The sequence below is a fragment of the Lathyrus oleraceus genome, chromosome 4 (genome assembly GCF_024323335.1).
Source record: "Lathyrus oleraceus cultivar Zhongwan6 chromosome 4, CAAS_Psat_ZW6_1.0, whole genome shotgun sequence".
Lineage (NCBI taxonomy): Eukaryota > Viridiplantae > Streptophyta > Magnoliopsida > Fabales > Fabaceae > Lathyrus > Lathyrus oleraceus.
In genome coordinates this window covers 392,118,233-392,190,321 of record NC_066582.1, presented here as the reverse complement: position 1 = coordinate 392,190,321, position 72,089 = coordinate 392,118,233, and positions in this window count along the sequence as shown.

The window sequence follows — 72,089 nt, the reverse complement described above, 5'->3', positions numbered from 1 at the left end:
TTTTTCTTATTTTCTTTTAATTTTAGTTAATTCCTTTTATTTTCAAAAATTCATAAATATTTTATTTGAAGTCACAAAAATATGAGATCAATGCCAAAAAATTTCTTGAAAAATCTAGTTTCATATTTTGATTTTTAATTATTTTTTGTGACTTCATTTAATATTTTTTGTGAATTATTTGATTTTTAATAGTTTTAATTCATTTTTAATTACTTTCTGATATTTGAAAAATCCAAAAAATATTTTCCTAACACCTATGGATCATGATAAGTCAATGAAAAATAGTCTCATCAATTTCTTATTTGATTTGAGATTTATTTGAGATTTTAATTCATATTGTGTTATTTTTTTTTAATGTTTTTAATTGTTTTAAAATAGTTTCTGATTTCAAAAATTATTGAAATTTTTTGTCAAAGTTTGTTTTACCATGTTAGACCTATGAGAATTTAATTGGACTTGTTGAAGTTGATTTGAATTAAATTTGAGGTTTGACCATATTTTGTTTATTTTATTTTGCAATTATTTTTAATTCAAAAAATACCAAAAAATTATGGTTGACTTGTTGACTTGTAATCTTCATTTCTCTTCTGTTTGGCATTGATTGATGATGCCTTGGTTCACAATTGATCAATTGACTTTGATGCTTGAATTCTCTTTCCATTCATTTCATATTCATCCCTTTCTTTTTATTTTGGCCAATGAGTTAATGTCTTATGGTTGGTCTTGACAAATGGGAGGTTTAACCTTCTTTGATCCAAACCAAACTCAACTTGATCCAAGATCAAGTGAGTTGTTTTGTGTCCAAGATAGGTTGCTTCTTGGTCAAGCAAAAAACCTAAAGTACATACAAGGCCTCTCCCCTTTTGCAATTTACTTTTAATGCCATTTATTTCTTGCTCATTTATTCATATTGCTTTTTATTTTGCTCACTTGAGCATATATTTTATGTTTATGTCATTTTCCTTTTGCTCATTTAAGCTCATTATTGTATATAAATATATCGTTGCCTTGTGTTTGTTTTGTCTTTGTTTTGTGTGAACCTAATGCAAAAAGGAGAAAGAACTTAGAATTAGGACATACCTATGCTTAAAGGAGTTCAAGAGCAACTAGGCCTCATGCCTTTAGAATGCTAAATTTAAAAGTTGACTTTAAAGGATTTCCTTTCCAAAACTTATTCTTTGTCCATTCCTCTTATTGTGTTGTGAACTTTTTGATGTTCGCTCTTGTGTGATAGGGATTCCATCTTGAGATAGTAAAGAGGACCATTGTCATGAGTGGCCAAGTTAAGAGAGACAAGCCAAATGGAGATGCTAGGAGCTTGAATCTAAATTGTTTGATTGCTTGATTGTGTGCTAAGTCCAAAGGAAATGAGCATCTTGAATCATCTCTATGATTTCAAGAAAAGGAACTCCAAGGGTTTTATCTTTTCTCTCTTATCTTTGCATGCTTTAGGACTAGCCCTTCTCTTCTTCTCCCCACTCTAACCAAGCCAAAATCTTTTCTTTCAAACTTTGACATTATTTCAAATTAGAAACCTAGGCCTTATACCTTTGATTTTTCAAAACTCTTTTCATCAATACTCATTGTGAATAAATCTTAATCCAACTTTGACTTCATTTTGTAAATAAACCTAACTTGTAAATATAACTCATTTCAAGTTGTTTTTTGTGGTTCCAATGGCCACCTTATTAAAACCTTTTCATAAACATTAGTCATAGGTTAGAGTTATCATAGTGGTTGATGTAAATCTCACCTCATCCTTAGTGATTGGATTATAAGTCTTCCATACTTATTATAGGGTTAACCCCTCACTAGTATGTTGAAGCTCTCCTCACATGGTGGATTGTTGGTTTAGGTTGAGTTTTCTCCCTTTGATAACAAAAGACCTTAAGGCTTTTGGTCAAATCAATTCACCAACTTTTGTGATTTTTACCCCGAACTACGAGGTTTTGATCCTACCTTTGTGATGGTACTATAGCGGGGTATTCGTTACCATTAGAGATATTGACTAAATCCAAGGTAAATCATACAAGTCGAGTCGCCACCGCACTTCTATTTATCCAAAGGAATGGTTAGAAAGCGAACAAAAACCTAAAAGTTTTATCGAATAAAAAACTAGTAAAAATGTCAGAGATTTGGGTAAGGGGGTTGGTTATGCAATGGGAAGGTATTAGGCACCCAAAGCATCCTAGGTACTCCTAGGGAGCCCTTTTCACATTTGTTGCAAAGGTTGTTGTTTTTTTTTTGAAAATTTATTTGTGCAAACATGATTGAAGGGATGAGAAAAGTGTGTATGTTTATCTAATGTACTACTTACTAAAAGAAGGGTCAAAAGAAAATGACTCGCACGGACGTCGCATCCACTGCATACGTATCTCATCTGAATCTGAGAATCAGAGTCTTCGTAGCTCGGCTATCTATGGGTTAAAGAGGAGTGTGCTCGCTAAGACATCGCGTCTTATGCCTACGTATCTCATCTGGGATGAAAATCAGAGCAAAACGTAGTTCGACCACCTATGGGGTAAGGGTTGTGTTTTGGGGTGAACGACGTTACTACGCAATCTACCGGATGCTCGACCTTTGGAGACTTACTCGCCTGTAGTAGATGGAGATAACGTGTTCTTAGAAGAAGAAAAATCAATGAGTTTGGGGTGTTTAGGGATGCTCATGCAAAAAGGCATTCCTAGATGAAGGAACCGCGCTACCTTAAATGACATGCCACGAGAGGCTATACGAAACCTAAGAAATCGGTAACATACGAGAAAAGTAAAGGGATCGAGAGATCTACCGTACGGATAAAGATCCGAAGTAACATCAATTGGATAAATAAGAAACCCAAAGACTCTTCCAAGCTAAACACCATCAAAGAAAACGAGTCAGTGCAGGTAATCGGAATAGACCTCCAGGTGGTACCCCACAAATAAAGTGGAACACCAAGCAAGCTATCCCTGCAAGAGTATGTGAGCCCTCACAAAACAAAACTCAACAAACAGGTTAGAGAAACAAGATAGGGTAATCAAGAGTTGCCCCTAAATCATGCCATTAAAATTCACAAAAAGCAACCAAGGGTAGGAGGCCTAAACCTCTTGTCAAACACATGCATCAAAAGGGTATCAAATTCACCCATAATACCTCATACATTCATAGAATTCAAATTAAAAGCATAAAGTAATGGGAATAAGGCAAACCTGACTGGAGAGATCGAATGAAATTGAATTGCCCGGTTGGGTTTGCAAAGCAATCGGAGGGTTTATATGAGAGGGAATTGGTTCTTTGCCGATGAGTTCCCTTCAGTCTCTGGAGGTTGCTCTGAACTCTGTTAGCTCTTCTCTCACTATCTTTTTCCCTGCCAGGGTAATAGGAATAGAATTTTGTTTCACTGAAACTCTGAATTTATAACCTGGTTTTTGTGGACCTGTGGGCTCAAATGAGAGAGGCCCAAGTCCAAAAAAAACTGTTATATTTTATTTATTTACTTATTTATTTTATTTTATTCGTTTTTCGTTTTTTTTTTTCGTTTTTATTTTATTTTATTTTCGTTCTTTTTTTTATTTTATTTTAAACACGTGGGCTTCGCCTAGCGAGCATGACAGTTCAAGAAATTCCTCTGAGCGTAGGTGATTCTGGTGGCTTTTCTTGGGACTCGCTAGGCGACCCATTCTGCTCGCCTAGCGAGCATGACAACTCATGAACAAACTTTTGCTCCTTCAAGATTAACGTTTTGACTGACAAATAGACCCCATTTGAACCTGTTGGAAGTATCTCAAGCCATTCCCTTGTGTTGACTGATCATCTAAATAGAACCCACAAAGTGTCTTGGATGATACTCAAGCTTCAAACAAAAGATGTTAGTGACACATTTTTGTGCTTTTGGTTAGTAAACAGAAGTAAGAGAAACAATGATGTATAATTTAAGCATGCTTGGTGATCTCAAACCAATCACAAGGAGTCCCACCCAAAGGCAAAGGGAACCAAGATGCTAAAGATCCTTGAGGCAATGTAAATGCAATGTTATGATGCCATGAGGGATCTTAGGGTCAAAATTGGGGTCTTACAGATGCCCCTATTTAAGGTCATTCTAGCCGGAGAAGTGAAGGTTAAAATCTTCGTCTCAACGGGGTAGAATGGGCTTAAATAATAACAAAGAGACGAATTTTGGTCCCTAAGAGACCTCATGATGCAAATGTAGGTATGAAAAATGGTAGCACTCTGTGGAGATATGTGTCCACAAAAGCAAAGAAATCAGAAGCCACTGATAATCCATATGAGAAATTCACTCCATGGGACCAAGACCTTGGGGACTCTCCTGGGGATAGAAAAGGGATAAAAATGCGCGAGCAGGTCACAACTCAAAGCGTGAGGAACAGAATTCCAAAGGGAAAAGATCCAATGGAAAGACTCGAGCTGACTCGAAGATGCATGTATTGGGGAATATGCCAATACAGCAAAAAACTATCCACAACGGATACTTCGGATAAAATCCGGATGAAAACAATCCACTAAGGGACTTCGCTGGGGATGTCCACAAGGACACTCCTGGGGAAGCAGCGGGACGAGGTATTACCGGTTACTGGGTAATAAGCTCAAGGAGACATGTGATCTGAACGCCAGGTATGAGGGTGAGAGATACAACATGCTCAGGAAGAGATGAATATCCAAGATCGGTATAAGGGTGAGAGATATCAAAACTTCAAAACGTCTGAGGAAAACCTAAAAGGTATACTTCAACTCAGGGATTCTGACTCCACAGGGGACAAAAAGTCATAATAGGGAGCAGAGAGGAAGGAACACCAGGGATACCAGTTACTGGGCATATAATAGGTGACCAACCAAGGCGTGAATTGGGGAATATTTGCAAAACACTCATCATCCAAAAGAGGGCTAAAAGCAAACTCGATTACAGGAGGATATTCGACTCCACAAAGGGGATACGAATCTTAGTCAACTGGGGAAGAACAAAAGGCTTCAGACCCGAGAGTGCATGAGATATACTATCTATTACCGTCAAAACGTAGATAATATACTCGCATGGACGATTATCCACAACCGGTTACTGGGTTAATAAAGGATAAATCGACCGAAAAGAAAAGGCATCGGGATACCGAAACTAGGTATATAATGATGACCAATTCAGGGGAGAAACAATTGTTACCAACAACAACAAGGTAGACGAGAGATGACCCGCTGGGGATAAATTGCATAATCAGGGCAATTATCCAAGCAGATGAGGGGATATCATCACCGAATATTGGATGAAGATAACGGTCACCAATTAAAGATGAGCAAAAATAGTTACTCTGCAAAAAGGGAAGAAATAGGGTTTACAACTACCGGTATGAGGGTAGAGAAACACAGACTCCGCCGGGGATAATAATTACTAATTATTGAGCAATTATTCATTTACCACGGGGAAACAGGAAAAGAGTCTCAAGAGACCGATCTAGGATCAAACTAGATAGGCACACCAAATCAAGACTTGTCCCGGTGAGGATATAACTCAATGGGGAAAACCATCCCAGTATATGTGTTGGGAAGGAACACAAATAATCAACATCCACGAGGATATAACCCGGTGGGGAATATGGAAGAAAGGATAGACGCTTTCTGCCTATGGAGCTGACTCTATATGGAGAGATCAGACACACACGTCTGCTTGGGGAAGTATATCACCAAATAGCAGGAGACAGCAAACAACGATATATGGCAAAGAATGCAACATGAATATCTGAATGTTATAATTATGCATGTATGCGCGTGGTTTATATATGATGTATGTTGACAAACAGATATATTTTACACAACCAGGTCCAGGAATCAACCACCCGGTACTACATCTCAAGAGAGAAAGCCAAGTTCACCGGAGAGTATCCAATCTACTGGGGATCAGAGATACCAGGAAGCAAAGAACTCTGCAGGGGATGAATCATCAATTATTCCAGCTGGGGACGAGAGTTATCACAGACAAGGTCCACCACACCAACAACTCTACTATGGAATCTATCCGAGGAGATAATGGATTTATCAAGATCAACCACCAAATACCGCTCTTGCCCAAAGAGATCCAAGTTGCTGAGGAAGAAAGATTGTTGCTCTGCTGAAGGGAAGAAGGGTGACTCTCAACAAGCGCTCCACTTGGTAGGATAAGCCACAGGGGGTTCCGGAGGGAGGAGATACAGTCATGCCAGGAATATGGACAAAAATCTTACCCTGTTGGGGATCGTACCACCCTTGGGAGAGCACTGAGGATCTCCTAAGTATCCTTTCGTCATTGTGAATGTTCACTTTGTTTAAAAACAAATTATGAAAAATTTGATTGTTTAAAACAATGATATTTTCTTAATCAAAACATGCAAAACATTTGTTGAATAGAAACAGATAAGAGTGCCAATAATTGGATAAAAGGCTCAAATTTATTTGATAGAATGGTAATCTGCGAATGGCAAGACTCCATAGATCTTTACAAATTTGAAATTGGTGATATATATTGGAAAAGGGCTACATTGAACATAATGACCATTTCTCCACCAATTCTGAATCCGATGTATTTGAAGTTTTGGCTGATAATGAGCAAGGATCTCTGACGGACGACAGTTGTAGAACAAAGTCTTGTCAAGATGCAGTTACTTGCCAAATCCCTAATTTTTGCCTAGATTGCCCCAGGATGAGGTACTCAATCTAGCGGGATACCTATATTCATTTTTCATGTCTCTAACTTTTGCCTGGATCGCCCTTTCAGGTTTTCAACCCACCGAGACGCTCATTTTTGCCTAAGCCGCCCTTTCGGGTTTTCAACTTAGCGAGCTATTCAGTTTTTTATTTTTTTAGGCGAAGTATTTCTTGACTGCATCTGAATTCACAGGACGAGTGAAATCCTCCCCATCCATAGTTGTAAGTATCAAAGCACCGCCTGAAAAGGCTCTCTTAACAACATACGGACCCTCATAGTTCGGAGTCCACTTGCCCTTGGAATCGGGAGCGAAAGACAAAACTTTCTTGAGCACAAGGTCACCTTCTCGGAACACATGAGGCTTGACCTTCTTATCAAAAGCTTTCTTCATCCTCTACTGATATAACTGACCATGGCACATGGCAGTCAATCTCTTTTCTTCTATCAAGTTCAGCTGGTCATAACGACTCTGAACCCATTCAGCATCAGTCAACTTGGCATCCATCAAGACTCTCATTGATAGGATCTCCACCTCTACTGGTAGTACCGCCTCCATGCCATAAACAAGAGAGAAAGGGGTTGCCCCTGTTGAAGTGCGGACAGATGTACGATAGCCATGCAAAGCGAATGGCAACATCTCATGCCAATCTTTGTACGTAACAACCATCTTCTGGATAATTTTCTTAATGTTCTTATTAGCAGCTTCAACAGCCCCATTCATCTTGGGTCTGTAAGGAGAAGAATTATGGTGTGCAATCTTGAACTCACTACACAACTCTTTCATCATCTTGTTATTCAAGTTAGATCCATTATCAGTAATGATCTTATCTGGCACACCATAACGGCATATGAGTTGATTCTTGATAAACTTCACGACCACCTGCCTGGTCACATTTGCATATGACGCCGCTTCAACCCACTTGGTGAAGTAATCAATTGCTACGAGAATAAATCTGTGTCCATTGGACGCTTTCGACTTTATCATGCCAATCATGTCAATTCCCCACATGAAGAAAGGCCATGGTGATGAGATCACATTCAAAAGTGTCGGGGGAATATGAATCTTATCAGCATAAATCTGACACTTGTGGCATTTCTTCACAAATTTGCAGCAGTCAGACTCCATTGTCAGCCAATAGTAGCCTGCTCTCAACATCTTTCTAGCCATGGCATGTCCATTGAAATGAGTACCAAATGAACCCTCATGGACCTCAGTCACCAACAGGTCTACTTCGTGTCTATCCACGCATCTGAGCAGAACCATGTCAAAATTTCTTTTGTAAAGCACTTCACCATTGAGGTAGAAACTGTCTGACAATCTCCTCAAAGTCTTCCTATCTTTTACAGATGCCCCAGGCGGGTAAATCTGGCTTTGAAGGAAACATTTGTATCATAATACCACGGCTTATCATCTTTTACTTCTTCTACTGCAAATACATGAGTTGGTCTGTCCAAGCGCATCACGGTGATATTGGGGACTTTATTCCACAATTTAACCACAATCATTGAAGCAAGCGTAGCAAGAGCATCTGCCATCCAATTCTCATCTCGAGAAATATGATGGAAGTCAACCTCAGTAAAGAACGTTGAAATCCTCCTCGCATAATCTCTGTATGGAATGAGGCCAGGCTGATTCGTTTCCCATTCACCCTTAATCTGATTAACAACGAGGGTCGAATCACCATATACATCAAGATGCTTGATCCTTAGATCAATACATTCCTCCAATCCTATAATACAGGCCTCATACTCAGCCATATTATTCGTGCATTTGAAAGTTAGCCTTGCTGTAAAAGGAATATGCGCGCCCTGAGGAGTAATAATCACGACCCCAATACCATTTCCATACTGATTTACAGCACCATCAAACACCATACTCCATCTGGAACCAGGCTCTGGCCCTTCATCAAGTGTAGGCTCATCGCAATCTTTCACTTTCAAATATAGAATTTCCTCATCCGGGAAGTCATATTGAACTGACTGATAATCTTCAATAGGCTGATGTGCCAAATGGTCAGCCAAGATACTACCTTTAATAGCCTTCTGAGCTCGATACTCAATATCATACTCAGATAACAACATCTGCCAACGGGCAATTCTCCCTGTTAAAGCAGGCTTCTCGAAGATGTACTTGATTGGATCCATTCTGGATATCAACCATGTCGTATGATTTATCATATACTGGCGTAAGCGCTTAATAGCCCAAGCCAAAGCACAGCATGTCTTTTCAAGCATTGAGTATCGAGACTCACAATCAGTGAACTTCTTACTCAGGTAGTAAATATCATACTCCTTCTTCCCTGATTCGTCTTGCTGACCAAGGACACAACCCATCGAGTCTTCAAGAACATTCAGATACATGATCAAAGGTCTTCCCTCTACAGGTGGAGACAGAATCGGAGGCTCAGACAGATATTCTTTAATACTGTCGAAAGCTTTCTGGCAATCCTCGGTCCAATCATGGGACTGATCTTTCCGGAGGAGCTTGAATATAGGCGCACATGTGGCAGTCATGTGGGATATGAATCTGGAGATATAATTCAAGCGGCCAAGAAAACCTCGGACTTGCTTCTCAGTTTTGGGCGCAGGCATCTCTTGTATTGCTTTGACCTTTGCAGGATCAACCTCAATATCTCTTTCACTAACAATGAAGCCCAATAACTTGCCAGAACGGACTCCAAATGCACACTTGTTGGGATTCAGACGAAGCTTATATTTCCTCAAGCGCTGGAAAAGCTTCAACAAATGCTCTACATGTTCAACTTCCGTTCTTGACTTAGCAATCATATCATCAACATATACCTCAATCTCCTTGTGCATCATATCATGAAATAAGGTGGTCATAGCTCGTTGATACGTGGCTCCGGCGTTCTTCAAACCGAAGGGCATCACTCGATAATAGAATGTTCCCCAAGGTGTGATGAATGTTGTCTTCTCCATATCCTCGGGTGCCATCTTAATCTGATTATATCCGGAAAATCCGTCCATAAACGAGAAGACATTGAATTTAGCTGTATTGTCTACCAACATATCAATATGTGGTAGAGGGAAATCATCTTTCGGACTAGCTTTATTCAAGTCTCTATAGTCCACACACATCCGGACTTTTCCATCTTTCTTAGGCACGGGCACAATATTGGCCACCCATTGAGGATATATAGAAGTCACCAGGAACCCCGCATCAATTTGCTTCTGAACTTCCTCTTTGATCTTCACTGCCATATCAGGATGAGTTCTTCTGAGCTTCTGCTTTACAGGCATGCACTCAGGCTTTAAAGGTAGGAAATGTTGCACAATATCAGTATCTAGACCAGGCATGTCTTCATATGATCAGGCAAAGACGTCAACATATTCTCATAGCAACTTAATCAACCCCTTCTTAACAGATTCTTCCAGAAGTGTCCCAATCTTTACCTCTCGCACACAATCTTCAGACCCCAAGTTGACTGTTTCCAGATTCTCAAGATGCGGCTGAATGATTTTCTCTTCATGCTCAAGTAGCCGGGTGATCTCATCAGGAATCTCTTCAACATCATCTTCCTCTGCCTCAAATACAGGGAATTCAAAATTGGGAGATGGTGTTGGGTCATTATGTTCAATGGGTTTAGAAATCAACCTGCATAATGATTTTGGATATGAAAAGATTTAGAATTCAAACAAGGCAAATCATTATGCAGATGAAAAGATTGATTTTATTCCATTTTGAGGTTTTATGTGATCACCAATTTCATGCAAAAACAAAAAGGGAAAATAAATGGGAAAAACAAACATTTAACATGAATTTATTGAATGAAAATATCATTGTATTTATGTTGCCAACAATGTTATCACTCCTCCTTTTGGCATGGGAGAAGGGTTTTTAAACAAAGTGATCATTACTTTGACTTATGGACAACTGTTGGAATATCCACAGTGACCCAATTGTTGCAGACCCCTCCAGGGATGATGAAATTGCCAGAATCCTCTGCATCTTCTTCTAAAACGGCAGCAGCCTCCTCATCTAGATCAGTGTGGATGAAACCTCCACTCTTGAATAACCCTTGCTTGTTGAAAGTACCAGAAGAAAAACCTATGCCAGCCCGGGACTCGTTGTCTTCTAACTCAATCATTTTTCCTAAACCAGTGGTTGCACCACGCTCAATGGCCAGCTTTGCATCTTTGTAGGAAGCAAATGAAGGAGTTCTCTTCTCAATAGGCTCAGCAATAGATAAAGCTTGGAAAGGAGTTCCAACTTCAACCTCAGCATCTATATAAGAGAAGGAAGACAAATGGCTAACCAGGAGAGCCATTTCTCCCCCTACCACCACCAGCTTCTTGTTTTTCACGAATTTCAATTTCTGGTGTAGGGTGGACGTCACGGCGCCTGCCTCGTGAATCCATGGTCTGGAAATGTTGGCTCTAGTGTAGTACCGGGGAGTCAGCTTGTCTTCAAAATAAATGAAGGACACAGAGTTAGACCACATGGCAAGGGACCGGAAACAGAATCTGCTTATGCATATGATGCATGCAATGTTTGTGCATATGATTTGTTTTTTATTTCAAAGGAACTTTAGAGTTTTATTTGCAAATTCTGGAAATATTAAGCATTTTATCACATATGGAAATATCTCATCAAATAATATCAGGAAAAGAAGTACATCATCGTCAATCCTATACAAGAGAAAAGGAAAATAATCATCCTATGGATCCCTAGAAACAATCATCTAAAGCTCGGGACACAGGAAGATAAGATGCACGAAGCCTCTTCACCTCCCTCTCGTAGGCTGCCTCCATATCGGCCTTCTCTTTGGCGAGTCGATCATACCTCCTCTTCCAGAACTTAGAAGACTGAGGAAGTAGAGAAGTTCATACATCATCAGGGTCATCAATAACCTGATGCTCAAGAAACTCAATCAACGCATCCTTCTCCTTAATCTGCTGAAGCAACTCTTCACGTTCACGGATCCAGGCACGTGAACGGTCTTCGTCTCTTAACTCCTCTACTCCTTGATTAGGGAGGGTTGAAGGCCCAGCCATAATCATAGGTGTAGGTCTCGGATACTCGTAAGGCATGAGATACTCAGACGCCCTCTTCCTAACCCAAACAGTGTAAGGCTCCAAAGCGATGCAATTCTTAGGACCCAACTCTTTCCTTCCTTTCTTATGAATCTTGCGCCAAGCGCGGACCATTCTAGCTTTCAATTCTTGGGGATCTTTACCCTCCTGAAAGAACACACCTTCTAACGGAATGTTATTAGGTTTATCCTTTAGGGGGAACCCAAGCTGACGATGCGCCAAAACAGGGTTGTAGTTAATCCCACCACATATACCAAGAAGAGGCACATTGGAGAATTCACCACAAGAGTCAATAATCTGCACGCCATCATACACACGGTTGTACCAAGAGATATCATCATTAGTGAGAGACTTAAGTCTCGTGGACCACCGTAGACATTCTTTATTCTCCTTAAAAGCGACCGTCTGAGGTAAGTGAGAAATAAACCACTTATACAACAGAGGCAAACAACACACAATGGCGCCACCACCCTTTGCATTCCTCATATGCAAAGAGAAGTAGGTATCGCCCAACAGAGTCGGAACGGGATTAAGAGTAGAGAAGATCCTAATAGCGTTCACATCAACAAACTTGTCGATGTTGGGGAATAATACTAGCCCATAGATGAGAAGTACAAATATGGCCTCAAAGGCGTCCTCACTCATGGCCTTTCCATACATAGTAGCTTGAGCAATGAGGAACTCAGAAGGGAGACCTTGAATTCCATCTTTGGTAGTCATATGAGCACCAACCAGAGATTCATCTATATGCAACATGTCAGCTATCTCTTGAGAAGTAGGAATATTCTCCAAGCCACTGAATGGCAACTGGTCTAGAATAGGTATACCCACAAGGTAAGCATACTCCTCAAGGGTAGGCAAAAGCTGGAAATCCGGAAACGTGAAGCAACGGTACAAGGGATCGTAAAACTGCACCAATACACTCACCAATCCTTCATCCACCTGAGTAGTCAGAAGAGGAAGAAGCTTCCCAAAACGAGCCTTGAAACCCAAAGGATCTAATACATAGGATGTCAGATTCCTTAACTCTTTCAAACCTGGTTTCCTGAAGTTATGCTTCTTTGTATTCCTTCTTTGTCTTTCCATGTCTGAAAATTTTGCAAATAAACCCCTTAAGTTCCTTGAAAATTTTCTTATTTATTGATGATATGGATGCAAATGGGTGCATGAATGCATGAATGCAACAATCACACTCAAGGATCAAGCAAAGCACACCAAACAAAGGTCATGGGATGGATCATGTTATCCTTAATATCAATAATCCATTTTGGTGGATTATGGTTTACACCTTATCAACACCCAAGTTCCATTGATATTAAGGATTCATGAACGGATCAACCATGAATCAAGGGTTTGTTGTAAGTCACGAGCATGGAGTTAGGTTAAGAACCACCCAAAAGGGAGTGTACTAGGGTTTAAACCTGCCAAACATGTTCTACAAGAGGTTCCCATAGTCATCATCCCATCTTTCGGATATTATTGGAGAAACGACTACTCGTATTCCGAAAATATTCTCAAGAGAGACTCTTATGAGTGTAGTATCGCGTAACAATCGTATCAAATCTTACACTTGAACGACTTTCGCACTACATCCTAAGAATAGGCCAAGATGGGCTTGGTAAACTAAGGTCCTTGGCTTCTAAGGTCTATATTGGAAAGAGTAATGTCTAACCACAACTTACTTGTGTGACATTATTGATCCCAACATGACCTCCACCAAGTGAACGGACTTGCAAGTCAACTTGCTAAGGAATAACTCCACACAAGTCAACAAGACTATGCCATTCTCCTATCCTAAGTGCACTCGAGTTCGGGTATAGAACTCATCTCACAAAGATCACCAAGCATACAAGGAATTAATATTCAAACAATTCAATCATTACATACAATACAGTAATCCCAAGTTGCACAAAAATATGTCATAAAAAAAATATACAATACAATACAACAAATATGAAAAGTAGGCAAAACCCACTAGGATGTTTCGATTCCCCAACAGAGTCGCCATTTTTCTGTAGCGGGGTATTCGTTACCATTAGAGATATTGACTAAATACAAGGTAAATCATACAAGTCGAGTCGCCACCGCTCTTCTATTTATCCAAAGGAATGGTTAGAAAGCGAACAAAAACCTAAAAGTTTTATCGAATAAAAAACTAGTAAAAATGTCAGAGATCTGGGTAAGGGGGTTGGTTATGCAATGGGAAGGTATTAGGCACCCAAAGCATCCTAGGTACTCCTAGGGAGCCCTTTTCACATTTGTTGCAAAGGTTGTTGTTTTTTTTTGAAAATTTATTTGTGCAAACATGATTGAAGGGATGAGAAAAGCGTGTATGTTTATCTAATGTACTACTTACTAAAAGAAGGGTCAAAAGAAAATGACTCGCACGGACGTCGCATCCACTGCATACGTATCTCATCTGAATCTGAGAATCAGAGTCTTCGTAGCTCGGCTATCTATGGGTTAAAGAGGAGTGTGCTCTCTAAGACATCGCGTCTTATGCCTACGTATCTCATCTGGGATGAAAATCAGAGCAAAACGTAGTTCGACCACCTATGGGGTAAGGGTTGTGTTTTGGGGTGAACGACGTTACTACGCAATCTACCGGATGCTCGACCTTTGGAGACTTACTCGCCTGTAGTAGAAGGAGATAACGTGTTCTTAGAAGAAGAAAAATCAATGAGTTTGGGGTGTTTAAGGATGCTCATGCAAAAAGGCATTCCTAGATGAAGGAACCGCGCTACCTTAAATGACATGCCACGGGAGGCTATACGAAACCTAAGAAATCGGTAACATGCGAGAAAAGTAAAGGGATCGAGAGATCTACCGTACGGATAAAGATCTGAAGTAACAACAATTGGATAAATAAGAAACCCAAAGACTCTTCCAAGTTAAACACCATCAAAGAAAACGAGTCAGTACAGGTAATCGGAATAGACCTCCAGGTGGTACCCCACAAATAAAGTGGAACACCAAGCAAGCTATCCCTGCAAGAGTATGTGAGCCCTCACAAAACAAAACTCAACAAACAGGTTAGAGAAACAAGATAGGGTAATCAAGAGTTGCCCCTAAATCATGCCATTAAAATTCACAAAAAGCTCACAAAAAGCAACCAAGGGTAGGAGGCCTAAACCTCTTGTCAAACACATGCATCAAAAGGGTATCAAATTCACCCATAATACCTCATACATTCAGAGCATTCAAATTAAAAGCATAAAGTAATGGGAATAAGGCAAACCTGACTGGAGAGATCGAATGAAATTGAATTGCCCGGTTGGGTTTGCAAAGCAATCTGAGGGTTTATATGAGAGGGAATTGGTTCTTTGCCGATGTGTTCCCTTCAGTCTCTGGAGGTTGCTCTGAACTCTGTTAGCTCTTCTCTCACTATCTTTTTCCCTGCCAGGGTAATAGGAATAGAATTTTGTTTCACTGAAACTCTGAATTTATAACCTGGTTTTTATGGACCTGTGGGCTCAAATGAGAGAGGCCCAAGTCCAAAAAAAAATCTGTTATATTTTATTTATTTATTTATTTATTTATTTATTTATTTATTTTGTTTTTCGTTTTTTTTAAACACGTGGGCTTCGCCTAGCGAGCATGACAGTTCAAGAAATTCCTCTGAGCGTAGGTGATTCTGGTGGCTTTTCTTGGGACTCGCTAGGCGACCCATTCTGCTCGCCTAGCGAGCATGACAACTCATGAACAAACTTTTGCTCCTTCAAGATTAACGTTTTGACTGACGAATAGACCCCATTTGAACCTGTTGGAAGTATCTCAAGCCATTCCCTTGTGTTGACTGATCATCTAAATAGAACCCACAAAGTGTCTTGGATGATACTCAAGCTTCAAATAAAAGATGTTAGTGACACATTTTTGTGCTTTTGGTTAGTAAACAAAAGTAAGAGAAACAATGATGTATAATTTAAGCATGCTTGGTGATCTCAAACCAATCACAAGGAGTCCCACCCAAAGGCAAAGGGAACCAAGATGCTAAAGATCCTTGAGGCAATGTAAATGCAATGTTATGATGCCATGAGGGATCTTAGGGTCAAAATTGGGGTCTTACAGGTACGTAGGCAATGGGTTCATCCATTCAAACAACAAAAATTGTAAATATAATCTATTCTCTTCTCATCCCACCAATCTTTTGCACATATTTTCACAAATACCAACCTACAACACATATTTGCAAAGAGAGGTTCCCTTAGAGTACCAAGGATGTTTTGGGTGCGTAAAACCTTCCCATTTCATAACCAACCCCCTTACCTAGATCTCTGACATTTTATTAGTTTTTGATTTGATAAAACTTCTTACTTGGCTTTTGTTCACTTTTTAGCCTTTCCTTTGGAAAAATAAAAGTGCGGTGGCGACTTGAATTGTATGTTTACTTTTGATTTAGTCAATAAACCTAAAGGTAACGAAAACCCCGCTACATTCCCCACAGAGAGTTTATCTTACATTTACATCATATGCCTCATGAGGTCTCTTAGGAACCAAAATTGGTTTCTATATGTTTTTATTTAAGCCCATTCTACTGAGTCGGTACGAAGATTTTAACCTTCACCTCCTCAGTTAGAATGTCCTTAAATAGGGGCAGCTGTAAGACCCCAATTTTGACCCTAAGATCCCTCATGCAATCTCATCGTATGGATTGGGATCATACCTCGGAATTCTCCTTACCCCTCTTTCATTAGGTTTGTTTTGGGAGAGATCACCAAGCACAATGTGATTGTATCATACTTGTATATTATCATTTTACTAACCAAAACACCAAAAATATGCCTTTGCATTTGCCTAACTCTTTTGTAGGTAGGGCATGATCACCATTGATCTATCAAGTTCACATCTAGGGTTTAAGACCCTCATTGCTAAGAGCATAACCAAGGAATGATCCACAATGGCTCTAAGCATCATATATGAGTCCCAATGATCTCTACATGTTATTTTGGTCAAGCATTCTTCAAGATTTTGGAGTTGGTTTGCCTTGGAAACCCTAGTTAATCTGGGTATCTTGAGTAACTTCTTCAATAAGCTTCTTCACCAATTGATCAAATTTCTCAAGGGACACTTCAAAATTCATCATCTTATTCATATATTATCTACCATGAGCCTAAAAAGTCAAGATATTTGCAAGTTAGCAAGTTGGTTGATGGTGGTTGGCCAGATGGATTCATCTTATCAAAATTGGGTCTCCCTAGACCCTATCTCCTACAATTTTCATCATATGAAAATTATTCAAAGAGAAAAGTTACTCCAAATGACATTTCAAACAACTTTCATCTTGAGGTCTAGATCTAATTTTGCTTGGAAAGTCTTATTCTATGTTGAAACATTATAGGTCATTTTGTCTAAACCCTAATTTGAAAGTCAACTTCCCAAGGCCATAACTTGCTCAATTTTTATGAGATGAAAAATTTCCAAGTTGACAAATCAAATTCAAGATGTCTAATTCAACTTTTATGTTTCGAGTGAGAGCTAAATCAACTTTTATGAGCATGTGATATGAGGATACATTATAGGTCATTTTGGACCAATGCCATTGAACAAGTGATTTTCCTCAACTTCAAAAATGCATACCTCACTCATCCTAAATCCAAATGATGTCAAATTTATGACTGCTTTGAAGGTTTTTGAAATAGCTACAACTTTGATGAAGACACTTTTCTCATTTGGAGCTCACATAACTTTGCCTGTATCCGTTGGCAAGATTCATGCTTCAAATGTTCTAATAACTTTGCCTTGCCATCCAAGCTTCATGTAGACCTCATTTCAGTTGATTGTGGACCTAATTAGATTGCTTCATGGGCCTGAACACGCCCATGCAAGCATGTGCATTGCATTGCCAATTTTGGAGAATTTTTCAAGTGTGCAAATAACACTTCTCATTGCTATAAATAGAGGTTCAATGCCTCAATTCAAAGGACCTTGCGCACCAGCTTTGCCCCCAACCTTCCAAACCCTCTCAATTAAAAGGAAAACCTGAGAAATTTCAATTGAAATTTGAGTTTGAATCTCACTGTTTGGAGATTCAAAAACTCCAGGATACTGGTTCGCTTGAAAATCAAAGTTACTCCAGTCCACCCGGCCAAGGTGATTTCGCCTTCAAAAAGGACTTAATCCACTAATCTTGAAAGATTACACAACCAATCATCTAGAGAATAATATCTTAGCCCTCTCAAGTATTCAGACTGCGCAGAGTCACTTGAGGAAATAGTTTAAGCAAAAGTAAATTATAATGTAAAGTGCTTCTAACAACAAGCAAGTATTACATAACATATGAGAGCAAAAGCTTTTCACGTAAGAGCAGCAGCTCGTGAAAAAAAGAGAGAGTGAATGATATTTTTGTGTGTCTCAGGTGTGTTTCTCTAGAGGAGCAATTCGTCCTTGAAATAGTCGTTGTGAAGGACCGTTGGAGTGATGACAGAATCTTGGTCATTGAAGAATAGTTAATGTCATTACTTCTGTTGTTTCTTTCTAAAACCATTTTGTCTGCCTCATTATTCCTTTCTTTAAATACTTCCTTTCCATAATGAGATTCCTTTCCATTATGTGTTCTGGACTTGTGAGTCTGCATCAGAGTCTTGATATACCAGAGTTTATCTTCGGAAGCTGATTATGTCTGACTTCATCAGAGCTTCTTAGTTCTATAGACTTCTTAAGTATCAGAGACTGATTCCAGTAGTCTTTTGTCGGAGCTTCTGACTTCTTATTGTTGCGCTGGTATCTGTGTTGATCAGAATCAGAGCCTTCTGGACGTATTCCTTTCTGAGTGGCATCTAATATTTTGTATCTGATGTGATTTTGTATCTGATGTATGGTCAGAATCCTGCGTAAATGTTCAGAGTCCTGCACACTAAGAAAAATCTACTTAGAGTACCATTTTTGGTTTCATCCTTTGTTATCATCAAAATCTTAGAGATATATTATAGAACCAACTTTGTTCTTACAATCTCCCCCTTTTTGATGATGACGAAACAGTTCAGATTAAAGATGAAACGTTTTAAAGAAACTCTTAGATCAGATATTAAATGGGCTCCCCTTGAGATAGATCTTGGATAGTTTAGAAGTTCTTACCGGACCTTCCATGGTTTGGTGCTTTCAGCAACTTTCCTGCATATCTTAAGTCATTGATTTTTAGAGAAAATGTTTGCAGTGCTTTGAAAGGAATTAGATATGTTTTCATCAGAGATGTTTTAGTTCTCCCCCTTTTTGTCAAAATCAAAAAGACTTAGCAAAAGACTTAGCAAAAAGTTGATATTAATAGATAAGCATTTATATAAGCCAGAAAGTAGAAAGTAAGAAGGCAAGAAACCAACATCGAAACACAGAAAGCAACAAGCAAAGCAGGGAAAGCAACAAGCAAATCAGAAAGTAACAAGCAGAAATATCCTAGGTGCCTAAGGGTTTGGAGGTGGAGGCATCCTCTGGAGCAGCTGGGACAACATGTTCTTAATGTTTACATTGACAAAGTCCTGTTGATCCAGTCTAGCTCGAACTACCTGTTGTTCTTTCTGCAACTCTTCGAGAGTCTTCAGGACCAGAGGGACAAATCCAGCATTGGAGGACACCCCCTGAGTCAGTTCATTAGCTATGGCTTTGGCAGCAGACTCTTCAGCAAGGCGCGCTGCTTCTTCAGCGTCGACTTTGGCTTTTGCCTCAGCTTCAGCAGCAGCAGCATCAACAAGAGCCTTGGCTTCAGCTTCTCTGATTCTCTGAAGTTCTTCTTGGCGTGCTTTCTCTTCAGCTTCCTATCTTGCCCTTTCCGCAACTTCTCTGGCTAGACGCTCTTGGAGTCTGATCTCAGCGTCTCTGATGAAGTCGTTGCGGACTTGTTCAAAGAGGCCTTTCAGCCTGAAGGCTTCAGAGGTCATCCAACTTATCACTCTGTTCTAGTAAGTCCTTACAGTAGAGGGATCATCACTGAGACCAGAGTTGATGGTCAGAGACTTGACCTTTTCAACTGAAGACTCTTCAAAAACCGTAATTGCTTCTTCAAGGGTTAGAAGTATGATTTCTGGTTCATTGGAAGAGGCTTGGGAGGGTGAGGTGGGGGCACTTAGGTTCAGTGTGGGAGTTGTTGGGTCAGCGGAAGTAATGGGTTGTAGTATTTCAGAGTTTGGTGGTTCAGATGGTTGTGATTCAGAGTGGATTGGTTTTGAGGGTTGTGGTTCATGGTGAGTTGGTTCTGATGGTGGAGGTTCAGAAGTGGTTGTGTTTAGATTTTCCGGAGGAAGGGAAGTGACTTCAGGTTCAGGGTTAGAATGTGATGGCTTTTGAGAGGCGAGAGCACGGTCTTGGAGTTGAGCCAAAGTGGAAGAGTGAGGGTCAGAAGGTTCAGTTTCAGATGAGAGGTCATAGTAAGGTGGGGATTGTGGAGATGGTGATGAAGATGGTGAAGTGGTTTCATTTAGCATTTCTTCTTCTAAAACAGGTAGAGTTATGGTGGCAAGGTTGAATTTTTGGGATGGTAGCTTAGAGGATCTGGTGGTTGAGGGAGGAGTATTAGCTGTTGTGTATATAGGGTTTGTTTGAGGGATAGAAGAAGCAATTGGTTTTATCTTTATAGAGGGAGGGAGAGATACAGACTTACCTGGAGAGCCAACCAGAGGCACTGGGGGTCTTGATCCAGATGTTTCTCCCAGCTTCGCTTTCTTCGCTTGCTTGGTCTTCTAAGAGGGCTCTCGTGTCCTCTTCTAGAAGTCTGGTGGAAACTCAGGGCAACCAGTCCACTTGGAATTCTGTGATGCCCACTCCTTGCTTGTACAGATCCTCTAGATAGTAAGCAATTACCTTTGGAGGGTCGATCTTTGAGAATAGGTAGAGTCCATTTGGAATCTCCCTCTGATCTTTAAGTGCTTCCTAGGAGGTATCAAGTGTAGGCTTGGCTCTCACTTGATCAATAATTCCCATGCTCTTCAGATTGCGAGCATTCAGGGGTCTTCCAGTGTCAATCATGACGTCTTCCATGAGTCTGAGCTGAATCAGATGGTCCACGAGGCCACTCTCAATCAGCACATCAGATATAAGTCTCCCCAGAGGGATGTAATTTCTTGTCTTCATATTGTTTCTGGTATCTTTCACGGAGTCTCTGAGATACTTGAATAGAAGAGCAGGTAGGCAGAGCTTCAGACCCTTGTGAATGTAGTAGAGAATGCACTTCTGGTATGTGTTGATGTAGTCTTAGGAGTTAGAAGTCAGACGGTGATGGATGGTGCCTAAGATAATCTTCAGCCATACCCGGAGGTTCTGATGCAGTTCCTTGTTCTTGGAATGCTTGCCTTCAGCATTCTGTTGGAATATTGTAGGGTTTATCTCCTGGGACAGATACTTTGCCCTAGGGTTGATGTTGTATATGCGTCTTCCTCCAGTCTTCTCCATGTTCAGAAGAGAAGCAATCGATTTCTCTGTGATAACTATCTTGACTCCCAGAACGTAGAAGACAATGTAATGATCATCAGAGTCAGTGAATCGCCAGAACTCCTTCACCAGATTGGTGTACACTGGGCCATAGAGGCGTTGAAAATAATTTTCCCACCCTTTCTTCTTCAGTTCATTAGTGAGGTCGACGCCATTTCTCTTCATGTTGTCAAAGTCCACCAAGGTTTCACAAAGAACTTCCAGCTTGTCAAACGGAGTTGCAAGATGAATGTGAGGCTCACGATCAAGGATGTAAGGTTCTTTGTAGATAGGACTGGAAACGACGCTGGTGGTTGTAGGGTTTTGTTAACTTGAACTTGGCGCTTGCTCATTTGAGTTCATCTGTTGAGAGAAGTTGTATACTGACTTTTGTTGAGAATCCATGAAGAAGGTTGAAGATGATGATGAATGTTGAAGAACTGGGTAAGAACTGCAGAAAAGCCTTTGAGAGAGGAGAGAACTGAGAGAGGGGTTAAGTGAGTTTGTGAGTGTAAAAGTGTGCAATTGTAAAATGTGAAGAGTATAAATACACAATTAGGGCGCATGCAAAATGACACATAAATGAGAGTTTAACAGATAACACATTAACCAAGTACGCACGTTAGAGAGGAGAATGATTACAGCTCATAAATGATGTCTAATCCCAAAATCAGCACACTGCTCGAGGAGATATCAAGAGTCTGTTTCTTGATTACTGCTAGATAGCTGTCTAGAAGTTCCAAGGTCAGACGCATGATGTACCACGTGTTACTTTATCTGATCTTCAGGAATACCAAAAGATTGGTTCCTGGAGATTTCTAACTCAGATGACTTCTAACTGGTAGTAGCATCAGAGTCAGATACATAATCCAGCTGTTTACTTCAGAGTCTTATTTTGCTATCTCAGAGGCACTTTTCATTCAGGACAATTTTGAATGTTTAGATTTTTTAAGATAAAAGAGAATCTATCTTCAGCAAGGGGATTGGTAAAAATATCAGCCCATTGATGGTCTGTATCAATAAATTTTAAAGTTATTATCCCTTTCTGAACATAGTCTCTAATGAAATGATGTTTTATTTCTATGTGCTTAGCTCTGGAATGCAAAATAGGATTCTTACTTAAACATATGGCAGCAATATTATCACAGAAGATATGAATGTTACTCTCAAAGATTTGAAGATCTTCTAGTTGATTCTTCATCCAGAGCATCTGAGGCGTGCATAGTGATGCTGAAATATATTTTGCTTCTACAGTAGACAGAGCTATGGTTGATTGCCTTTTGCTGGCCCAAGATATCAGATTCTTTCCCAAGAGTTGATAGTTCCCAGATGTACTTTTACGTTCCATTCTATCCCCTGCGTAATCTGCATCACAGAAACCAGAAAGTCTATACTCTGATATTTTCTCATACATCAGGCCAATGTTAGGAGTTCCTTTCAGATACCTGAGTATTATTTTAACAGCTGTTAAATGAGATTCTCTAGGATCTGATTGGAATCTGGCACAAAGACATACACTAAATAGAATATCAGGACGTGTAGCAGTCAGATAGAGAAGAGAGCCTATCATACCACGATAGAGCTTCTGACAAACCTTATGGCTAACTTCTTTTTCCAAAATGCAAGTTGGATGCATAGGAGTCTTAGCAGGTTTGCATTCCGCCATTTCGAATTTCTTCAGAATATCTTTAATGTATTTACTTTGATGAACATATGTGGCTTCTGAAGCTTGATTGATTTGAATTCCTAGAAAGAACTTTAGTTCTTGCATTAAGCTCATTTCAAATTATGCCTGCATTAGCTCAGAAAATTCTTGACATACAAAAGGATTAGTTGAACCGAAAATAATGTCATCAACATATATCTGGCATATCATAAGGCCATTATTAATGTTTTTACAGAAGAGTGTAGAGTCAACTTTTCCTCTACTAAAGTCATCTTCCAGAAGAAAATTGCTTAGTCTTTCATACCAAGCTCTAGGAGCTTGTTTTAAGTCGTATAATGATTTCTTAAGTTTAAAAACATGTTTTGGACAATTTGAGTTTTCAAACCCTGGAGGTTGATTGATAAACACTTCTTCTGATATATAGCCATTAAGAAATGCACTCTTGACATCCATTTGATATAGTTTGATTGAATGATTTACAGCAAATGAAACAAGTAAGCGAATAGATTCTAACCTGACTTATTGATAACAGATTATGCATTAATCCTTCTACATAGAGAACATCATATATAGAGGGGAGAGTTCCATTACCAATAGTTCCAGAGCCTCTGATCCTTCCTTTCTGATTTCCTCTAAACCCTACGAAGCCAGCATCTTTAAGTTCCAGGCTTTGGAACATATACTTTCTTCCCGTCATATGTCGTGAGCATCCAGAGTCCAGGTACCATGACTGGTGTCTTAACTCTGCTGCATAAGATATCTGCAACATAAACAATCTTATCCTTTGGTACCTAGAATCTTTTGGATCCTTTGTGATTAGTTTTCCCAAAGTTTCTTAAAACTTTGGGTTTTCTAACATTATCAAAACGTTGTGCTTGTGTATGTGTGTAGTGATAAGAAAACGAAGATTTAGGTTTGTCATTAGTGGAAGATTTATCTTCACTAGGGTCATGCCCAATTCCTCTTCTATTGTTCTGACTAACCCCATAAATCATGGATGTCATTCTGCTTCTCTCTATCCCATTCTCCAGAAACTTTTGAAAATATTTTTCATATTCATAAATTATTGTATTTGAAGTTTGTGGAGATTGAGGTAACGCTTCTTCAAGTTTTAAACATTGTTTATTTGTAGAATCTCTTTCTAATGTCAAAATTCGATTTTCATCTTTTAGATCTGAAACTGTTATCTCAAGTTCACCACATTCTTCGATGGTTTCTTCAAGAACCTCTTTTACAGCTTTAAATTTTTGTTTTAGTTTTTGATATGAGTTTAGAGTTTCAGAAAGGCATGATTTGAGGTCAGAGCGAGAAAGATCAGAAAATACCTCTTCGGATTCAAATTCTCCATCTAATGTATTCCTGGAGGTGGTAGCCATGAGTGCAACATTTGCCTGTTCATCAGAGTTTGATTCTGAGGAATCAGATCCACTGTCATCCCAGGTGGCCATCAGTCCCTTTTTGGTTCTGAAGGAACTTTTCTTGATATTTTCTCTTCTAGAGCTTTCTTTCTTTAACTTGGGACATTCGTTTCTGTAATGACCTGTTTCCTTACATTCATAACATGTTATATCTATGTTAGATTTACCTCTGGAAGTTGATTCTGATCGATCTCCCTTGGGTCTTGGTTTTCTGAAGTTATTATTCCTTTTTCTCAAGAGTTGTTTTACTCTTCTGGTTAAAAGGGATAATTCTTCTTCATCGTTAGAGTCTTCCTTTTCAGAGTCATCAATGTCTTCTTCTTCAGCCTGGAAGGCTTTGTTTCTATCTGGTTTGCATCTTTCAGATCTGGACTTTAGTGCTACAAATTTGATCTTCTTTTGAGGTTCATCTTCCTCCAGTTCTATCTCGTGGCTTCTGAGTGAACTGACGAGTTCTTCAAGGCTGATATTGTTCAGATCTTTTGATAGTTTTAAGGCTGTGACCATCGGTCTCCATTTCTTTGGCAAGCTTCTAACGATCTTTTTGACATGATCCGCGGTTGTATATCCTTTATCTAGCACTTTGAGTCCTGCAATTAAAGTTTAAAATCTAGAAAACATTACCTTTACAACTTCATCGTCCTCCATTTTAAAGGCTTCATATTTCTGGATTAGAGCCAGAGCCTTTGTTTCTTTGACTTGAGAATTTCCTTCGTGAGTCATCCTCAGGGAGTCAAGTATTTCTTTAGTTGTTTCCTTGTTCGTGATCTTTTCATATTCATTGTAGGAAATGGCATTGGTAGTATCGTTATGGCTTTGTGATGGTTCTTGAATTCACACTTCTGATCATCTAACATTTTGCTTCTGGGAATAGCAACTCCAACGTCTATCACAGGTGGTGTGTAGCCAATTGTGACAATATCCCAGAGATCCGTGTCGTAGCCCAGAAAGAAACATTCAATTCTATCTTTCCAATAATCAAATTTCTCTCCATCAAAGATTTGAGGTTTAGCGTTATAACTATCTCTTTCATTGGTGTTGGCCATAGGTTTTCTCACGCTGGATCTCTCTAGACTGTTAAGTGTTTGATTAGAAAATCAATAACAGAGTCGAAGCTCTGATACCAACTGAAGGTTGAGAAAAAAAAGAAAGGGGGGTTTGAATTGTTTTGGAAATAAAATCTTTTTCAGAAATCAAAACACACCGAATTTTATACTGGTTCACTTGAAAATCAAAGCTACTCCAGTCCACCCGGCCAAGGTGATTTCGCCTTCAAAAAGGACTTAATCCACTAATCTTGAAAGACTGCACAACCAATCGTCTAAGAGAATAATCTCTTAGCCCTCTCAAGTATTCAGACTACGCAGAGTCACTTGAGGAAATAGTTTAAGCAAAAGTAAATTGTAATGTAAAGTGCTTCTAACAACAAGCAAGTATTACAGAAAATATGAGAGTAAAAGCTTTTCACGTAAGAGCAGCAACTCGTGAAAAAGAGAGAGAGTGAATGATATTTCTGTGTGTCTCAGGTGTGTTTCTCTAGAGGAGAAATTCGTCCTTTAAAGAGTCGTTGTGAAGGACCGTCGGAGTGATGACAAAATCTTGGTCATTGATGAATAGTTAATGTCATTACATCTGTTGTTTCTTTCTAAAACCATTTTGTCTGCCTCATTATTCCTTTCTTTAAATACTTCCTTTCCATAATGAGATTCCTTTCCGTTACGCGTTCTGGACTTGTGAGTCTGCATCAGAGTCTTGATATACCAGAGTTTGTCTTCGGAAGCTGATTATGTCTGACTTCATCAGAGCTTCTCAATGCTATAGACTTCTTAAGTATCAGAGACTGATTCCAGTAGTCTTTTGTCGGAGCTTCTGACTTCTTACTGTTGCGCTGGTATCTGCGTTGATCAGAATCAGAGCCTTCTGGACGTATTCCTTTTTGAGTGGCATCTAATATTTTGTATCTGATGTGATTTTGTATCTGTTGTATGGTCAGAATCTTGCGTAAATGTTCAGAGTCCTGCACACTAAGAAAAATCTCGTTATAGTACCATTTTTGGTTTCATCCTTTGTTATCATCAAAATATTAGAGATATATTGTAGAACCAACTTTTTTCTTACAACAAGTGCTATACGCCCTCACTTGTTGGTTCACACCAGTTTTACTCTTGGGTTCACGTTTTCACCCCTTTTTGGAGTTCAAATAACATTAATCTTTGGTTCAGACCATAATTCTATCACATTCTTTTCCACCTCTTGCCTCTAGTTCCTTGAACTACGATTGCTTTGACTTTCTCATTGCACTATGAGGATACGTAGGCATGAGGGCCCTAATCCTCACCGAGCACTCTATCTATTTCCCTTCCTTTTCCCATTCTTTTGTGAGTAAGCTCTAGATAACACATATGTAAGCGAGAACAATCAAAATGGTTCCCATGGAGTACCATGGATGTTTGGGGTGCTAATACCTTCCCCTTGCCTAACCGACTTCCTTACCCAGCATATCTCTTTTCCCCCGAATTTTATCGATGTTTTCCCTTCCCTCTGGGGATAAATAAAATTCGATGGCGACTTTGTTGTATGTTCGAGCGTGCGATACGTTCGGGGATATTTCCACTAGCTTCAGCTAGAATGTCCTTAAATAGGGGCAGTTATAAGACCCCAATTTTGACCCTAAGATCCCTCATGATATCTCATCATATGCATTGGCATTGGGATCACACCTTAGCATCCTCCTTACCCCTCATTCATTGGGTTTTCATTGGGAGAGATCACCAAGCACCATGTGATTGTATCATACTTTGTATTTTTATCACTTTTACTAACCAAAATACCAAAAATATGTCTTTGCATTTGTCTAACTCTTTTGTAGGTAGGGCACGTGATCACCTTTGATCTATCAAGTTCACATCTAGAGTTTAAGACCCTCATTGCTAAGAGCTCTACCAAGGAATGATCCACAAAGGCTATAGGCATCATATATAAGTCCCCATGATCTCTACATGTTATTTTGATCAAAAATTCTTCAAGAGTTTAGAATTGGTTTGCCTTGGAAACCCTAGTTCATCTGGGTATCTTATGTAATTTCTTTATCAAGCTTCTTCACCAATTAATCAAATATTTCAAGGGACACTTAAAATTTCATCATCTTATGCATATATGATCTCCCATGAGTCCAAAAAGTCAAGAGAATTGCAAGTTAGCTAGGTGGTTGATGGAGGTTGACCAGAGGAATTCATCTGATCAAAATTGGGGTCCCCTAGACCATATCTCCTACACTTTGTATCATATGAAAATGATTCCAAGAGAAACGTTACTCTAAATGACATTACAAACAACTTTCATGTTTAAGTCTAGAGCTAGTTTTTCTTAGAAAGTCATTTTTTATGTTGAAATATTATAGGTCATTTTGTCTAAACCCTAATTTGGAGGTCAACTTCCCAAGGCCATAACTTGCCCAATTTTTATGATATGAAATATTTCCAAGTTTAACAATCAAATTCAATGTGTCTACTTCAACTTTGATATTTAGAGGAAGAGCTAATTCAACTTTTATGAGTATGTGATATGAGGATACATTATAGGTCATTATGGACCAATACCATTGAACAAGTGATTTTCCTCAACTTCAAAAATGCATAACTAATTCATCCCAAATCCAAATGAGGTCAAATTTGTGACCATTTTGAAGGTTTTTTGAAATATCTGCAACTTTTATGAAGACACTTTTCTCATTTGAAGCTCACATAAAAAGTTAGCCAAGGCGAAATAATTGAATATTTGGCCTGACACTTAGGAAAATTTTTGACATGTTAAAATTTCCAAACTTCCACCTCAAAATTCATCCTGATACAAGCTTCAAAGTGAAAAGTGTTCAACATGAGAGTTGTTCCTATTGATCTAACCTTTCCAAAGAGTCCAATTTCATCCATTTTGGACAAAGTTTGAGGGGTATGCGCATGGTTTGAACATGGCTGCATCATTTGGCAAGGATCAATCTTCAAACAGCTACACACTTTTGCCTTGCACTCCAATTCACACTCACACTCAATTTCATGTAATTGTGGACTTAATTGAGTAGCTTCATGGGCCTGTACACGCTCATGCAAGCATGCATCATGCAATTGCCAAAATTGGAAACATTTTGAAAGGTGCAAATAACACTTGCTTAAGCTATAAATAAGAGGCCCTTGCATCAGATTTGAGGACCCTTACGCGCCAGCTTTGCCTCCCACACTTGAAACCCTCACATTTGAAAGGAAAACCTGATAATTTTCATTTGAAAATTGAGTTTGAATCTCACTGTTTGGAGATTCAAAAACTCCAGGATCCAAAGCTTTGTACCAATCCTAAGCCACTTCTGCAAGTTTCCTAAGTAAGATCAAACACGAATTGAAGCAAGAGAGATCAAGTTCTGCACAGCATTGAAGGTATTTTCCAGATTTTTCTTCTCTTCGATTCTCTCTCAATTCTCATCAATTCTCTGGATCCTTGGTTTTCTGAAGTCCTACCAATGTAGGCAAGAAAATTGAGTTGCTTTGAGGTCAAATCGAAACAACTCAGTTCATGTACCTCAAATTTCAACTCCATGTATCTCTCAATATACTTGGAGTTAGGTTGAATTGAGGTCAAATTCGTGATCAGTACCATTTTTTTCTTTAAGATCATGTCCTTCTTTTTCATTTTTGTGATGGTGATGAGAGAACCAGTACGGCCAAGGTCACCTGAGAAGATGATCGGTGGTTTGCTCCGACGGTGAGTTGCACACGTTCTGAGCCACATGATCAAGCCTTTGCGTTTTAATCTTGAGCGTTGCTTAATACCATTGGTGTGGCGCACTGACTCGTATGTTTGGTGGAACGCGCGTTTTAGACCATTTTATCTGTCACCTCAATTAATGAGGGAGATCAAGTGGTCAATGTTTTTTCTAATTAATTGATTTTCATTTTATTTGTTCTATTTTCATTAATTCATATTAAATTTAATATTGATCCAAAAAATATGAGAGTTTCACCCAAAAAATTTAAATAAATTCCTATTTCATTTTCTGAATTAAAAATATTTTTTGGATCATTATTAATATTTTTCATTATTTAATTGATTTTGTGAATATTTTTAATTGTTTAAAAATACTTTTAAGTTTCTAAAAATTCTGAATTTTTTTCTCCAAGGTCTTTTGACCTTGTTTGACCTATAATAAATCTCATGGCCATTCCTTTGGTGTTTTGATGAGGTTTTAGGAAATTGACCAACCATAATTTAATTTAATGCTTATTTTTATTATTTTTAATTGTTTAAATGTCAAATAAATTGTGTAGAGCCACTTTAATTGACTTTGTGAGTTTGACTTGTGTTGTTGGGTCTTGGTCAAGGATGATTTGACTTTGCTAGGTTAAGATAGTTGGATTTAGGGGATTGATGGAATGTACATTTCATCTCCCAAAATGAATGAATGATCTTAATTTGGAAAAAATCCTCCTTTGACCAATTTGTGTTGAATCAATTCCCTCTTCCTCTTCATCTCATTCCCCTTCTTTATGCATTCATGTCATGGACCTATGATATCTATATATCCTAAGGCTAGTTGATTGCAAAATCAACATAAGTATGGATGAGATTAGCTCCCCCATTTTGCATATTCTTTTTGTGTGTGACATGTTTCATGAGCATAGTTTAATATACTATGTCTCTAACATGTATTAGCACCAAAATTATATTGTCCGACCTCAAATAGTTGTGACTTCTACATAAGTCCAATTACGATAGTTTAACATAGCGCTAAATGTTAGCACAAAAGGCATAGCATTCTAGTTAGTGAGATTGTAAGTCTCCCCTCTTTCATGGTATTGTATGGAAACTTGGACTTTTTTCCTTCGTTTGGAAGATGTCTTGGTTCAAGGATCCATGCTTGTGATAAGTGGGTTGAGTGTTCTCCAAAGAATGACTTAAATAAAAGCAAAGAAAAAGCAATACTAACTTTTAATCAACTAACAACTAACATTTAATTTCAAGTCATTTACTTCTATGCACTTTAATTTTTAAGCTTTATCCATTTGCCATTATTCATACCATTCAAAATGTTTACTTTAATGTCATTTTCCCTTTGTCCACTTAGACCATATTTTATGATATATTATATTTGTATATATTTGTTTGCTTGTGTGGTCTTTTGACCTTAATATACATAATAAGAACAAAAACCCTATAAAAAAAATTGTGTGGACTGTTGGTTTGATTTGAGACTATTGGACTTAGAATTTAGGAAACACTCTTTATGCAAAGGACTTGGCCAACGCCAACTTTCTTGAAACCAAGTGCTTATGAAGTGAACTTTCATCTGATACAAAACTAAAGATCCATTTGAGTTCATCTGCAATATGATCATGGTGAAGCTGTTATTTTGAACCTATGCCTAATGCCACCTTTGGAGTCATCTGATACATGGGAAATTTTGAAGAATATCATGGAGTTACTAAGCTTGGATATGACTATCTTTATTTGATACCTTGCTCTTCAACTTGATATATGCGTATTTATATTGCTTGATTCTAAAGTCTAAGGGAAATTCGGATTTCTATATGACATTCTTGTCTATTGGATTGCAGCCCATTGGCCAGATCTTTTCAACTCTCAACTTTTAAATTTATGCTTAGGATTAGTCTCTTCATCTCCTCCCCATTTCTTTAATTTCAAATCTCTCCCTCCTTTCAAAATCTTCTTTGCTTGTGTTTGTTTTTTCTAAACTTTGACCATATTGCAAATTAGAAACTTTGGCCTTATGCCATTGCATTTTCAAACTCTTTTCTTAATCAAACTTGTAAGTAAACTTAATTATACTTGACTTAAATTTTCAAATGCCCAAAAAGAACTAACCCTCATTCAAACCATTTTTTAGGCCTTTTGTGCCTTTGTCAAACCTAAATTTTTGTTAAAAGTAATGCACTCACTTTGAAATTGTTACCACGAACTATGAGGTTTTGATCCCTCATTTTTATGTTGGTATGTAGGCACAAGTCCGAAGGTCTTGTCAAACACAAAAATATAATTAACGAATTCTTTTATCATCCCTCCGCTCTATATATTGCAAACATATTTTGTACAAAAACACATATGCACACAAAAAAGGGCTCCCTAGGAGTACCTAGGACACTTTGGGTGCTAACACCTTCCCTCTGTGTAACCAACCCCCTTACCTGTAATCTATGGCATTTTATTAGTTTTAATTTGAAAACTTCTTATTTTTGGGTTTTGTTCGTACTTTTCCCTTTTCCCTTAGAAACAATAAAAGCACGGTGGCGACTCTGGTTTAATTGATGTCTAGCTTGTCCATAGCTTGATGGTCATGAATTTACTGCTACAATATGTATATGATTGATGACTATATTGACAAAACTTATCACAAAGGATACAAATATCACAGATTCGAATCACCATTGCAACACTCGGCTGATCTCTACAAGATGGGATCACCAACTAGAGAAAAATGCTGGGGATGAACACCAATAATCTGGCTCTGAATAACACAACCCTAGCTGGGGAAAGGAGAAAAAGGTCTGCCGAGAATCCCAGTTGTCATCTCTGCGAGGAATTTTAGGTCAATACCATATCAAATGGGGGACAACCTCGCAGGGGACCAAATCAAACATTGCTCAAGATCAAACACTGCTAGAAATCAGAGATCTTCGTTATCTGAAGATGGACTCATCTGGGGAATACAGGAGATAAAACTTTGCACGGGGTCTGAGCTAAATTGCTGAGGATGTGAGCCTTCAACTCAGCTGGGAAAATTTGCAAAAGGGATTGATCACCAGTTCAACTCTACTGGGGATAAACGATGAATTGTTTGGGAATTATCGTTTAACCAACTGTTTGAGGGAGACCAACAAGGCTCCGCATTTCAAGACTTACCTATTCTTGGATTGATATTGATATTCCTTACCGAAATCAATTGCTTTGAAAGTGATTGCTTTCATATTTTTAAGAAAAATGATATTAATTTATTAATTCTTTTCAAAATTATCATCACAAAAATTCAATTTTATTTAGCTGAAATAAATAAGAGTAGAAACAATTGGATAAAAAGCTAAACTTTATTTAATAGAATGGTAGTCTATAAATGACAAGACTCCGTGGATCTTTACAAAGTTGAAAAAGGGCTACATTGAATACAATGATCACTACTCTTCCTACCAAACTTCAATATCTGTTGTGCTCTTGGCTTTGGTCGAGAATGATGAATCAGAAATGAATGACTTCCTCAAAAAATGTTCTAATGATCAGGACCAACCGAATGCAATTACTTGCCATAATCCCTAATTTTTTCCTAGATTGCCCCAAGGTGGGGTACTCAATCTATCGGGATAAATTTATGTTTTATGTCTCTAACTTTTGCCTGGATCACCCTTTCGGGTTTTCAATCCACTGAGACGCTCATTTTTGCCTAAGCTGCACTTTCGGGTTTTCAACTTAGCGAGTTATTCTTTTCTTTTTAGGCGAAGTATTTCTTGATTGCACCGACATTCACAGGACGAGTGAACTCTTCACCATCCATAGTTGTAAGAATCAAAGCACCTCTTGAAAAGGCTCTCTTAACAACATACAGTCCTTCATAATTAGGGGCTCATTTGTCCCTATCATCAGGTTTGAAAGATAGAATCTTTTTGAGCACAAGGTCACCTTCTCTGAACACACAAGGCCTGACCTTCTTATCAAATGCCTTCTTCATTCTTTGTTGATACAACTGACCATGACACATGGCAGTTAATCTCTTCTCTTCAATCAAATTCAGCTGATCATACCTTGCCTGACACCATTCAACTACAGTCAACTTGGCTTCCATCAAGATACGCAGTGATGGGATCTCAACCTCCACTGGGAGCACAATTTCCAATCCATAAACAAGTGAAAAAGGGGTTTCCCCTATTGAAGTGCGGACGGATGTACGGTACCCATGCAGAGCGAATAGGAGCATCTCATGCCAATCTTTATACGTCACCATCATCTTTTGAATAATCTTCTTGATGTTCTTATTCGCAGCTTCAACAGTCCCATTCATCTTAGATATGTAGGGAGAAGAATTATGGTGTGCAATCTTGAAGTCTTTACAAAGAGCTTCCACCATATTGTTATTCAAGTTCGATCCATTATCAATAATGATCTTACTTGACACACCATACCGGCATATAATCTGATTCTTGATAAACCTTACAACAACTTATTTGGTTACATTCCCGTATGATGTCTCTTCAACCCACTTTGTGAAGTAGTCAGTAGCCACCAGAATGAAACGATGTTCGTTCGAAGCTTTGGGCTCAATCATACCAATCATGTCAATTCCCCACATTGAGAAGGGGCATGGAGAGGAAATGGCATTCAACTGTGTCGGAGGAACATGAATTTTATCTGCATAAATTTGAAACTTGTGGCATTTTTTCACAAACTTGCAACAGCCAGATTCCATTGTCAGCCAATAGTAACATGCTCTCAACATCTTCTTAGCCATAGCATATCCATTGGAATGAGTACCAAAGGAACCTTCATGGACTTCAGTCATCAATAAGTCTACTTCGTGTCTATCCACACATCTAAGCAAAATCATATCAAAGTTTCTCTTGTAAAGCACATCATCATTCAGGTAGAAGTTGCCATCTAATCTTCTCAAAGTCTTTTTATCTTTCGAAGATGCCCCATGCGGGTAAATATGACTTTAGAGGAAACACTTGATATCAAAATACCATGGCTTTTCATCTTTGACCTTTTCAACAGCAAACACATGAGTGACCTATCAAGACGCATTACAGTCAAGTTGGGAACTTCATTCCAAAACTTTACCACAATCATTGAAGCCAGCATTGCAAGAGCATCTGCCATCCGGTTTTCATCTCGAGGGATATGATAAAACTCAACTTTTGTAAAGAAAGTTGAAATCCTCCTCGCATAGTCTATGTATGGTATTAAACCGGTTTGATTTGTCTCCCATTCACCTTTGATCTGATTCACAACCAAAGCTAAATCTCCATAGACGTCAAGATATTTGATTTTGAGATCAATGGCTTCTTCAAGCCCCATAATGCAAGCTTCATACTCAGCCATATTGTTTGTACACTTGAAAGCTAATCTAGTTGTAATAGGAAAATGAGTGCCTTAAGGAGTAATAATCATTGCCCTAATACCATTACCATATGAATTAACAACTCCATCAAATACCATGCCCCAACGAGAACCAGGTTCGGGCCTTTCTTCAAGCAATGGTTCATCACAATCTTTCATCTTCAAGTACAAAATCTCTTCTTCAGGAAAATCATACTGCACTGACTGGTAATCTTCAATAGGTTGGTGATCCAAATGGTCAGCCAAGATGCTACCTTTGATCGCTTTTTGAGATCGGTATTCAATATCGTACTCAGATAACAACATCTGCCAATGGGCAATTCTCCCAGTTAAAGCAGGTTTCTCATAAATGTACTTGATTGGATCCATTTTGGATATCAAGCAAGTAGTATGATTCAACATATATTGGCGCAGGCGCTTAGCAGCTCAAGCCAATATGCAACAAATCTTTTCAAGCATAGAATATTGAGTCTCACAGTCGGTGAACTTCTTACTGAGATAGTAAATTGCATACTCTTTCTTTCCAAATTCATCTTGTTGACCAAGAACACAACCCATACTCTCTTCAAGCACAGTCAAATACATGATCAATAGTCTTCCTTCAATAGGTGGAGACATAATTGGAGGATCAAGCAGACACTCTTTGATACTGTCAAAATCTTTTTGATCTTCGGTCCAATCACAAGATTGATCTTTTCCAAGAAGCTTGAATATAGGCGCACATATCGCAGTTATATGCGATATAAATCTTGAGATATAATTCAAGCGGCCGAGAAAACCTTTGACTTGCTTCTTAGTTTTTGGCGTAGGCATTTCTTGTATTGCTTTGACCTTGGCAGGATCAACTTCAATACCCTTCTCACTAACAATAAAGCCCAACAACTTAATATAACAAACACCAAAAGTACACTTTTTGGGATTCAAGAGGAGTTTATATTTCCTCAAACGCTGGAATAACTTTAACAAATGCTCAACATGTTCTTTTTCATCACTTGATTTGGCTGTCATATCATCAACATAAACTTCAATCTCTTTATGCATCATATCATGAAAAAGAGTGGTCATAGCTCTCTGGTATGTTGCACTAGCATTCTTTAAACCGAAAGGCATCACTCTATAATAGAATGTTCCCCAGGGTGTAATGAATGTGGTCTTCTCCATATCTTCAGGTTCCATTTTGATCTGATTGTAGTCGGACAATCCTCCATAAATGAAAAGACTTTGAATTTAGTTGTATTGTCTACCAACATATCAATGTGAGGCAGAGGAAAATCATCTTTTGGACTAGCTTTGTTAAAATCTCTGTAATCAACACACATGCAGACCTTTCCATCTTTCTTAGGAACAGGAACAATGTTGGCCACCCACTACGGATATTTGGAGGTTACAAGAAAACCAACATCAATTTGCTTCTACACTTCCTCTTTAATCTTTACTGCCATATCAGGATGGGTCCTCCTCAATTTTTGCCTGACCGGCGGGATTTCTGGCTTCAACGGTAACCTGTTCTCCACAATCTCATAATCCAAACCAGGCATGTCTTGATAGGACCAAGCAAACACATTTGAATACTCTCGAAGAAGATCAATCAACCCCTTCTTAGCTTCTGGACACAATTGAGACCCAATCTTAACTTCCTTTACATCATCCTCGGAACCCAAGTTGACTAGCTCAATCTACTCTTTAAATGGTTGAATGGCTTTTTCCTCATGCTCAAGTAAACGAGATAATTCATCAGATACTTCTTCACCAGTTTCTTCCTCAGCCTCAAACACATGGAAATCAAAGTTTGGAGAGGGAGTATGATCATTGTATTCAATGGGTTTGAGAACCAACCTGCATAATGACTTGATATTTTGATTTTAGAGAAGTGAATTGTGACCAAATATCATGTAGATGGAATATTATTATTTATTTATGTTTTTTATGATTACCATTTTCAGAAAAAGCAAAAAGCAAAAATAAAACATCATAGATGTTGATGAATAAAATTGCATTTTATTGATGATATAGAAATGCCCAACAATGTTCACTTCTTCCTTAGGCATAGGAGAAGGATTTTTTTTCTAAAAAATGGAAAACAAATTACTTAGAGCGATGAATAACGGTATGAACATCAAAACAACCCAATTGTTGCAAGTCTGGCCATGTGTCACAAAGTTGGCGCAAGCTTCGTCATCATCATCACCATCCTCAATTACAGTAGTTGAGTGTTGATCATTCCCATGAATGAACCTTCCATTGCGGAAACTCGGTTGTACATCTTCAGTTTTGCAGCTGAACCACCCAGGTTGAAATCCCAAACCAGCCATATTCTTGTTCTTAGCAATCTCCACCATACGACCCCACTGATCAATGCTGCCAGCCTTAATAGCCTTTTGTGCATCCTTTAATAAAATACATGGATGCCCTAGTTTTCTTTACTTCATCAGCAATAGACAATGCTTGAAACGATGTTCCAACCTCCTCCTCAACTTCAACATATGAAAAAGATGACAAATGGCTTACCAAAAGTGCTTTCTCTGACAAGCTTGTCGTTCTTCACAAATTTCAGTTTCTGGTGTAGAGTAGACGTCACTGCTATAGATTCATGAATCCATGGCCTTCCCAACAAGCAGCTATAGGCCGGGTGGATATCCATCACTTGAAAATAAATTTGGAAATCACTCGGACCTATCTTAACTGGAAGGTCCACTTCACCAATGACGGTCTTACAGGAACCATCAAACGCTTTGACAATCATGCCAATGTATCTCATTGGGTAACCTTGATAAGAAAGTCTAGACATAGTTACTTTGGAAGTGTAAGACCCCAATTTTTACCCTAAGATCCCTCATGCAATTTCATCATATGTATTAGCATTGGGATCACACCTTGGCATCCTCCTTACCCCTTTTTCATTGGGTTTGTTTTGGGAGAGATCACCAAGCACCATGTGATTATATCATACTTGTATATTATAATTTTACTAACCAAAATACCAAAAATATGTCTTTGTATATTCCTAACTTTTTGTAGGTAGGACATGATCCTCATTGATCTATCATGTTCATATCTAGGGTTTGAGACCCTCATGGATAAAAGCATAACCAAGGATTGATTTACAATGTATAAAAGCATCATATATGAGTCCCATTGATCTCTACATGTTATATTGATCAAGTATTCTTCAAGAGTTTGGAAGTGATTTGCCTTGGAAACCCTAGTCTGACTGGGTATCCTAAGTAACTTCTCCAACAAGCCATCTCACCAATTGATCAAATTTATCAAGGGACACTTAAAAATTCATCATCTTATGCATATATGATCTACCATGAGCCAATAAAGTCAAGAGAATTGAAGGTTAGCAAGTTGGTTGATGGTGGTTGGCCAGATGAATTCATCTGATCAAAACTGGGTCTCCCTAGTGTAATACCCCAAAATTTACCCTTCATTTTTCCTGGAAGCATACGCTTTACACCTCATGCATGCATTCATTTTTTAGGTCATTTAGCATTTGCATTTCATCATGGCAATCGGAATCGGATCCAAGAAGCTTGAACATCATCCAAGACACTTTGTGGGTCCTATCTGGGTGATCAGTCAACACAAGGGAAAAACTTGAGTTACTTCCAACAGGGGTCTATTCGTCAGTCAAAATGTTAATCTTGAAGGAGCAAAGGTTTGTTCATGAGCTGTCATGCTCGCTAGGCGAAACGTGTGTTTAAAAAAAACGAAAATAAATAAATAAATAATAAATAAATAAATAAAAGAAAAAATCTTGGACTTGGACCTCTCTCATTTGAGCCCACGGGTCCACAAAAATCAGGTTATAAATTCAGAGTTTCAGTGAAACAAAATTTAATTCTATTCCTATTACCCTGTCTGGGAAAAAGATAGTGAGAGAAGAACTCTGGGAAAAAGATAGTGAGAGAAGAGCTAACAGAGTTCAGAGCAACCTCCAAACCCTGAAGGGAACTCAACTGCACAGAATCACCTCTGCCTCACATAAACCCTAAAGATTGTTTTGTAAACCTCACGGGTGCAACTCAATTTCAATCAAGCTCTCCAATTAGGTTTGCCCTATATCCATCATCTTTATGCCTTTAATTTGAATGCTCTAAATGTATGAGGTATTATGGGTGAATTTGATACCCTTTTGATGCATGTGTTTGACAAGAGGTTTAGGCCTTCTACCCTTGGTTGCTTTTTGTGAGCTTTTTGTGAATTGAAAGAGCATGATTCATGTGGTTACATTTTGATTTGGGGGCAACTCTTGATTACCCTATTTTGTTTCTCTAACCTGTTTGTTGAGTTTTTGTGAGGGCTCACATGACTTTTGCAGGGATAACTTGCGTGGTTTTCCACTTTATTTGTGGGATATCCCTGGAGGTTCATTCCGATTACCTGTACTGACCCACTTTCTTTGATGATGTTAGCTTGGAAGGATCTCAGGGTTTATCGTTCCTTTAATTGATGTTACCTCGGATCTTCATCTGTGTGGTACTTTTGCATTTTTCCTGTATTTTACTGCTTTCCTAGCTGGAAGACCTCGATAGGAGGCAATGTTTTTGTGTATGTTTTTTTTTTGCAGGTTCCTTCGTCAAGGACTGCCTTTTTGCATGAGCATCCCAAACCCTAACCCTTCATTGATTTTTCTTCTCCTAAACACACGTTTACTCCTTCTACTACAGGCGAGTAAGTCTCCAAAGGTCGAGCATCCGGTAGATTGCGTAGTAACGTCGTTCGTCCAAAACCCAATCCATAACCCCGTAGTTAGCCGAACTACGGCTTGCTATGATTCTCATTCCAGATGAGATACGTAGGCATAAGACGCGATGAGCTTAGCGAACACACATCCCCCCAACCCATAGGTCAGCCGAGCTACGAAGACTCTGATTCTCATATTTAGATGAGATACGTATGCAGTGGATGCGACATCCGCGCGAGTCATTTTCATTTAACCCCTTTTTAGTAAACAGCACAAGATAAACTCACACCCTTTAGACAAGAACTACAAAAGTGGATCCCGTAGAGTACTACGGATGCGTAGGGGTGCTAATACCTTCCCTTCGCATAATCGACTCCCGAACCCAAGATTTGGTTGCGAGACCTTGTCTTTTCCTTTCCCCTTTTCAGGTTTACTTCGAGCGTTTCCTTTCCCTCCTTTGGGATAAATAACGGACGGTGGCGACTCTTCTGTCATTTTCTTTCGCCGGTTGTTTTTTCGCAACCAAATGGGTGGTTGATATTAAGGATAACATGATCCATCCCATGACCTTTGTTTTGTGTGCTCTTAATTTCTCTCCAGACAGTACAACCTGACAGATGTTCAAGCAGATACAGCGATCCTGATTCCCATGCCATTGCACTGCATTCACATCATTTTGCATCACATCATTTTGCATTCATAATCATTTACACATGTTTATCCATTTCTGTGGGGTTTATATCTTCTACTTGATTCTAGTCGGAATTTTCTTGGTTCTCATCAACGGCTTAGTCTTTTTTTTACATCGTTTATCTATTGAGAGACTGGAATCAAGGGGGTAGAATACCTTTGGAATTGATAAACATGTCATTGCATTTACATATTCATTAGCATGTCTTGCATAACAGGTACAACCACAACGTCAACCAGCTCAGTACCAACCACAACAACCGGGTAACAAACCCGCCTATCAACCGAGGCCAAGGACGATGGACCGGCGTTTCGACACTCTTCCAATGTCGTATGCTCAGTTTCTTTCTAGTCTTCAACAACTACAACTTGTGCAGTTGCGCACTCTGGCTCCTCCCGTTGGTAGGCTTCCGGTGGGTTATGACGCCAACGCTAGGTGTAGCTTCCAATCTGGGGCACCTGGCCACAATATTGAGAACTGCAAAGCTTTTAAGCACGTAGTTCAGGACCTCATTGATTCAAAGGCCATTAACTTTGCACCAGCTCCTAATGTCGTCAACAATCCCATGCCCCGGCATGGTGGAGCCAATGTTAACATGGCTGAAGGAGAAGTCAAATTAGTCTCTGCGGTCAACAATGAAGATGGGGATAGTGATTGCGACATCGATAACTGGGTGCGTCCGAGGATCCCGGGTGAAGTTCTCAACAATTGGTCTTCTGAGGAGATTGTCCAAGCCACTTGTCTGGACGAGTAATTTTCTTTGTTTATTCATGCATATCCAAGTCTTACGTTCCGCCAGAGCGTAATGACTCATTGTAGGGCTCATCTATGTGACACTTGCATTTTTTATCATAAATAAAGGACGTCTTTTTGCATTCAAATGTTTCGTTCCCTGTCTTTCTATTTTTGCAGTTTTTCAAAAAAAAATGGCAATGTTTTGTTTAGTTTCCACTTTTTTTCTTTTTTTTTCACACTCATAAGCACATACCATCACTCATGCAGATGCACATCACCGGATCCTATTGATAACGGTTCTGCTATGGCTCGCTTCGACTTTGAAAATCCAATCTTTCAAGTTGAAGAAGAGGGTGATGAAGACTGTGAACTCCCTGAAGAACTTACCAGGTTATTAAAACAAGAGGAAAGGGTCATTCAACCGCATCAAGAGTCTGTTGAAGTGATTAATCTCAGCACCGAGGACGCCAAGAGAGAAATCAAGATAGGGGCTGCTTTGGAAGACAATGTGAAGAAGGGGTTGATTGAATTGCTGTAAGAGTATGTTGACATCTTCGCTTGGTCTTATCAGGACATGCCAGGGCTTGACACAGACATCATGGTACACTGTTTGTCTCTCAAAGAGGATTGTCCTCCGGTCAAGCAGAAGCTCAGAAGAACAAGACCAGAGATGGCTGTCAAGATAAAGGAAGAAGTGCAAAAATAGTTGGATGCAGGGTTTCTAGCAGTCACAAATTATCCGCCATGGGTTGCAAATATCGTTCCGGTACCTAAGAAGGATGGAAAGGTACGGATGTGTGTTGACTACCGGGATCTAAACAGGGCTAGTCCTAAAGATGATTTCCCCTTACCTCACATTGACGTTTTGGTGGATAACACGGCTCAGTTCTCGGTATTCTCCTTCATGGATGGCTTTTCTGGCTATAATCAGATTAAGATGGCACCAGAAGACATGGAGAAGACAACATTCATAACCCCATGGGGCACCTTCTGCTACAAGGTGATGCCGTTTGGTCTGAAAAATGTCGGAGCAACATATCAACGAGCGATGATGACTCTTTTCCATGATATGATTCATTATGAAATCGAGGTTTATGTTGATGATATGATTGCCAAATCTCAGACAGAAGAAGAACATTTGGTGAATTTGCAGAAACTGTTTGAGCATTTGAGGAAATTCAAGCTGAGGCTTAATCCGAACAAGTGCACTTTTGGGGTGAGATCTGGAAAACTACTGGGTTTTGTTGTTAGCGGAAAAGGGATTGAGGTGGATCCGGCCAAAGTGAAAGCGATACAGGAAATGCCTGAGCCAAGAACAGAGAAACAAGTTTGTGGTTTCTTAGGGAGGTTGAACTACATTGCAAGGTTCATCTCTCACCTAACAGCCACGTGTGAGCCAATATTCAAATTGTCGAGAAAAGATCAGGCTATCAGGTGGAATGATGATTGTCAAAGGGCGTTCGAGAGGATAAAAGAGTATTTGCATAATCCTCCTATCCTTGTGCCTCCGGTCCCAGGGAGACCGCTGATTATGTATTTGACAGTACTAGACAATTCCATGGGTTGTGTTCTCGGTCAACACGACGAGACAGGTAGGAAAGAGCATGCCATCTACTACCTGAGTAAGAAATTCACAGATTGCGAGTCGAGATACTCAATGCTTGAAAAAACATGTTGTGCACTTGCATGGGATGCTAAGCGATTGAGACAATACATGTTGTCTCACACAACCTTACTGATCTCCAAGATGGATCCGGTCAAGTATATATTTGAGAAGCCAGCTCTCATCGGAAGAGTTGCTCGTTGGCAAATGGTACTGACAGAGTACGACATCCAGTATACTTCCCAGAAAGCCATCAAGGGGAGTATTTTGTCAGACTATCTTTCTCAACAGCCGATTGATGATTATGAGCCAATGAAGTTTGATTTTCCAGATGAAGACATCATGTTCCTCAAGATGAAAGACTGTGAAGAGCCAGTTGTTGAAGAGGGACCTGATCCAGATGAAAAGTGGACTTTAATGTTTGATGGGGCCGTCAACGCCAGAGGAAGTGGAATTGGTGTTGTCGTTACAACTCCGAAAGGTGCCCACATGCCTTTCACCGCTCGTCTGACTTTCGAGTGCACCAATAATGAAGCTGAGTATGAAGCATGTATCTTGGGTATTGAGCAAGCCATTGATTTGAGAATCAAGACTTTGGACATCTTCGGAGATTCAGCTCTGGTAATCAATCAAGTGAATGGTGATTGGAACACTCTCCAGCCTACTCTGGTCCCCTATAGAGATTACACGAGAAGACTGTTGACTTTCTTCACAACAGTAAAGTTGTATCATATACCTCGGGATGAGAATCAGATGGCAGATGCTCTTGCCACTCTATCCTCCATGATCACGGTGATCCGTTGGAACCATGCTCCCAAGATCGACGTGATGCGCCTTGATAGGGTCGCGTATGTGTTTGCTGCTGAACTGGTAGTTGACGACAAGCCCTGGTATCACGACATCAAGCGCTTTCTGAAGAATCAAGAGTACCCTGTAGGGGCATCCAACAATGATAGAAAGACTTTGAGAAGATTGGCAGGCAGTTTCTTCTTGAACAAAGACAATGTTCTGTATAAGAGGAACTTCGACATGGTTTTGCTCAGATGCATGGACAGACACGAAGCAGACATGTTAATGCAGGAAGTTCATGAAGGCTCCTTCGGTACTCATGCCGGCGGACATGCAATGGCTAAGAAATTGTTGAGAGCAGGTTATTACTGGATGACCATGGAATCTGATTGTTTCAAATATGCTCGGAAGTGCCATAAATGCCAGATTTATGTTGATAAGGTGCATGTGCCGCCGAATCCTTTGAATGTGATGTCTTCGTCGTGGCCTTTTGCTATGTGGGGCATCGATATGATTGGAAAGATTGAGTCGACCGCTTCCAATGGGCATCGCTTCATCCTTGTTGCCATCGACTATTTCACCAAGTGGGTCGAAGCAGCGTCATTTGCGAAGGTCACCAGACATGTGGTTGCCCGATTCATTAAGAAAGAAATCATTTATCGTTATGGGATTCCCGAAAGAATCATTACTGATAATGGTTCTAATCTCAACAACAAAATGATGAAGGAGTTGTGCCAGAACATCAACATTCAGCATCACAATTCTTCCCCTTACCGCCCTAAGAAGAACGGTGTTGTTGAAGCGGCAAATAAGAACATAAATAAGATTGTGCAGAAGATGGTCGTTACGTACAGAGATTGGCATGAGATGCTACCCTTCCCCTTGCATGGGTACCGTACTTCAGTACGTACATCGACCGGGGCAACCCCTTACTCCCTTGTGTATGGTATGGAAGCAGTCCTACCTGTTGAAGTGGAGATTCCTTCTCTAAGAGTCTTGTTGGATGTCAAGTTAGACGAAGCTGAATGGATTCAGACAAGGTTCAATGAGTTGAGTCTTATCGAAAAGAAGCGAATGGCAGCCATTTGTCATGGTCAGTTGTATCAAAGTCGGATGAAGAGAGCCTTTGATCAGAAAGTGCATCCTCGATGCTTCCAGGTCGGAGATTTGGTGTTGAAAAGGATCCTTCCTCCTCAGACAGATCACAGGGGCAAGTGGACTCCTAACTATGATGGACCGTATATTGTCACCAAGGTTTTTGATGGTGGGGCCTTAATGCTTGCAACGATGGATGGTGAAAACTTCACTTCCCTAGTGAACTCAGACGTAGTTAAAAAATACTTCGCATGAAATAGACCCGCTGGACAATAAAAAGAGTAGTCCAGGCAAAAATGGGCATCCCGGCGAACCAAGAAAATGAAAAAGGTTTGGGAAAAAATTAGGGATTAAAAGTGAAAAGATTGTACACCCGGTAAGTTGAAAACCTGAAAAGGCAACTTAGGCAAAAATGGGTATCCCGGTGGATTGAAAACCCGAAAAGGGCGACCCAGGCAAAAGTTAGGGGTTAAGCGAATGACTGTGTTCTGAGTAGTTCTGAATCTCATCTCGTGTCAATGACTGGAAACTTTTGAAGGATAGGAAACAGTCCAATCACTCTTTCAGAAAGCTGATCATCTGGAGGATCTTGAAGACGAGCAAGTCATAGCAGAATTGGAACCCAATAGAAATCCATTTCACATTGCCATTAGATTAATGTCTGTTTTTATCTGTTGTGCGATTACCTCTTTCCAGGGATTGCTTCCTGATGTAAATGCCTATTCAGAGGCCGTTCAATCAATAAAATCATGTTATTCAGTATATCTCTGTTATTATTTTACTGTTTTGTTTGCAAAAATAACATCCGAATTTTTGATAAACATTGCATCGTGACACATAAGAGCTTTACAGGTACATGCTTAATAAACATTTAAAATTGCTGTAAATTTTAAGTGTTTTGGATCGTCTATTCAGAACAGGTACCCTCGGGGCATTTCCTCAAAATCCCCTGCAGATGATTGTGAATGTTTTCCCTAGTGAAGTCGCCAACAGACGAATTCGGTATCTTATCCCCGCAGAGCTGATCAGAGCGTTGGATTCTTCAATCCCCAGCAGGTTCTCACCACTGTACCTCCCCCTCAAGCGGTGGTTTCAGATTATACACTCCCCAGTAGAGTTGACAGTGTCAGACTATATACCCCCAGCGGAGTTGACAGTGTCAGACTGTATCTTCCTAGCAGAAGTGGCTGCTCCTTAGAGTTCAAGGCCAAATCGATAATCCCAATTCCAGATCCATGGTTTCTTTCCTTGAAGCAGAACCTCGGTACCGTATCGGTGTTTGCTTCCCCTGCTGAGTCATCTCTCGCAGATCGTGGTTGCCATAACCACTATCGCTTTCCCCAACAGCAGGTTTTCAGTGTCGTTCTCTTCCCAGTCAGAATCTCGGTATTTCCAGGGTCCAGAAGATGGTGATCATTTCCCCAGAAGATGGTGATCATTTCCCCAGCAGATCCCCTTGCCTCGGCTTGGCATTCTACCCAGCATTTCGCATCTCTGCATGTAAAATCATATTGCATTGCATCCTCCCAAATCGCGTAGCATTTCCATTTTCATGGAGCATTACGCCATTGAAAAATTCAAACATACGCATGTAAGCATAAAATATTCTCGGTATCCCAAGTGATAAGCCAGAAGTTGTTTCCAGTACTCAGACTGAAGATTGTTCATGACTTACCTTTGTTATCCCCAACAAGTGTCATTGGCCCATGCGCCGCCTCTATTATCTTTCCCTATTTTCTGCCGATGCTGACAGGCATGAAGTGTTTCCGGTATTCAGACCGAAGTGGCGTTCAGGCCGGTTTTCCGATGTTCAGATCGAAGAAGTTTCCGACGTTCAGGTCGACGCAACTTGTGGCATTCAGGCTAGTTTCCGGTATTCAGACCGAAGTGGCGTTCAGGCCAGTTTTCCGATGTTCAGATCGAAGAAGTTTCAGACGTTCAGGTCGACGCAACTTGTGGCATACAGGCCAGTTTCCGGTATTCAGACCGAAGTGGCATTCAGGCCAGTTTTTCGATGTTCAGATCGAAGAAGTTTCCGACGTTCAGGTCGATGCAACTTGTGGCGTTCAGGCCAGTTTTCCGATGTTCAGATCGAAGAAATTTCCGACGTTCAGGTCGATGCAACTTGTGGCATTCAGGCCAATTTTCCGATGTTCAGATCGAAGAAGTTTCCGACGTTCAGGTCGGCGCAACTTGTGGCATTCAGGCCAGCCCCTCGGTGTTTAGATCGATATTAATAATCTCATATCTTCCGATGTTCAGATTGAACTCATTTCCAGTATTCAGACTGATGAGCGGCATTCAGGCCATGGTTATTTCTGTGTTACCATTTATTTTGGTATCCAGGTTAACATTCTTTTTTGGTATTCAGACTGACTCTCACCGTACCAGACAGATTCTTCTTTCAAGACCACCTCTTTGCCGATTCTGACAGGCATTGTTACTTCACTTCACTTCAGTGCAAATTTTCGGGCTTTTATTATATTCAATCCCTTGATACCTCGAAAGCACGAAAGCCGCTGCTATCTTCTTTCCAGGTCTCCAATTGATTGAATAGGGGCAGCTGTAATACCCCAAAATTTACCCTTCATTTTTCCTAGAAGCATACGTTTTACACCTCATGCATGCATTCATTTTTTAGGTCATTTAGCATTTCCATTTCATCATGGCAATCGGAATCGGATCCAAGAAGCTTGAACATCATCCAAGACACTTTGTAGGTCCTATCTAGATGATCAGTCAACACAAGGGAAAAACTTGAGTTACTTCCAACAGGGGTCTATTCGTCAGTCAAAACGTTAATCTTGAAGGAGCAAAGGTTTGTTCATGAGTTGTCATGCTCGCTAGGCGAAACGTGTGTTTAAAAAAAACGAATAAATAAATAAATAAATAAATAAATTAATTAATAAATAAATTAATAAATAAATAAAAGAAAAAATCTTGGACTTGGACCTCTCTCATTTGAGCCCACAGGTCCACAAAAATCAGGTTATAAATTTAGAGTTTCAGTGAAACAAAATTTAATTCTATTCCTATTACCCTGTCTGGGAAAAAGATAGTGAGAGAAGAACTCTGGGAAAAAGATAGTGAGAGAAGAGCTAACAGAGTTCAGAGCAGCCTCCAAACCCTGAAGGGAACTCAACTGCACAGAATCACCTCTGCCTCACATAAACCCTAAAGATTGTTTTGTAAACCTCACGGGTGCAGCTCAATTTCAATCAAGCTCTCCAATCAGGTTTGCCCTATATCCATCATCTTTATGCCTTTAATTTGAATGCTCTAAATGTATGAGGTATTATGGGTGAATTTGATACCCTTTTGATGCATGTGTTTGACAAGAGGTTTAGGCCTCCTACCCTTGGTTGCTTTTTGTGAGCTTTTTGTGAATTGAAAGAGCATGATTCATGTGGTTACGTTTTGATTTGGGGGCAACTCTTGATTACCCTATTTTGTTTCTCTAACCTGTTTGTTGAGTTTTTGTGAGGGCTCACATGACTTTTGCAGGGATAACTTGCATGGTTTTCCACTTTATTTGTGGGATACCCCCTAGAGGTTCATTCCGATTACCTGTACTGACCCACTTTCTTTAATGATGTTAGCTTGGAAGGATCTCAGGGTTTATCGTTCCTTTAATTATTGTTACCTCGGATCTTCATCCGCGTGGTACTTTTACATTTTTCCCGCATTTTACTGCTTTCCTAGCTGGAAGACCTCGATAGGAGGCAATGTTTTTGTGTGTTTATTTTTTTTTACAGGTTCCTTCGTCAAGGACTACCTTTTTGCATGAGCATCCCAAACCCTAACCCTTCATTGATTTTTCTTCTCCTAAATGTAACACCCTTCTAAAATACCCCAAATATTTAATTAAAATAGCAATATATCAATCAGAGTAATTATGCAATTAAGGGTGTCACACAATCATTTCACACCATTCACCAAATAACTGTCATGCTCTTTTATTAATTCAAAACATAAAGCATTTGCACAATACGCAGCGGATAGAAATCAAATCAATCATGCAAAACATGTAACACATTACATGTAAAATTATTCAACAAGGTAAAACATCCTGTCCCGATGTTACATCTATCAGAGCATGACCCACTAAGGAGACTACACTAGACTCCAAGCACTAGCTTCTACTCAATCACTGCTCGTTACCTGAAAACATAGTTGTAAGGGTGAGTTCTTCAATCGATATAATAAGCATTATAAAATATCATGTAATGCTAAGTAAATAACACATTAATCACCCTAATCATATCACACATTCGGTAACGGCAACCTCCACTCAAACATCATAATCATGCTCAACATAAACATCAAAACACACGTATAATATTGGAACACATCCATTCATATTATACACCAGACATACATTATGCAATGAGACTCCATGCATGCGGTACCGACTATTCGTGAACATATAGTTCACCTCACCGATCAAATCCAGATACGGCTACCAAGCCCACTAGTCCCACTCATTTGAGACCTAGTGACTCACTCACTAATTCCTCACCACGGAAATTAGCTACCACCAACTCACTAATTCCTCACTATGGGAATTAGCTACCACCATACAGACTACAATATGCATGCTAAATCACCTAGCAATGCAAAATTATCAACAATAATCCACAATGATTTACTCACTAATTCCTCACCATGGGAATTAGCTACCACCATAAAGGCCACAATATGCATGCTAATTCACCTAGCAATGCAACATCATTAACAACAATCCACAATGGACATATGCTCACACTCTAAGCCATAAAACAGTCCATTCACCAACACATGCATAATATATACATTCACAACATTATGCATATTTTCACACATCATCAGCACATGTATCAAAACATCATCTCATGTCAAATAATTAATCACAGTATTAGCACACTCCACTAATACCTATACTGCTCAAAACAGCGGGAATTAATCCCTATTACATCATACGCCAATATAGGCCAAACACCAATTATGCACACATTATTCAAATATTAATTTTTCCAATTTCCAACAATGTTAACCGGTTAACGCCCTGGGTTAACCGGTTAACGCAACACAGAACACGCTTTCTGGCAAAACTCAACAGTGTTAACCGGTTAACGCCCTGGGTTAACCAGTTAACGCAGACAGAACAACAATTTCTCAGAAATCACAACAGGGTTAACCGGTTAACGCCCTGGGTTAACCGGTTAACGCAAGCAAAACAGCAATACTTCACAATTCCTAACAGTGTTAACCGGTTAACACCCTGGGTTAACCGGTTAACGCAAGACAGAAAACTGTTCCTGCGCTAACACAAAGCAGAATGCAGAATTCTCTGCATTTTCCGCCGTTGGAGGACTTCCGGACCTCCGATTCCGATTCCGTAAAAAGCTATACGTTCGGGAAATCACAACTCACACAAATACAGATTCAATTACAGTTTTCACATCATCTATTCATCACAATTTTTCAACATTCATAATCCAATTAGGGTCAAATCAACGGCTTATCACTACCCATTACATGTTAATCCATAATACCCATTAAACGACGATAAACCCCCCTTACCTGAGTTAATCCGGCAAATCTTTAAGTTTCAAGCTTTTCTCTTCTCCAACCTTCTTCCTCTTGCTCTGCCTCTTTGCCCTTTTCCTCTTTTTGAGCCGCTTCTCTGTTTTCACGTGAAAACTCTTTTTACCAAAATGGAACTCTTTTTCCTTATTTCCAACTTATATATTTTCCAATAATTATTATTCCAATAATAATAATAATAATAATAATAATCCAAAAATTCCAATTATTTAATTAAATTAATAAATATAATATTAACTTAAATTAAATAATTATCTTATTTTTATCGGGGTGTTACAACTCTCCCCCACTAAAAGAGTTTTCGTCCTCGAAAACATACCTCAAGCGAATAACTCCGGATAAGACTCCTTCATCTGACTCTCAAGTTCCCAAGTCACATTACCACCTGCTGGTCCTCCCCAAGCTACCTTCACCAAAGCAATCTCTTTACCCCGCAACTGCTTCAACTCTCGATCCTCAATCCTCATAGGTGATGTTTCAACAGTCAGGTTATCTCTCACCTGGACATCATCTACTTGGACTACATGCGACGGATCAGGAATGTACCTCCTCAACTGAGACACATGAAAAACCTCATGCAAATTCGCAAGTGACGGCGGTAAAGCGATACGATAGGCTACCTCCCATATCCTCTCCAAAATCTGATAAGGACCAATAAATCGAGGTGTCAACTTCTTCGACTTCAAAGCTCGACCAACCCCAGTTATCGGAGTAACACGAAGAAACACATGATCTCCCTCTTGAAACTCAAGTGACTTCCTCCTCTTGTCGTGATAACTCTTCTGACGACTCTGAGCAATTCTCATCTTCTCCTGAATCATCTTAATCTTTTCCGTAGTCTGTTGAACAATCTCCGGTCCAACCACAGCACTCTCACCGGACTCATACCAACATAAAGGCGTCCAACATCTCCTACCATACAAAGCTTCAAACGGTGCCATACCAATGCTCGAATGAAAACTATTGTTGTAGGTAAACTCAATCAAAGGTAAGTAACAATCCCAAGCACCTCCCTTTTCCAAAACACAAGCCCTCAAAAGATCTTCCAATGACTGAATCGTCCTCTCAGTCTGACCATCAGTCTGCGGATGATATGCAGAACTCAATCTCAGCTTAGTTCCCAAAGCCTTCTGCAAACCTTCCCAAAACATCGATGTAAATCTAGGATCTCTGTCCGAAACAATACTCGACGGAATACCATGCAAACTTACAATCTTCTCAATATACAACTTAGCTAATCTCTCTAACGGATAATCCATTCTGATCGGAATGAAATGAGCCGATTTCGTCAATCTGTCGACAATCACCCAAATAGCTTCAAAATTCTTACTTGTCCTCGGTAAACCAGAAACAAAATCCATACTGATACTATCCCACTTCCACTCTGGAATAGCCAACGGTTGCATTAGCCCCGACGGCTTCTGATGCTCAATCTTTGACTTCTGACAAGTCAAACAAGAAAAAACAAAACTCGCAATTTCTCTTTTCATTCCCGGCCACCAAAACAACTTTTTCAAATCATGATACATCTTCGTAGCCCCAGGATGAATACTCAGGCCACTACGATGTCCTTCCTCAAGAATACTCTTCTTAAGTTCGGTAACATCCGGAATACACACCCGATTACCAAATTTCAAAACACCATTTTCATCAACTCTGAATTCACCACCTTGACCTTGATTCACCAGAGTCAACTTATCAACCAAAAGTACATCGGATTTCTGACCCTCTCTAATCTCATCCAGAATACCACTCGTTAACTTTAACATTCCCAATTTAACACTATTGTGAGTACTCTCACACACCAAACTCAAGTCTCTAAACTGTTCAATTAAATCCAATTCTTTAACCATTAACATAGACATATGCAATGGTTTCCGACTCAATGCATCAGCCACTACGTTTGCTTTACCCGGATGGTAATTCAAACCAAAGTCATAATCCTTCAGAAACTCTAACCATCTCCTCTGTCTCATATTCAGCTCTTTCTGATCAAACAAATACTTTAAACTTTTATGGTCACTGAAAACCTCAAATCTTGACCCATACAAGTAATGCCTCCATAACTTCAGAACAAATACCACGGCTGCCAACTCTAAATCGTGTGTCGGATAGTTCCTCTCATGAACCCTCAGCTGTCTCGAAGCATAAGCTATAACCTGCTTGTTCTGCATCAACACACCACCCAAACTCAACAATGAAGCATCACAGTAAACCTCAAATGATTCCGACGAACTCGGTAATATCAGAATAGGAGCAGTAGTTAACCTTCTCTTTAACTCTTGGAAACCTTCTTCACATTTTGAGTCCCAAACAAACGCTTGCCCCTTTCTAGTCAACATCGTCAACGGTAACGCCAACTTAGAAAATCCCTCGATGAATTTCCTATAATAACCAGCCAAACCAAGAAAACTCCTTATCTCAGAAACTGACTTCGGAGCTTCCCACTTAGATACCGCTTCTATCTTAGAAGGATCAACAGCAACACCACCTCTTGAAATCACATGACCAAGAAAACTAACCTCTTCTAACCAAAATTCACACTTAGACGGTTTAGCAAATAACTTCTTTTCTCGTAGAACTCCTAAAACCACTCTCAAATGTTCAGCATGCTCTTCTTCAGATTTCGAATACACCAAAATATCGTCAATAAACACCACAACAAACTTGTCTAGGTACGGATGGAAAATCCTATTCATATACTCCATAAATACTCCAGGCGCATTAGTCACACCAAAAGGCATTACAGAATACTCATAATGTCCATACCTTGTTCTGAAAGCAGTCTTCTGAATATCCTCAGTTTTCACACGTATCTGATGATACCCTGATCTCAGATCTATTTTGCTGAACACACTCGCACCAACCAACTGATCCATCAAATCATCAATCCTCGGCAAAGGATACCGATTCTTGATCGTCACTTTATTCAGTTGCCTGTAGTCCACACACAACCTCATAGTACCTTCTTTCTTCTTAACCAACAACACTGGTGCACCCCACGGCGACACACTCGGACGAATAAATTTCTTATCCAACAGATCTTCCAACTGACTCTTCAATTCAGTTAACTCAACAGCAGACATACGGTACGGAGCCATTGACACCGGCCTAGTACCAGGTACCAAATCAATCGAGAACTCAACTTCACGCTCTGGCGGTAATTCATTCACTTCTTCCGGAAACACATCAGGAAAATCACACACTACAGCTAGATCGCAATTCACCAGTTTATCTTTAGCCTCCAAAGTCGCTAACAGCATAAACAACTCTGCCCCATCTGCTACTGCCTCATTCACCTGCCTCGCTGATAGAAACAAACTCTTTCCTTCCTCAATCTCAGGAAAAATCACAGTCTTATCAAAACAATTGATATAGACTCGGTTAAACACCAACCAGTTCATACCCAAAATAACATCAATCTGCACAAGTGGAAGACACACTAGGTCCATCCCAAAGTCTCTACCAAAAATACTCAAAGGACAATTTAAACAAACTGAAGTAGTAGTCACTGAACCCTTCGCAGGAGTATCAATCACCATACTTCCATGCATCTCAGATATCTCTAACTCAAGTTTCACAGCACAATCCAAAGATATAAAGGAATGAGTCGCACCTGTGTCAATAATAGCTACAAGAGGAAAGCCATTAATATAACACGTACCTCGGATCAAACGATCATCTGCAGAAGTCTCAGAACCCGATAAAGCAAAGACCTTGCCTCCCGACTGGTTCTCTCTCTTCGGCTTAGGACATTGTGGGCTGATATGACCCAACTCTCCACAGTTGAAACAAGTCACAGTCTTCGACCGGCACTCTGCAGCCAAATGACCACCTTTTCCACACTTGAAACACTTCCTCTCAGCACTGGTACACTCATGGACACGATGTCCAGCCTGACCACATCTGTAACACTTAGCAGGGGCACTAGAATCTCCCCCACTAGGCCTCTTCATCCCACTCTGTCTCTGGAAACCTTTGCCAGCTGCATACGGTTTCCCACGATCATTCTGATTCTTGCCTTTCCTATCAACCCTTTGTTGATAGCTCTCTGCTCTAGCCTTGGTATCCTGTTCAAAAATCCTGCAACAGTCCACCAAATCGGAAAATACTCTAATCCGCTGATATCCAATAGCCTGCTTGATCTCGGGACGCAACCCGTTCTCAAACTTCACACATTTTGAAAATTCTCCAGCAGCCTCATCATAGGGAGTGTAATACTTCGACAGCTCTGTGAACTTAGCAGCATACTCAGTAACAGACCTGTTACCCTGCTTCAATTCTAAGAACTCTATCTCTTTCTTTCCTCTGACATCCTCTGGAAAATACTTCCTCAGGAATCTCTCTCTGAACACAGCCCAAGTGATCTCAGTACTTCCAGCAGCTTCCAACTCAGTGCGGGTAGCAACCCACCAATCATCTGCTTCCTCTGACAGCATATGCGTACCGAACCTGACCTTCTGGTTATCGGCACACTCAGTCACTCGGAAGATCCTCTCAATCTCCTTCAACCACTTCTGAGCACCATCTGGATCGTATGCTCCCTTGAACATTGGAGGATTGTTCTTCTGGAACTCACTCAGTTGACGAGCAGCTCCCATTCCCGCAACATTCAGATTCCCTCCAAGTACTCCAGCTAGCATACCCAGAGCCTCAGCAATCGCAGCATCATCTCTACCTCTTCCAGCCATCTCTATTCTGAAAACCCAACAAGCTAAACAATAAGTACTGATAGGGTTACACAACACCTATCCCGTACAGGGGAACAGAATAATTACGACTCGACTCGACCGACTATGCTCTGATACCACTAATGTAACACCCTTCTAAAATACCCCAAATATTTAATTAAAATAGCAATATATCAATCAGAGTAATTATGCAATTAAGGGTGTCACACAATCATTTCACACCATTCACCAAATAACTGTCATGCTCTTTTATTAATTCAAACATAAAGCATTTGCACAATACGCAGCGGATAGAAATCAAATCAATCATGCAAAACATGTAACACATTACATGTAAAATTATTCAACAAGGTAAAACATCCCGTCCCGATGTTACATCTATCAGAGCATGACCCACTAAGGAGACTACACTAGACTCCAAGCACTAGCTTCTACTCAATCACTGCTCGTTACCTGAAAACATAGTTGTAAGGGTGAGTTCTTCAATCGATATAATAAGCATTATAAAATATCATGTAATGCTAAGTAAATAACACATTAATCACCCTAATCATATCACACATTCGGTAACGGCAACCTCCACTCAAACATCATAATCATGCTCAACATAAACATCAAAACACACGTATAATATTGGAACACATCCATTCATATTATACACCAGACATACATTATGCAATGAGACTCCATGCATGCGGTACCGACTATTCGTGAACATATAGTTCACCTCACCGATCAAATCCAGATACGGCTACCAAGCCCACTAGTCCCACTCATTTGAGACCTAGTGACTCACTCACTAATTCCTCACCACGGAAATTAGCCACCACCAACTCACTAATTCCTCACTATGGGAATTAGCTACCACCATACAGACTACAATATGCATGCTAAATCACCTAGCAATGCAAAATATCAACAATAATCCACAATGATTTACTCACTAATTCCTCACCATGGGAATTAGCTACCACCATAAAGGCCACAATATGCATGCTAATTCACCTAGCAATGCAACATCATTAACAACAATCCACAATGGACATATGCTCACACTCTAAGCCATAAAACAGTCCATTCACCAACACATGCATAATATATACATTCACAACATTATGCATATTTTCACACATCATCAGCACATGTATCAAAACATCATCTCATGTCAAATAATTAATCACAGTATTAGCACACTCCACTAATACCTATACTGCTCAAAACAGCGGGAATTAATCCCTATTACATCATACGCCAATATAGGCCAAACACCAATTATGCACACATTATTCAAATATTAATTTTTCCAATTTCCAACAGTGTTAACCGGTTAACGCCCTGGGTTAACCGGTTAACGCAACACAGAACACGCTTTCTGGCAAAACTCAACAGTGTTAACCGGTTAACGCCCTGGGTTAACCGGTTAACGCAGACAGAACAGCAATTTCTCAGAAATCACAACAGGGTTAACTGGTTAACGCCCTGGGTTAACCGGTTAACGCAAGCAAAACAGCAATACTTCACAATTCCTAACAGTGTTAACCGGTTAACACCCTGGGTTAACCGGTTAACGCAAGACAGAAAACTGTTCCTGCGCTAACACAAAGCAGAATGCAGAATTCTCCGTATTTTCCGCCGTTGGAGGACTTCCGGACCTCCGATTCCGATTCCGTAAAAAGCTATACGTTCGGGAAATCACAACTCACACAAATACAGATTCAATTATAGTTTTCACATCATCTATTCATCACAATTTTTCAACATTCATAATCCAATTAGGGTCAAATCAACGGCTTATCACTACCCATTACATGTTAATCCATAATACCCATTAAACGACGATAAACCCCCCTTACCTGAGTTAATCCGGCGAATCTTTAAGTTTCAAGCTTTTCTCTTCTCCAACCTTCTTCCTCTTGCTCTGCCTCTTTGCCCTTTTCCTCTTTTTGAGCCGCTTCTCTGTTTTCACGTGAAAACTCTTTTTACCAAAATGGAACTCTTTTTCCTTATTTCCAACTTATATATTTTCCAATAATTATTATTCCAATAATAATAATAATAATAATAATCCAAAAATTCCAATTATTTAATTAAATTAATAAATATAATATTAACTTAAATTAAATAATTATCTTATTTTTATCGGGGTGTTACACTAAACACACGTTTACTCCTTCTACTACAGACGAGTAAGTCTCCAAAGGTCGAACATCCGGTAGATTGCGTAGTAACGCCGTTCGTCCAAAACCCAATCCATAACCCCGTAGTTAGCCGAACTACGACTTGCTCTGATTCTCATTCCAGATGAGATACGTAGGCATAAGACGCGATGTCTTAGCGAGCACACATCCCCCTAACCCATAGGTCAGCCGAGCTACGAAGACTCTGATTCTCATATTTAGATGAGATACGTATGCAGTGGATGCGACATCCGCGCGAGTCATTTTCATTTAACCCCTTTTTAGTAAACATCACAAGATAAACTCACACCCTTTAGACAAGAACTACAAAAGTGGATCCCGTAGAGTACTACGGATGCGTAGGGGTGCTAATACCTTCCCTTCGCATAATCGACTCCCGAACCCAAGATTTGGTTGCGAGACCTTGTCTTTTCCTTTCCCCTTTTCAGGTTTACTTCGAGCGTTTCCTTTCCCTCCTTTGGGATAAATAACGCACGGTGGCGACTCTTCTGTCATTTTCTTTCGCGGTTGTTTTTTCGCACACTGTATTTTTCAGGTTGCGACACCTAGGCCCTATCTCCTACAATTTTCAGCATATGAAAATGATTCCAAGATCAAAGTTACTCTAAATGATATTCCAAACAACTTTCATGTTAAGACCTAGATCTATTTTTTCTTGGAAAATCATTTTCTATGTTGAAACATTATAGGTCATTTTGTATAAACCCTAATTTGAAAGTCAACTTCCCAAGGCCATAACTTGCTAAATTTTTATGAGATGAAATATTTCCAAGTTGCACAATCAAATTCAAGATGTCTACTTCAATTTTTATGTTTGGAGTGAGAGCTAATTCAACTTTTATGAGCATGTGATATGAGGATACATTATAGGTCATTTTTTTTTACCTATACCATTGAACAAGTGATTTTACCAAACTTCAAAAATGAATAACTCTATCATTATAAATACAAATGACATGAAATTTGTTATCATTTTAAAGGTCTTTGAAAGAGCTACAACCTTGATGAAGACACTTTTCTCATTTGAAGCTCACATAAAAAGTTAAGCAAGATGGAATATTGAGATATATAGCTTGACACTTAGAAAACTTTTCAACATGTTGAAATTTCCAAACTTCTACCTTAAAATTCACCATGATCCAAGCTCCAAATGGAAAAGTGTTCAACATCAAACTTGTTCCCCTTGATCCAAGCTTTCCAAAGAACCCAAACTCATGCATTTTGGATGAAGTTTACTAGGGCTGCACATGGCTTTAACAAAGCTGCACCATTGGAGGAAATCAAATGTCCAAAACTCCATTTCACATTGCCTTGCCAATCAAGCATCATTTGAACTTCAGTACAGTTGCAATTGGATCAAAATGGATTGCTTCATGGGCCTGTACATGCCCATGCAAGCTTGTGCATCACATTGCCAAATTTAGCAAATTTTCAAATGTGCAATTATCAATCCCAAATGCTATAAGTACAGGCCCTTGGAGCTCAATTCAAACACACCTTGCACGCCAGCTTTGCCCTTAAATTCTACACAGCATTGAAGGTAATTTTTCAGAAAAATCCATCTCTTCGATTCTCACTCAGTTCTCATCAATTCTCTTGGATCTTTGGTTGTCTGAAGTCCTACCAATGTAGGCAAGAAGATTGAGTTGCTTAGAGGTCAAATCGAAGCAATTCAGTTGACACACCACAAAATTCAACTTCTTATATCTTGCTATATATGTAGAGTTAGTTAAAATTGAGGTCAGATTCGTGCTCTACGCCATTTTTTCTTTCAAATCATGTCCTCCTTTCTTATTTTGGTGATGGTTGAGGGTGGACCAGTCCGGTGAGGTCCACCGGAGAAGAAGACCAAAGCTCTGGCTCCGGTGGTGCGTTGGCACGTCTCCCAGCCACAGGATCCACTCGATTTGTTTTAATCTTAGGCGTTGGTTTTGATTACCATGTGTGTGGCGCATTGACTAGGCTCCATCATGGAACGCGCGTTTGTGTCCACTTGATCTGCCACCTCAATTAATGAGGGAGATCAAGTGGTCCACGTTTTTTTGATTTTTTGATTTTAATTTTTATTCCTTTGATTTTCATTAATTAATATTAATTTTAATATTGATCCAAAAAATATGAGAGTTTCACCAAAAAATTTCAAAAAATTTCCTCTTTCATATTTTGAATTAAAATTATTTTTTGGATCATTATTAATATTTTTCATGATTTAATTGATTTTGTGATTATTTTTAATTGTTTAAAAATACTTTTAAGTCTTTAAAAATTCTGAAATATTTTCTCCAAGGTCCTTTGACCTTGTTTGACCTATGATAAATCTCATGGCCATTTCTTTGGTGTTTTGATGAGGTTTTAGGAATTTGATAAACCATATTTAATTTAAATGCCTTGTTTTAATATTTTTAATTTGAATAAATGTCAAATAATTGTGTTGACCTATTGTGATGATTTGTATAAGTTTGACTCATGTTGTTGGGCCTTGGTCAAGGTTGATTTGACTTTGTTAAGTTAATATCATTGGATTTAGGGGATTGATGGAATGTACATTCCATCTCCCAAAATGAATGAATGATATTAATTCGGTAAAAGTCATCCTTTGACCAATTTGAGTTTTGATCCATTCCCTTCCCTCTTCATCTCATTCCCCTTATTTATGCATTCATCTCATTTGGCCTATGATATCTCTAAGTCATAAGGCTAGTTGATTGCAAAATCAACATAAGTATGGATGAGATTAGGCCACCTCTTTTGCATATTCTTTTTGTGTGTGGTACGTTTCATGAGCATAGTCCATTATACTATGTCTCTAACATGCATTAACACCAAAATTCTATTGCTCGGCCTTAAATAGTTGTGACTTCTGCATAAGTCCAATTACGATTGCTTAACATAGCGCTAAATTTTTGACACAAAAGGCATAGCATTCTAGTTAGTGAGATTGTAAGTCTCCCCTCTTTCATGGTATTGTATGGAAACTTGTCCTTTTTTTCTTCCTTTGGAAGATGTCTTGGCTCAAGGATCCATGCTTGTGATAAGTGGGTTGAGTGTTCTCCAAAGAATGACTTAAAATGAAAAGCAAAAGCAAAACAATACTAACTTTTAACTCATTAACAACTAACATTTAATTTCAAGTCCTTTATTTTAATGTACTTTAATTTTTAAGTTCTATTCATTTGCCATTATTCATACCATTCTAATTGTTTATGTTAATGTCATTTTCCCTTTGTCCATTTGGACCATATTGTGTGATATATCTTGCTTGTGTATATTTTGTTTGTTTGTGTGGTCTTGGACCATTAATGTACATAATAAGAACAAAAACCCTAAAAAAAATTGTGTGGACTATTGGCTTGATCTTGGACAATTGGACTTAGAATCTAGGCAACCTCCCTATGTTAAAGGACTTGGCTAATGCCAACTTTTGTGAAACCAAGTGATTGCAATTTGAAACTTCATCTGATACATCATTCAAGATCCCTTTGAGTTCATCTGCAGCATGATCATTATGAAGCTGTTATTTTGAACCTGTGACTTATGGAATTCATCTATTACATGGGCTAATTTAAAGAAGATCATGGAGTGACTAAGCTTGGATGTGGCTATCTTTATTTGATGCCTTGCTCTTCAAGATATATTTGTGCATTTGTATGTTGCTTGATTCAAAATGTCCAAGGGAATTTGGGTTTCTATAAGACACTCTTGCCTATTGGATTGCTACCCATTGGTCAGATCTTTTCAACTCTTAACTTTTAATTTTGTGCATAGGATTAGTCTCTTAATATATTACCCATTTCTTTAATTTCAAAATCTCTCCCTCCTTTTAAAAACTTCTTTGTTTGAACTTTTAATTTTTCGAAATTTTGACCACTTTGCAAACTAGAAACTTTGGCCTTACGCCATTGCATTTTCAAACTTCTTTTCTTAATCAAACTTGTAAATAGACTTAACTATACTTGACCTAAACTTTCAAAAGCCAAAAAGAACTAACTAATTCAAACCATTTTTAGGCCCTTGTGCCTTTCAAACTTAATTTTTGATTAAAAGCAATGCATCCTCTTTGAAATTTGTATCACGAACTATGAGGTTTTGATCCCTCATTTTTATGTTGGTACGTAGGCACAAGTCCGAAGGTCTTGTCAAACACAAAAATATAATTAATGAATTAGTTTCTCATCCCCTCACTCCATTTGTTTGTAAACATCATTTTTGTATAAAATACATATGCACACAAAAAAGGGCTCCCTAGGAGTACCTAGGACACTTTGGGTGCTAACACCTTCCCTCTGTGTAACCAACCCCCTTACCTGTAATCTCTGACATTTTATTAGTTTTGATTTGAAAACTTCTTACTTTTGGGTTTTGTTCGTACTTTTCCCTTTTCCCTTGGAAACAATAAAAGCGCAGTGACGACTCTTGTTATTTGATGTCTAGCTTATCCATAGCTTGATGATCATGAATTTACCGCTACATAAAGCACATTGAAAGATGACCTAGTGTCAACCAACACATTGGATAAAGCGTCCTCCTTACAATTCATAGAAATATGTAGCGCCAAATTGTGATTTCGGCCTTCCTCAGGAAGCTCTTCATCACAAAAACTCAGATTATTGTAAGAAGTAATGTTGGCAACAATATGGTCAAACTAATCCACAGTCACATCATGCTCAACATAAGCCTGCTCGAGCACCTTCTGCAATGCCTCCCTACGTGCCTCAGAGTTTATCAATAAGGACAACACAGAGATCTTTGACGGAGTCTGGAGCAGCTGCTCCACGATATTGAACTCACTTCTTTTAATCGGCTTTAACACTTTATCACCATCACTAGCCTTCAGTTTACTGGATTCACCAGACTAACACACTGGAGTGCTAACCGGATTCATCATTGGAATCTCTACCTTCTTACTGGTTACAGTATCTTCTACCTCTTTCAAAAAAACTAGACCAAACACACGACCACTACGGGTCACCTTCGCAATATCAACAATATTTACCATAGAATCTGCCACTGGTAGAGGAATCTCTTGACCATTCTCAATCATCATGGCGTTGTACTGATAAGGCACAACTCTATCGGATGTATATGGAACAGGGTCCGCTAACCGTATTACCAACGATGATACCGATCTTTTGTTGTTGCTGCTATTGCTGTCAAACTGTATAACTACCCGTTCATGGGCCTTGAACACAGGCACAATCACATTCACATCATCTATATCCCTCGATTGTTGAATCTGAATTACATTCTCATCCATCAACTTCTGGATATCTCTCTTGATAATCATACACCCACGGGGGTTCATACTACAGATTGCACAACCATCATGGTCGTGCTCATATTCACTAATCAAACACAAGGTTCTATGAATTTCCACCAACGACCTACGGATACGTCGTACATCGAATACTCGGAAATTCCCTAGACAGTCGTCCATCATGTTGATAGTAGCATTACCATGAACAGGAAACGAATTAGCTTTCACATTATGCACTCGGTCCTTAAAGGACACCATCCCACTCTTCACAAGCTTTTTTACCTCATACTTCAACGGATAGTAGTTCTCTATATCGTGGCCAGGGGATCCCTGGTGAAAGGCACAACCAAGTTCGGGTTTAAACCACCATGGAAGTGGGCCAGGAATCTGTGGAGGATTTCTGGGTTGAATGAGGTTCTTGAGAACCAAGGACGAATATAATTCTGCGTATGACATAGGAATAGGGTCAAAGGAGACCTTCTTTCTTTCAGAATTTTGTTGGTTATTATTGTTGTTGTTATAGTTGGTTCTTTGTTGTGGTTGTTATTGAATCGGAACTGATTGATTGTTGGAATTGTTGGAAAATACAGGAATTACTGAAGAAACTTGATGTTAATGTCGTCGAGGTTGAGAACTCTTTCTGACATGAGGCTTTCTCTGCCTCCCCACAGATACTAAATTAGTCTCCCCCTCCTTCCTCTTAGAGAAACTATCACCATACTTCTTGCTAGACGATGCTTCTTCTTTAGACAGACGTCCTTCTCGGACTCCCTCTTCTAATCTCATCCCTGTAACGGTAAATTCATGACCATTAAGCTATGGATAAACTTAACATCAATAAAACCAGAGTCGCCATAGTGCTTTTATTGTTTGCAAAGGAGAAGGGAAAAGTATGAACAAAACCCAAAGGTAAGAAGTTTTCAAATCAAAACTAATAAAATGCTAGAGATTACAGGTAAGGGGGTTGGTTACACAGAGGGAAGGTGTTAGCACCCAAAGTGTCCTAGGTACTCCTAGGGAGCCCTTTTTTATGTGTATATATGTTTTTGGTATAAAATGATGTTTGCATAAATAGAGTGTGGGGATGAGAAAAGAATTTGTTAATTATATTTTTATGTTTGACAAGACCTTCGGACTTGTGCCTACGTACCAACATAAAAATGAGGGATCAAAACCTCGTAGTTCGTGGTATCAATTTCAAAATGAGTGGATTGCTTTTAACAAAATTTAAATTTAAAAAAAGGCACAAAGGGCCTAAAAGAGTTTGAATGAGTGTTAGTTATTTTTGTCTTTTGAAGTTTTAAGTCAATATGGTTAGATTCATTCACAAGTTTGATTTAAGAAAAGATTTTAAAAATGCAATGGCATAAGGCCAAAGTTTCTATTTTGCAATAAGGTCTAAGTTTAGAAATCACAAGCAAGGAAGATTTTGAAAAGAGGGAGAGATTTGAAATTTAAGAAATGAGAGGAGATGAAGAGACTAATCCTAAGCAAAAACTTAAAAGTTAAGAGTTGAAAAGATATGACCAATGGGATGCAATCCAATAGACAAGAATGTCATATAGAAATCCACTTTTCTTTTGGACTTTAAAATCAAGCAATATCAATAAACAAGTATCATGATGAAGAGCAAGACATCAAATAAATATAGCCACATCCAAGCTAGCAACTTCATAGTCTTCTTTTTAATCTTCCCATGTATCAGATGACATACTCCTTGAATGGCTCGGAATAAGGCATTAGACACAGGTTCAAAGTAACCTTTGCATCAAGACTATGTAGCAGATGAACTCAAGTGGATTTTAATATCTGCATCAGATGAAAGCTCAATTCTCAATGACTTGGTTTCAGAGATGGTTGCATTGGCCAAGTCCTTTTGCATAGGGAATGTTGCCTAATTCTAAGTCCAAGGCCTCAAATCCAACAACCCACACAAACATTTTTTAGGGTTTTTGTTGTTTATTAGGTATTTTAAGGTCCGAAGACCACAAACACAAACATGATACACAAACAAATATATACAATCACAATATATGGCTCAAGTGAGCAAAGTAAAAATGGCATAAACATAAACAAGTTAAATGATATGTAAATGGCAAATGAAATGGTAAATGACTTGAATTTAAATGGCATAAGGTAAATGACTTGAAATTAAAAGCAATAATAATAGAAGATAGTCAAATGTTAGTTGATTAGAAGTTAGTTGAGTTTTTGCTTTTCAATTGTTTAAGTCATTCTTTGGAGAACACTCAACCCTCTATTCACAAGCATGGATCCTTGAACCAAGACATCTTCCAAAGGAAGGAAAAAAGGCCAAGTTTCCACACAATACCATGAAAGGGGGGAGACTTACAATCTCACTTACTAGAATGCTATGCCTTTTTGGGTCAAAATTTAGCGCTATGTTAAGCAATCGTAATTGGACTCATGTAGAAGTCACAACTATCTGAGGTCGGGCAATAGAAATTTTGGTGTTAATGCATGTTAGGGATATAGTATAACGAACCATACTCCTAAAACATACCACACACAAAAAGAAAATGATCAAAGGATGGACCTAATCTCATCCATACTTGTATTGGTTCATCTAACACAAAGTTATAGATGAACCAATTAGCCTTAGGATATTGAGACTTCATTGGTCAATGGAATGAATGTGATAGAATGAGATTGAATACGAAGAGGGAGGGGAAATGGTACAAACACAAATTAGTCATGTGAGGGCTTTTACAAATTAAAATCATTCGTTCATTTTAGGAGATGAAATGTACATTTCATCAATCCCCTAAATTCAATGATTTTAATCCAACAAAAGTCAAATCAACCTTGACCAAGGCTCAAACACATAGTCAAACTTCACAAGTCAATAAAAACGGCTCAACATAATTTCTACACAATTAATCAATTAAAAATCAAATTAAAATGCATTTAAATTAAGTTTAATCAAAAACCTAAAACCTCTTCAAAACACCAAATAAATGGCCACGAGATTTATCATAGGTCAAATAAGGTCAAAGGACCTTGGACAAAAAATTCATAATTTTTGAAAAGTCAGAAGTATTTTTAAACAATTAAAAATATGCACAAAAACAATTAATTCATGGAAAATATCAAAATTAATCCAAAAATAATTTTAATTCAGAAAATGAATAAGAAAAATATTTGATTTTTTTTGGTGAAAGTCCCATATTTTTTGGATTAAAAATGAAATTAATATGAATTAATTAAAAATAAGTAATTAAATGAAATATTCAGAAATTCAAAAAAAGGAGAGCCATCTGATCTCCCTCATTAATTGAGGTGGCAAATCAGATGGATGGAAACGCGCGTTCCACATGCGCTTCAGTCAATTATTCCACACATGTGGTAATCAAAAGCAACGCACGAGATTAGCATAAATCAGTTGGATCTTATGGCTGAGATGCATGACAACACATCATCGGAGCTAGGGCTCTGGTCTTCTTCTCCGGTGGACCTCACCGGACTGGTCCACCATCAACCATCACCAAAATGAAAAAGCAAGACATGGATTTAAAGAAAAAATACTCAGGATCTCGAATTTGGCCTCAATTGTGTCCAATTCCAAGTATATAAAAAGATACATGGATTTGAGTTTAAGGATCATAAACTGAGTTGCTTCGGTTTAACCTCAAAGCAACTCAATCTTCTTGCCTACATCGATAGGACTTCAGACAACCAAAAATCAACAAGAATGGTGGAGAATTGAGGGAGAATCGAAGAGATGAAAATTTTGAAAAATTACCTTCAATGGAGCTTCAGATTGGCACGATCTTGCTTTCAATTATGCTTGGCCTTACTTCAGATGCTTAATGGAAGTGAAATGGATCAAAGAGAAGGATGAAGTCTTGGAGTTTCAATCTCAAAATAGATGGAGAATTGAAACTCGGTTTTCAAAGAAAATCCTCAAGTTTATCCTTTAATGGTGAGGGCTTATGGTTGCAGGTTCAAAGCTTGGGCATGAGGTCCTCAATTCTGAGCAATGAGGGTCTTTATAGGCCATGAGATTGATTTTCACACACTTCCAATTTTGGTAAAAATTTGAAATTCTCCCTTGCATGGATGCATGGGTGTGCACTATGCCCATGAGATGATGTGATCTGATCCAAAATTCAATGTGCATCATGTTAGAAGTCCATGCGAATGTGTATGAAAAATGGAAGTTGAAATTATCCAAATGGTCCTTTAACTTACACCCATGCGCAAGTCCCTCATACTTTGGCCAAATGAGATGATTTTAGACTTTTTGGAAAGTTATGGTGAAGGGGAACACCTTTCATGTTGAACACTTTTTCATTTGAAGCTTGGATCATGATTAATTTTGAGGTGTAAGTTTGGGAAATCAAACATATTTGAAAATTTTCTAAGTCCCAAGTCAAATGTTCACTTCTTCCACCTTGAATAACTTTTTTTATAAACTTCAAATGAAAAATGTTCCTTCATCAAAGTTGTATCTATTTCAAACCTATTAAATTTGGTCACAAATTTGACCTCATTTAGATTTATCACAAAGGAGTTATGCATTTTAGAAGTTGAGGAAAATCACTTGTTCAATGGTAATGGCCCAAAATGACCTATAATATTTCCTCTTGGCACATGCATTTGAAAGTTGAATTTGAACTTCCTCCATACATAAAAGTTGAAGTAGGCATCCCGTATTTGATCATGGAATTTTAATGGCTTTCATATCATAAAAATTGAGCAGGTTATGGTCTTAAGAAGTTGACCTCCAAACTAGGGTTCAGACAAAATGACCTATAATCTTTCACCATAAACAATGACTTTACAAGAAAAAATAGCTCTAGACTTAAACATGAAAGTTGTTTGTAATGTCATTTAGAGTAACTTTTATCTTGGATTCATTTTCATATGACAAAAAGTGTAGGAGATAGGGTCTAGGGAACCCCAGTTTTGACCAGTTGACTTTCTCTGATCAACCACCATGAACCAACTTGCTAGCTTGACATTATCTTGACTTTTGGGACTCATGGAGGATCATATATGCATAAGATTATGTAATGTGAAGTATCCCTTGAAATATTTAACCAATTGTTGAATAAACTTGTTGAAGAAGTCACACAAGATACCTAGATGATTTAGGGTTTCCAAGGCAAACCAACTCCAAACTCTTGATGATTTCTTGAACAAAATAACATGTGAATATCATGGGGATCCATATATGATACTTAGGGCCAATGTGAACCATTTCTTGATTGAGATCCTTGCATTGAGGGTCTTAAACCCTAGATATGAGCTTGATAGAGCATAGGTGAACATATACACTACCTACAAAAGCAACAAACTATACATTGACATATTTTTGGTATTTTGGTTAGTAAATAATGGAAAACAAAGTATGATACAATTAAATGTGCTTGGTGCTCTCTCCCAATGCAAACCCAATGAATGAGGGGTAAGGAGGATGCCAAGGTGTGATCCCAATGCCAATGCATATGATGAGATAGCATGAGGTATCTTAGGATCAAAATTAGGGACTTGCAGCTGCCCCTATTTAAGGACGTTCTAGCTGAGAAGATGAAGGTTAAAATCTTTGTATCGACTCAGTAGAATGGACTTAAATAACAACATATAGAAACAAATTTTGGTCCCTAAGAGACCTCATGATGCATATTATGTGAATGCTAAAAAAATTCTCTGTGGGGAAAATGTTGCTACAAAGGAAAAGAATCTAGAGAGACTGAAAGTCCCCAGGAGTATAATGCATTCCATAAGGAAGACTCACTAGGGAGACAGAGACTCTGAGGGATAAAAGGTTGTGTGGAGGTCAGACCACGACTTAAAACTGTTGGGGGACACGAGGGATTCCATGAAAATAAATCAATGGAAAGACTCAGTCAGGGATAAAAGGAAAAATCTGCAGGGGAAACAAGTAAATCAGAACAAAGCTGAAATGCATGAACCAAACAGAAAATGGCGATTTCATTGAGGAAATAAGCACTCGAACTCAATTGGGGAATAAAAGATCTTCGACACAGGAGTAACAAAAGTATATTATCCATTATCGGTTACTGGGTAATGAGAGAACATAATCTGACAGAGAGAACATCTGTTACCGGTTAGGGTAAACATATCAATGATGACTCGCTGAGGGCAACAAGAGGTGTATTCATTACCAGTTTCTGGGTAAGAATAACCAACTGGGGAAAAGCCAAGAAGGGTTTACAACTATTGGTTACTGGGCAGAAGACTGCAAAGAAGAGAATATTCGTCACTGGTTAAAGTGAACATATCAAGGATAGACTCAAAGGGAAGAATATTCGTCATCAGCTGAGATAAACATATCAAGGATAGACTACCGAGAAAAAGTAGAAATTACATCTATCAATTACTGGATAGAATGCCAAAAAGAGAATATCCATCATCGGTTAAGATGAACATATCAAGGATAGACTCCAAGGGAAAAACAGGATTTACGACTACCGGTTACTGGGCAGAAAACCGCAAGGAGGAGAAAACCTGTCATCGGTTAGGATGAACATATCAAGAATTAGCCCTCTGGGGAATGAAATAGGGATTACAACTACCTTTTTACTAGGGAGAAAACCAGAACGAGAATATCCGTCATCGGTTAAGATGAACATATCGAGGATAAACTCAAAAGGGAAAGAATATTCGTCATCGGTGTTAGATACCCAAAAGTGCTTATTTGAGCTATCAAATATGGGTATCTTTCACTCCATTTCCTTGCTAAAATGTCGAAACCACCTTTGTTTCAGATGAAATGCAATGCAATGATAATCTATCTTGGTACCTTTGATTTGTGTCTTATTGTGCAGGAAGTAGGCATGAAATAATAGAAAATGAAGACACAAGAAATGTGGCAAAGGGATCAAATGAAACAAGCATTCATCAGCTGCCTCGCTAGGCGAGGGCCGTGGCGAAGGACTCGCTAGGCGAGCGTCCAACGAGAGTCCAGCGAGAAGCTCCAGTATTTAACAGAGGCAAACATCACCACACTCGCTAGGCGAGCTTCCAGCGAGGAGTGTGGCAAACGCGTCCAGACTTGGTGAAAAGCGTAGCCAGCACTCACTCGCTAGGCGAGCCATTAGCGAGCTCCCAGCGAGCATTCCAGTAGCAAAACCTCTCAACCTCGCTGGAGCGAAGGTTGAAGCGTATCCTTCGCTAGGCGAAGGTTTTGTTCGCTAGGCGAACATGACAGTCTGGGAAAGGCTGTTTCTCTGGGCGCAGGTGCCTCAGGTGCCTCAATTAGGGGCTCGCTAGGCGAGCCATTCTGCTCGCCTAGCGAGCATGACAGCCCAGTAGCTGCTCTATAAGTAGCAAGTGCCACTTTTTGGAGCCATACCTTATTTTTCCCTACTTTTGTACTTTTTCTAGATATTTTACAGCATTGTTCCAAGAATCTTTTGTGACCTAGATTTCATTTCTCTTCATCTCTTAACCATCTTTTACAAAAAGAAGGTGGATTCCCATCCAATCTTGATTATTCGACTTGGATGTTGATCAACCTTCTTCCGAAACTTGCCGACCAAGCTACCATGAAAATGAGTAGCTAAGTCCTCCATTTGTCAAGGTTAGATGTAGATGATCATTAGCTTTGTGTGTAAATGTAAGGATCTTCATTTGTAAACTCTTTAATGGTGAATATATGATGAAAACTTTGTTCTTATTCAAAACTCTTTGTGTTGGTTTATGATCGAGAGATGTTTACCAACTCTTAACCTAGGTTTTCATCCAATCTTGTTTGTTAGCTAGAGATAGTAATGAATGATTTTGTTCACCATAAGGTTGAACCAAAAAGTTGTCATTTTGATAGATTGTGTTAGAGATAAATAATGGATCAAAATGGGAAAACTCACAGTGTGTGTTAGAGATAAACACATTGGGAGGACTTTGTGAAATAATTTATCATCCAAAGGAGTTTATAAGTTTGTTGATCGAACATATACATGCAAAGTGATCGTTGAACCCTAACTTTGGCAATATTTCTCAAATATTCAAACCAAAACTTTTACCGCATTTAATTACATTTTTATGCAAGATACCGTGACAAACACCAAAACCCTATTGTTACCTTAAGCTAAGAATTAATACAACCATCGAAAGGCGGTGATATCTTACAATCCCTGTGGATACGATAACAAAAACCCGACACTTAAAATTACATTCAACAAAATGGCGCCGTTGCCGGGGATTGTAAATTGATATTGCGAGCATCGCAATGGTTGCTTAATTTTTAGCTTTCGAAATTTTGACTTGTGCTTGTAATTTGTTTGGTTTAGTGTGCAGCTTATGTTTTATGCGAGGGCAAATCCCTGTGGAAGAACTTCTTTTTGATCCTGGGATCGAGAGAACCGCAAGGAGGCTCAATAGCAAAACGAGACGTATGAGGCAACATGCTAGACAACGTCAAGAGCAAGGAGAAAGTTCTTCTACCACAAATCCACCACCATTCATACCTAACATGGAGCCACCACCACAACCGCCTATTTCTACTCCATGCATAAACAGTCCAAGAAACACCGCTCAGTTTGCCAACCACACGGGAAGGCAAGCTGAGATGAAAACGGGAACTCTCAATTTATTATATGGAAGTCCATTCACCGGAATGGACCATGAAGATCCCTTTGCTTTTCTCACAAAATTTTATGAGATAGCATTGGCGGCCGGAGTGGATCAAGCTCAGGAGCTCCCGTTGTTCAGAAGATTATTTCCCCACGCTTTGCTCGGCAAAGCAAAAGATTGGTACTTAGACCAAACACCAGTCGTCATGACAGACTGAAACGTGTTAGAAGAGAAGTTCATCGAAAGATTCTTCTCCCATAACCGGTTCATGGAATCCAAGACGGCCATCTCGGTGTTTGCACAAGGAATCAATGAATCCTTAAATGAAGCGTGGGAAAGATTCAAGTCCATGCTTCGGAAATGTAAAGGACATGGATTTGATGAGATGACTCAAATCCATATTTTCAAAAATGGACTTCAACCAAATTGCAAGACGTTGTTGGATGCTACCTCGGGTGGCTCTTTATTGTCTAAAAGTGCCGAAGAAGCTACAAATATCATAAATCGAATGGCTCTCAATGATCTTCAGAGTCAAAGTCGAGGCAACTCTTTGAAAAAGCCGGGAGTGCTTGAACTAGGGACGAACGATGCCATCCTTGCCCAAAACAAGCTCATCTCACAACAAGTGGAACTCTTGACGCAACAAATAAAAGAGTTGAGAGAACCTTCTAAAGCTAAACAAATAGCTTCTTGTGAGCTTTGCAAAGGTGAGCATGACACCAGATTCTGTCCACCTCCGGAGTTCGAAGATGTAAACTACATGGCAAACCAAAGGGACTACCAACCGAGACCACAACAACAACAACAACCTTATCAACCACACCCTCAAAATCAACAACATTTCCAAGGGAACCAAGGGTTCCAACCTAGGAGTAACTATTACCATAACCAAGGTTATGGAGGTGGTTCTTCTAGCCGTCAAAACCCTCCCCAAAATCCTTATCAATCTCAACAACCGCCGGTCGTAATTTCTAAGTTGGAAGAGACATTGACGCAATTCATGCAAATGTCAATGGCAAATCAAAAAAGCAACGACGCGGCTATAAAAAATCTCGAGACTCAAGTTGGGCAACTTGCTAAGCAACTCACGGAACAACAAACCGGTCCTTCCTTTTCGGCAAATACGCAAACAAATCCTAAGGAGCATTGTAAGGCGATCACAACAAGAAGTGGGAAGGAGTTGATGAGTGAGAATAACCAAAGAGTTGAGAGTGAACAAAGAGAGAAAAAGAAAGAAAATGAGGAGGAAATAGTGGAGGAAAATATTGATGGTGAAAGAGGGGAGTGGAATGAGGAGGAAGAAGTTGAAAATAACGAGAAGAACGGTGAAGTTGAAAAGAAAAAAAGTGTGGAGATTGAGAAAAATAAGAGTGATGAAGAAAGAGGGGAGCCAGTAAAAAAGCCTAGATGGAGGAGTTCTAGAATTGCTAAAGGAAAGGAGGTAGTGAGCGCTACTCCAATCCAAAACCTTCCTTATCCTCATGCTCCGTCCAAAAGGGAGAATGAACGGCATTACGCCCGGTTCATGGATATTTTTAAACAACTACAAATCAACATTCCGTTTGCCGAAGCCTTGGAGCAAATGCCCAAGTATGCCAAATTCATGAAGGACATACTTACCAAAAAACGGAGGCACACGGAACCTGAGACAATCTTGCTTGATGCACGATGTAGTGCCATCATTCAAAAAACTCTCCCAAGGAAGGAATCCGATCCGGGACGAGTCGCTTTACCGGTAACCATCGGAGACACCTACACGGGTAATGGCTTGATTGACTTGGGATCTAGCATCAATTTAATTCCCCTATCCATTGTCAAAAGATTGGGAAATGTTGATATCAAACCTGCTAAGATGACTTTACAACTAGCTGATAAGTCTACCACTG